Source organism: Dermacentor silvarum, chromosome 1, assembly GCF_013339745.2.
Source record: "Dermacentor silvarum isolate Dsil-2018 chromosome 1, BIME_Dsil_1.4, whole genome shotgun sequence".
In the NCBI taxonomy this organism is placed as follows: domain Eukaryota; kingdom Metazoa; phylum Arthropoda; class Arachnida; order Ixodida; family Ixodidae; genus Dermacentor; species Dermacentor silvarum.
In genome coordinates, this window is record NC_051154.1 from 110,149,045 (window position 1) to 110,221,133 (window position 72,089).

Below are 72,089 nucleotides of genomic sequence, written 5' to 3' on the forward strand. Positions count from 1 at the left end.
AAACGAGACGGAGCACCGTTCTCTCTCAGCGCTTTCTTTGCTCTTCCCCTCTGTCTTCCACGCACTGGTCCTCTACCCGCAAGTGAGCTTCCTCTGCCTTACGCTAGTAACTTCTTTCGGTGATTACTGTACAGTTTAAGTACTTTTTAAAAAATAGTAATTAGATCATTACTTAGTTTCTTTTTTGCCACGTACTCAGTAACTTGACGTGATTATTTATTTTTCAGCAACATCTGCAGCAGATACCAGTAAGCATCTCTCGGCATGAAGAGACGGACGGCGGCATGAGTCCGCTTAACTAATTCATGTGAGGGCCTGGTAGCGTTGGCCAGCTACCTCGTATTGAGAAGCTCCCACGACGTAGGCAAGTGTCCCCTTAGTGTGATGCCGGGCTCCCGCCTTAGACCCACAACAACAGGAGGCAGCAAAACATACCAAGTGATGGCCCTATGCGCTATGAAACACACACACACACACACACACACACACACACACACACACACACACACACACACACACACACACACACACACACACACACACACACACACACACACACACACACACACACACACACACACACACACACACACACACACACACACACACACACACACACACACACACACACACACACGCGCACGCACACACGCGCACACGCGCACACACGCACGCACGCACGCACACACACACACACACACACACACACACACACGCACACACACACGCACACACACACACACACACACACACACACACACACACACACACACACACACACACACACACACACACATATATATATACTTCTAAACACACGGTATTTAGCTGTGATATGAAATATGAAATGTTAATGGCGCTAGTGCCTAGCGCATATGAAATGCTACTGGCGCTAGTGCCATGCAACGTTTAACAAACCTAACGCAACCAGGAAAGTGTAACATAATGACGCACGTTTTTCGATGCAGGCGTGGCCTCTGTTTCAAGGGGACAGAAATGTACATTAAATAGACACACTTTCTTTAGATTACGCATCGTCCGAAATGTGACTGTTCGTAATCGCCGACGCGATTAGAAAGCGCTGCACCAGACTCAGCAAGATGGCAGTGCCAGAGCGTGCGACCAAGTGTTACATACGTTCACCGATGACGACGGTATTGCAACGAAGGCGTGACGATGGCGGTATGACGGCAGTAGGATGACAACGCTTTAGTGATGACGGAATGATTACGATGGAACAACGACAGCCTGTGACGACGACTGCATGATTACGAAGGCGTGACAACTTCATGATAACAAGGGCGTGAATACCACATGATGACGAAGAAGTGACGACGACGGAACGCGGTGAACGAATGACGACACAGAAATAGTGTCGACGTAGTGATGACAACCGACTAACGATGAGAGAACGACCAAAAGGAGGGCCAACAACACATGCCAATGTCCACAATATGATGATGGTAGTAATGAAGGCAATGAATTCACGAAGAAGGAATTTATGACGGCGATGACGTGGCGACGAAAGTGTGTGTCGGAGCTCACGTCCGCGCTTGCGTGATCATCTGCCGCCCCGGGCCGTAGCGCTTTGCACTATATTCGGTACTGGTCTGCACTACACCCGGGACGGCAACAATGCAAGACAGCACTCAGCAGCCATAACCCGGCGCATACTCAGTGGTACATGTCCAGTGACTCAAGATGGGGGAAGAGGCAAAGAAACAACTTGAATATGGCTCTGGGATTCATCTTGTAAATCCATTTTTTGAAACTATTCAAAACAGATCCGGTCGTATTATTTTATGCGACTACTCCTGCAGTGCAAGCGTCCCAGCAATTAAACTTTCTTTCGAACTTGACTTTTAGACAAAAAGAAGCGCGACTGTGCCTTTTTCACAAAAAATTTGGAGGACGCTTAAGCTTCGCCTTTAAGAGTGACACGCGATAACTTTCAAAGCTCCCTGGCTGCTTATCGGGCTTTTTTCTCGTATATTCAAATTACAATCCGATGCTATCGCGTCTGTAGGTTGTGGTTAAATCATACTTTACGATTTTTCTGAAAGATGTTACTTTGAGAAATTCTGTTCACTAACGCCTTGCGCCACGCGAAGGGCCTGCCCCGTGGGGGTGGTTCGGGATGATTTGGTTCGGCATGATTAATTCCGCCAACGACGCCGGCGCTCACGCCAACGCCGGATTTTCATTAACGCGGGGCCCTTAACGAAACATTGTTCCATATTTCAGAGCTAACGCGGGAGCTTGTCTCTGCCCCCTCATACATTTCATCCCGCAACCCGCAACGATCAGTTTGAAGGTTCGTGTCCTGCTGCCGTACTAGCCAGTATGCGAACTACCTATTAATGGAACCACCTCTCCGTCTCAATTCCTTGCTATCTTCATGTTTCTTTATTCAAGACCGCCACTACTGCATTGTATAAGTGCTAAACCACTCCTCTCTGTAACGCTCTAGAGTCCCTGAAGTATTCTACTAAATAAATAAATAAATAAATAAATAAATAAATAAATAAATAAATAATAATAAATAAATAAATAAATAAATAAATAAATAAATAAATAAATAAATAAATAAATAAATAAATAAATAAATTATACTGTGAAATAAGGAGCAGTGGGGATGTGTCTGTAAGAGCGAGAACAACGACGAGAGAGATAAGCCTTGTGTCGGTGCTCGATCGGCTGTGCTACCTCTCGCTGCTTTATTGTTCTAGTCGCGAACGCTGACTTCCCCAAGTGCTTCGTGACATTTGGTGGAGGTGCTGGGTACTCACTCGGTCGTACGATGACAGCCAGTCCTCTACGTCATGATCGTCAGTGCCATTGAATACGGGAGCATCCCGTTGGCATGGCGCACCGGGATAGACGATTGAAGGCGGTGCCGGGGGTGGATCGGTAGGACTAGTCTCCTCAGGCATGGGAGATGTGACAGGGATTGTCCGGCTGCGGAGATCCAGGTGTGCAACAGGTCCAGCACCTGCCACCAAATGTCACGAAGCACTTGGGGAAGTATGTCACGAAGCACTTGGGGAAGTCACTTGAGGCGTTGTTGTGCGTCAGTGTTCATAATCTCTGAGGGGGTTGAGCATAATCATTGCCTCACATGGCACATCACATTGTGGCAGACGTGTACAGAAGAGCATTTCCTCAACAGCGGCTAGTCAGCAAGGGGACTGCTCTGGCGCGTTCAACTGCTGGAGAGGGGCGTTCGGACGTTTGACACACGGACTAGGCAGCGCAGCGTGCTTCACCACAACGGCTGCCCGCAGAGACGCCACCTCCAAGTGCTCTCTTTAAGCTATGCACGATTGTAATGTTTACACTATCGGAGCCCAGCACCTGCGTTTTTGTCGCATAGGAAGGCACGCACAGCACGTGAAATACGCACAAACAGTGAAACGCCGCCGCTGAGGCGCCGGCCAGGGAGCCTAGGGAGCCTACATGCAACGTTGCATGTAGGCTCCATAGGGATCCGAGGCGGTGAGCGCTATCTGGGAGTGTTGCAAGAAACCCAGCGGCGTGCGCGCGCAAGACCATAGCAGCGCCCAGAAAGTCGGGAGAAGAGGCAAAGAACGCTTCGCTTTAAAACTGTGTGCAGTGACCGAGTCGAGCAGGAACAGACAAACCAGGAGACCTATATCGTAAAACCATTTCAATCTGTTTTATTCCAATCTCCAGACGTCAAATTTACGCAACGGCCGACGAAAGCATCGGGCGGTGACACTCCGCAGCGTTTGAACGGCCCCATCAAACGCTCGCTTCGTTGATAGGAGGTCACTTTTGTTTGCTTTCAAAGCGCATATCATTGTGTACCTTGACATATTTAAAAAAAAGTCTAATTGGCCGACAAGAGACGAGGAGCACGCAGAACTGTAGACCATTTCGGTGGGGCCGAGCTAGCCCAGTGAAAGTAGATAACCGGACTAGGAGGGTGGTGCCGGCGTCTGGGATTGGCCCGCTTCCCTTTGTTTAGCTTTCGGTGGTTGATTGAAAATCTTGGCGGCGTGCAACGGAAGGTTAAAAATGCCGCTAAAACGGATTCTCAGAGAATAAGAGTTGGCAAAGCGATGTAGTATACGTGCCGAAAGGGTTCGATAACATTACACTGCCACATAAAAATATTTATTATACATAAATAAGTCCGTTCTTCCCGACTGCTCTGAGTAGCCACTGTTAGAGCGATCCATGGGCAGACGTCTTCTATTCCTTTCGGAACAGGGCAGTCTCCGGATATTCCGAAAAAAAAAGTTTAGTTTTGTTCGGAATATTAATGCATCTTTAATTCGTACACGCCACTTTAACGCGTGTTTTCGCGGTTTTGTGACGTAGCGTGATAGAAAGGCGTAGTAGGCGCAGGCCGAGTACTTTTGACTAATAGCGGAGGGCTAATGGTGGAAACAGTGTGGAATCAGAAATAAACATTTTTTTCTTCGGTCTAATCATGCATAATCAGTGTGAACAGGTCATATAAGATGCGGAGCTTTCGTGGTTTTCCTGACGTCGCGTGACAGGCAGGCGAAGCGGGGCAGGCCGAAAAATGTTTGACCAATCATGGAGAGCTGATTGCATAAATGGTATAAAACAGCTTGGAATAGCTTTACGTTATACCGCGCCTGCAACACTAATCTTTTCGTTGTCGCTAATCGCTAATAAAAAAGCTTAGTAAATTCGGCGCCTGGTTTCTATGCAGTAGCTCTGTGCCATAGTTCTGCCTATACCCTCACTCATGAAGACAGCGTAGTGCCCATTGTATATATATATATATATATATATATATATATATATATCGTAAATGCGGTTCGCTATTAGCTAGCGCGTCAACTATCGTGTGGTATATTTTATGCAAGGTTTATTATTCACATGAAATATTGCTGGGGTCTCTTGGCCCCAGGACAAGTTTCCCATTGTGTAAAAGTAGCTGAGCGAAGCAAAGCACCAGGCCAAAGAAATTACGTTGGACACACAAGCGGTCCAACGTTCCCAACGTCCATAATTTGTCCTCGTGTTCCTCTGCGCTCAACTACATTATTTAAGATCTACCAACAAGCCCACATCGCCACCCTGCCAACAGTGCTTGTCAGATGAGAAACGTAAAAGTACATCACAAGTCAGAGGACATTACATCGGCAAAATAAATGAGCGCATCACAATCTGACAAACATGAGGAGTATCGAATGCGCAACACATCAAAATAGAGAACCAATAGCACATTCAAAATAAATTTTAAAAAGACTGACCACAACGGCATCCTCAGCGCAGAAGAAAGCTATACTCACTTCCTATAGTCTCGTTATTCCTCACTCACTACTATATTTGCTGGGTAGGCGAATGCTGTTAGTCACGGAACGCGCTTTGTGAGCCTGGAGTGCTGCGTTGCCTTTGCACTGATTTACGCTCCTTCGGTTAGCCAGCCGAGCAACAAAAACTGGAGGACACTTAAGCTTCGCCTTTAAGAGTGGAACGCGATAGCGTTATCGGGACCCGTTCACATCGCATCGTTCGCATACGGCAAGTAGGCTACATTCACTGCAACACTGAACGTGAAAAAGCCAGCTTACAAAGACCAAGTTTACACCGATCTCCTTAAAGTCGGCTTCACTTATAAACTGAAATGCATTGCTAGAAAGACGTTTTTCCAGGGGCAATATAAGTAGTCTTATATTAAAATGTGTAGGACCTAGCATCTTTTTATAAATTATTTTATTAATTGTTTGATATTGCCCCGACGCGCGCAGGTCTGCTAGAAATGTTGGAAAAGGGGTTTGTGTTTGAGTTTCCTCATAGTAGAATTAGGTTTTCTCGTACATTCAAATAACAATCCGACGCCGATTGGTAAACAATCCGACGGCGAATCCGACGCCGAATGGTAAAGTCGTACTTTACCATTTTTCTGACGGATTTGACGGTTAGAAATTCAATTTTTGTTCACTAAAACCTTGCACCAAGTGGAGGGCCTGCGAGGTCGATGTGGTTGGATGATTTTCTCCGGCACCTGCGATCACATGCCGGTTGCCGACGTCGGATTTTCTGCCACACGGGACCCTAAACGCTATCGCGTTAAAATTACTACGGTTTGATTTTACTGGGTGCGGTAAGCTCACACTGGGGGCTGTGTTCTCCATTGCTCATAGCTGTCCGTCATATTGTCGCTGCCTGGATGGCTGCCAGAAAGGGACATAAAGGACCAGCGCATTTCGATGGCCGCTTTCTCGACAAATGCATAATCACAAAGCAAAGAGTCTTAGATGTGAAGACTGTTGCTTGTATTTTAACTCCTATAATGTAGAATTTTTTAGCACCCTCTAGCTGCACGTCCTTCGTAAAGAAAAAAGATTATTCCCCCACATGAGCCACAACGCTAAAGGTGACCTGTCGATGGTCTTATAGCTGCCTTTTTCCGCAAGACGAAGCACCAAGAACGCCCCGCTCATATCTCTAATAAAACTGGCATGCATTGTGCCTACGCTCTACTCACCAGCAGCCTTGGAGAGCCCATCTCATGGGGCATACCGCGGTGACGCACATCCTGCGAGTCTTCTGGTCAGAACGCTGTCGCAGCTGGTCACCCATGTCGACTCGGAAGCCGACGAAGCCAGGCTACCACAGTGGAGCTTCAAGGACCCTCAGGGGGAAAGAAGGAGCGAGTGCAGTTCTAGGTTTCGACGCAAATCGCCCCGGGCGTCATCATGCATGAAAAGCTCTCCTCTCCCTCACGCGGCTCAGTTGACATTAAGCGGACAGCCGTGCCGCATTTGTTCCTGTTGCCCCAGACCTCTGTGACCCGCCCTTTTTTCATGAAGCGCTTTTCACAGAGGCGTGAAATAACGGACACAAAGGCCGGGGAAAGGTGGTGGTATAGCTGAGTATCAACGCCACGCCTCCGAAGCGACCACAGATATTCTGTCATCGTTGCCAGCCTAAGGCCAGAGTCGATGGTTGGTTCTTCACCCCTGGACGGGAGTCAGTTGGGGGCTTAGGTTTGGTTTTGGCAGACTCGTACCACGCGTGGCACAAAGCAGCGCCGAAAACAGCAGTGATAAGACGCGTCACGGGAACAGGTGTATCCCATATTCAACTTCAACCACCTTCAAGCAAAGATGCGTCCATGTCCGAGCGTCTTTATTGCCCTCCTCTGCATTGCGGGGGCTACTGTCGCGTCAACATCGGGACCATCTGCGATGGCTGTGACGGCAACGACTCAGCCCAGCGTGGAACACCCACCCACGGCGCAACCTACGCCCAAGTTAGTGCAGTCACTGAAACGCGTAGTGGACGACTTCCTGGGCAACCCGCGGAGCCCTCTGGCAAGGAGGCTGATCGCGGCGAAAGTCTCATCCGGCTGCAGCATAGGCCTCATGAAGCTGCTGCGGGCTCTCAGGAACATGGAGCCCTGGGCGTACAGGCGTAAGACGTCTTCCTTTTATTGCCCTTTGTACTCCACCTAACGAAATCATCGTGTGGCTGTGTCCAAAAAAGAAATGCGAGGTTGTGCACGCAGTTCCTTCATTTAATTATTTATTTATTTATTCTGTGGCCTCTTGATTGCGTCTACTCTGAAGATGCAGTCAAGATGCCTTGACTAGCGACGACTATCGTTGGTAGTGTACAGCATACTCAGCCTCGCGGATTAGCTCCGTATACCGGTGTTGAGGTAAGTGCATATGGAGAGACAGTGCCGCATATACAAATACGCTATTTGCATTAACGTATTTTTCACAGAAAATGAAGTCAGGTGCTAGGCAGTAATCAATAATAATTTGATCCATTAGCCAGTTCAGTCTCAGGACTTCTGTAAATAAAAGTTTTCACACACATATTAGCCAAAATACACAAACTTCTAAGGGGACGAGGGAGGCTTCTAGTCATTACCCCCGCCTCTAACCACATTTTGGACAAAATAAAGTTATTTCTCTCTCTAAGATGAACTTTAAGACCCCTATGGGACTTACGAAATTGTAGCCTGTCAATCTTCCGGGCATTTTCGTCCACTAGGAACTCCGATTAACTCCCAAATAAAACGACGAAAAAGGTCGGTCTTCTAAGTACTATTTTTACCCTCCTCTTCCCTATAAGAGTTTTGCTCTCATAGAAGAGCAAAACTCTTCTATAAGGGCAATACCAGGCTTCAAGACAATTCCGCTTGCATTGTTGTTGCTTTGCGTTCCACATCACATACATCATGTTTGATGTTCGTAACACAATAAGTAGAGAATTCATGCGGGCTTTTCAGACCTATAATACCATGTGAAGCAAACGGTAGATGAACGTTGTTTTGACACTTTCTGTATTCAGGACTTAATTTGTTGGCTATAAATTCTTGATAAGGCTGTGGAGTTGACTTAGTTTTCTCCATCCTTTGTCATTGAACTGACTTCACATTGATCAAGTGTTTGTTATTGAAGTATTCTAAAAGCAATACACTACGACTTGGTGGTATTAAGCTCCCGTAGAAGCTTAGAAGGTTTACTGCGTTATGATTTGTTTTTTTATTATGTTTGGGAGCCGTGCGTCCTCTGGTGTAGTAACGAAGTTGTGGCAACTTCCAAGGCAGTTGGGGTAACTTGCGTGTAGCATAGCAGATTCCACAGATCAGATATGAGCTACGCCATGCAACGCTTGAGCAAAACAAACATTTTTATGTTTATTTCCTGTGAAGAACAGTCTCGTGTGCACAAGTGGAATCACGCACAGAAGCAGACATGTTACATGGCCAAAGAGGCTAAGAATCTGAAACATTTATCGCAAGTACGGGGGACAATGATAGTGGTGCGAATACGGTGCGACACGTTGACAACATCGGCAGCACAGAACAAATGCGAGCGCTGTAAAACATTTTGCAAACGAATGTAGTTAGAAATATTTCGCAGTTGTCGTAACTATATAATTATTTGCCAGTAACACATACTCGCGGTTCATAGGGGTTTACACTGAGGGCTTATAAATGACAAATTAATGCAATTGTTAAATATTAATGAATCAAGTATTTAGTGTGAAAAACAAAATATTCAGATCTTAGCTGTTCATATCAGGCATGAATCAGATCGCAGAGTAGTGATACGCAGAGAGAGGAAAGGCAGGGAGATCAGCAAGATGAGAGTTTCCGGTTTGCTACCCGGCGCTGGGCAAAACCACCACTGCATGATGGCATTACAGAGAAATTTGTGTAGTGCAATATACATTGCTTCCAAAGGTATCCGGTATGCTTATCAAACAAAACATCGATTGCGTGTGTGTTTCGAAGCTTTAGCGGATGTAGTGTTGTCGGGGGAAGCAAAACACTAAGACAGCGTGCGGTACTCACTAATTATAGTCAGCAAAACATTATTTTTTCCTATGAATAGTGTTTTGTAAATGAAATCACGCAGCTTTTCTTTTTCCGTACGTGAGTTGATAACCTCTCCAGAGCTAATAGAAAGGACGTGGAAACGTTGGCTCCAGGGGGTAGGCATACCACTAAATTGCTACAGTGCTCAGCGAGCATCGCCTTTAATGATCCTTCTGTCATCACGAACAAAAGATTTGGTAACCCGTCACTGGAACAGTGAACTGGACCTGCGCGTCGAATGAAGTCATGCTTGGCGGCCTCTGATTAGTTACGCATAACGACGCTGAGGAATCAGTGAAGCTTCCTGCTTTCTCCAGAAGGCTGAAAGCACGTGTGACCTCGCATGCCCGCTTTATATTTGTTTCACTGGATTGACTGTAGCCTTCTTGCAGCAAGAGGCTTACCGAATTAACACAAATACATACTCTACCTTCTTTCTAATCTCGTTATATTCACACATAGACTTAGACTACTATGAGAAACTTAAGTAAAGAGGCGAAAACAAGCTTCAGGCCATCCGTGCCTTTATCCTATTCCACTTAAACGACCACAGAATAGTTTGAAAGTATCACATTTATCTAGTTTATTACTCACACAGCGACTTCCCAGTGAAACTCTTATCTGCGACGCTCTCGTTACACGCTCTTCAAACATTACTTCATAATACGTGCAAGCTTCCTCCATTTATTATTGTAAAAGGGAATGTCAACAGTGCATAAAAGAAATATGGAAGGTGCAGCATCTCTGGCAGCAGTGAATGCGATTTAATGACAATGCATAGTATTCGTGGCAAAGAAATCGCTCGAAACCTTGATAGAAAAAAAAAGTATTACGCATGCGCTCTATGAATATGCAGTCGAAAATCCTGTAGCACTTAAAGCATAGGTATTCGAAAACCTAGTGGAATTAATTAATTTATTTATTTAAACATACTGAAGCCCCAAATGGCTATCGCAAGATAGAAAAATGGCAAAGAAGAAACACAATCAAGATGCAATGCAAATCAATGGTTCAATATATAATAAAAGAAATTCAGCGGATCATAATGATCGAAATTGATCGGGTAACGCATTCCACAGTTCGATAGAGCGGACAAAACGCCTGTATTTAATTGCCTCGGTGATGAAAGGTCTACTCGAAGAGGCGGACATTACTTGCACAAGAAATTGAAATGCATAATTGACTAATTAACAAAATTGACTAATTGAGTTTTGAACTAATTACCTGATGGCCGATATTGCAATTTACAAATTTTAGCCATGGAGTTCGCAAGACAGACCCACTTGGAACGAATTCACAGGATGACACCAGTTTCGAGATATTAAGTTCCGAACTTTGCGGAGAAATGCATTGGCATTTCAGTTACTTTTGTGCTTCAATGCATAAAGCGACGTTTTGTTAAGCAAGTAACTGGAACGCCAATGCATTTCTCCGCAAAGTTCGGGAATTATCTTGAAACTGGTGTGATCCCGAGAATTCGTTCTGAGTGGATCCGCCTTGCGAACTTCATGGCTAGAATTTGTAAATTGCAATATGGGCCATCAGGTAATTAGTTCAAACTTAATTAGTGAATTTTGTTAATTAGTCAAATATGCATTTCAATTTCTTTCTTGTGCAAGTAATGTCCGCCTCTTCGAGTAGACCATCTCATGAACTAGAATTGTGCTATCTGCCACAGGCAACCTTTAAGAATGTTTGAAAGTGTTCGCTGAAACACCCGGTATATTCCACTCGTGATAATGTCTAGCGGATGTAGGTCTAGCGGGTGTGATGCAACTGCTAAGAGGAGTTTATGGATAGTTAATCAGAGCGTGAAAAAATCTTAGTGCGAAAGCCTACATGATGGTAAGATAGAAGAAATGCTAGGAAACGCAGAGCCTGGAAGATAGAGCCCGCAATTACCGGCATTGCGTGTTCTGTCTGCAGACTACTGCTGGCCTATAAGAGCTTCAAGCGCTGAAACCGCACAAGTGGCATAGGCAATTTAAACAGCATTTGCTGAAACTTTGCTGAAACAGCATATGCTGGCTTAACTGCTGAAAAGATGTTGCAAATGCGCATTTTGATATTGACATAGGATTATAGGGTTAAACATTGGGTTAAATTAGAAGATAATCTCCGCATCATTGTTGAACAACTATAGGTTGCATGAAGAAGAGACTCTTTTGTTGGGTTACCAAAGGCAAGTTTCTTCGCTATATCTGTATGCAAAATAGTTTTCGTTAAAATAAATTCCAATTCAATTCAATTGATAAAAATAAATTCTCACCATTTCCCTTAATTGTCTCTAGGTTTCAGTCATGCTTACTTATTTGGTAGAAGTATTTGCTGATTTGTTTCAGTACGCGATGCTATATGGCGATGGTGATATTTCTGGTAATAAAAACAAAGCGCAATGAATTTTTCATTTGTTATAAAATTGAAAGAAACACAATATTGTTGAAATGGCTCTAATTTTACCATATCATCGACAGTAATTTTAGTGCAACTTCAAAGGCGCTCACTCGCTCCCATCTGGGGCAGTCATCGCATGTTACAGCCCTGCAGTTTATGCGAGCTCTATTACAATTATCACTTTTGTTTACCGCCCTCTCAAGGAAAGATGTGTGGCTTTACGTTAGCCACCTCCCTACTTCTATTTTCCTTTAGTAGTAGTAGATGTGGTGAAACGTGGCAAGAGCAGTGCTACGCGACAGATTACTTCATGCATCAGGAAGTATTATTAGAATTTCTCGCCGATCCCATGGAAGTTTTTCACTTTATTGTCATTTACGCTGTCGGCGTTAAAGCGAAAGGGAGTCACGGGCATGAAATTAGCGTGTGCCTGTTAGTCCTTGTGAATGTCCATCAGCGCGAGTTGTGGGACGCGAAAACATCAATTTGCTTAATTCTTCCTGAGAACTCGGCCAGGGGTGGGTTCGCGTATTTGAATATATTTTTCTTTTATTCGTTGTTAGAGGTTTGTTTGTGGTAATCGCAAGCAGAAAAGGGGAGAGGCTTGGGCGTGTTGGTATTTCATAGTAACGCAAGCACAGTGCTTGGAAGTCGACGCCGTGTGTGTCTTTCTATCTTGCCCCCGTCTTTCGAGCTAGGCTTGCGTTACGAACCGCAAGCAAACCTGTCATGAAATACCCCCCCCGAATTAGAACTATTTTCTCTACTTGCGAGCAACATTTTGAGTTCATCAGATGCGCGTAAGAAACCATCGTATTCGAGGAGAGAAGAGAGGGGGGGGGGGGGGGCATAAGTTTTTTTTTTTTTTTTGTGACTGCTGTATAATGCGCATTGAAGTTCCTCGTTGCCTGTAGGGCAAAATTTCCACCAATACAGCGCAAAAATACTCTGCACGAACTGGGAGGCACCGCTACAGTTCTGTTTTTCTACTGTATTTCAGTGAAAAAGATGTCGCTGGTCGAGAGAAAACGCCGAAAGTCTGTCTGATACTGACGCAGCGCTATACCTACATTTGTCTCCACCCGACTATCAAGAGAATATTTCATATTGTCAGGAAACTACTCATTTAACAACATTTTTGTATATAAACAAGATTTTTGCGTTAGTTGCGCTATGCGTGCGACTTAGTGTTTCGGAAAAATTAAGTTCAATACAGGAACTTTGCTAGAACTTGCTTTGATTTATTTATTTGGATGAACTTGGAAATGTAGACTTACTACGCAAGCGGAGGCGTTTTAGTCTCGTGAGACCCGTCTTCAATTCAGGATAGCGACTTTTTGAGTAAAACAAGCCTACTATGCGTTTTTACAATGTCGTAAATATCCCAGGGAGGCCTGGAGAAACAGCAGGTTACCTTAACCCTCATACTTGCCTTTCGTGCTTCAGTTGGCCTTTAGCAATTGATGTTTTAAAATCTTCCTCTGCTCCAGGCTCTCGTTTAGGAACTAAATTGCATCCGCACAGCAACAAACATCCCCAGTCGAGGAGGCGCCACAACGCTGCTCGAACCATCCACCCCGTTTAGATGACGCCAATAGAATTTGGTGCACGCGCCATTTCCGCACTTCAAGAGGGGTTGCTGCGGGTTGTATAGTGTAACGTTGTTCACGAACTAATATTACTATCCATTCTTATTTGATTGCCCAAAAGGAAAAAGCATGTTCGCATGTAAGCAAATACCTTGGCAAGAGCAGGCCTGGCGAGCTATGTCTTAAATCGCCAATGGCATCTGCGGGCGAGAACAACAGGTTTCGAAGGGCTAGATTTTTTGTGAGTCACAAAAAATGTCAGTCCCCACCTGCGGCAAGTTATCTTTTCACCTACTTAAACTTTTTTTTAGGTTATTATTTCTACATTTCAATAAAATTAACAATTAACTTCCCCAATGCTTTCTATGGCTTCATTGTCAGTTACTTAGAATGGTTGCAACATCTGCGGAAGGTTACAGTCTTCGTATAGCCAAACATTTAATGCGATAGTATTATTTGCGCACATAACCCACTTTGTGGGTATCCATCTCACGAAAAATATGGGCTGATCCCAAAGGCAATGCCATCTAAAGAAGCGTCTCAAAGCAATATCTTTCCCGTGAGAAGAATGTTAGTAACTGGCACGCAACGCACGCGCCAGCCGTTTCAAAGAGAGTTTGCACTGAGAGAAACATGCGTGCGATGGCGCCCTAATGGTTAGAGCCTTGGGCTGCTGTGCTGGAAGAGAGAACTAGGCTCGATCCAACGTACGGTCGCGCATTTCTTTATAGCATTATAGGCGGACTTCATCCACTTTAGGGGTATATCTAACAGAAAACTGGAGCGGAGTTGAGAGTACGCGAGCGCTTCACAGTGTGCATGAAATCGTAAGTTTTATTGTGCGAGATACGAGGTACACAAACGTCACTTTGATAAATGAAAGTGCGTAACGTTGCCCGGGACGCACGGGCGCGCTGCATTCGAGACGCCAAATCATCACACTCAAAGTATGATATCACAGACTTTGAGAGCTAGAGGTTGTAGCCTAATCCTTTCTTCGTTTTTTTTTAAATATATATTTCGACTTGACAAGCATGGTATTCGTCACTCGCTCTTGTCAGTGTGTCGCCATGAGAGGCAGAAAAATTTCCGGCAAGTATAGAACGTGACATAACGTTCCAAATAAACTGTGCGGTTCATTGCTGGACCACCGTAAAAATGTATGGTATTCGTTTAAAAAATTCGGACACATTGAAGCTAAGTAACCATAATATTCGCTTTATATTTGGACGTAAAGTTTTATGGAATTATCAAGGAAGGGCATAAATAAGAAGTGGTATGCGTGTAGTGAGCGTAAAATTACTTGGAAAAGTAGCATAATCTGAGATGGTTGCAACAACAAAGTGACTTTTTCTTTTTTCAGTGTTAGATGCCTCAGGAAAGTATCCCACTGGGCTATTGCAAGGCACCCTTTCAGACGTGGGAGCATTCGACGAGTGCATCGAGACGGTAGTGCGGGATGTCTATGGCCGAGAAACAGCACGAGCCCACTACTGCAACGTGTACCTGGATAGCAACGCAACTGACGTGCTCCGGTACCTGACTCCGGCCATCACAATGTCCCATCCTAGGGTGAGCAGAAAATCATATAGCTTTCGCCGAACACGCGCCTAGCGTTTCGTTCCATGCGTTGCCCATGAAAAAAGCTGATGAGAACACATTCCAGTGGCATCGTCAACTACTCATGTGGGAAAACGAAGAATGGTCGTGACATGCATGCCATGCAGATGTCACAAACTGCTCGAAGTAATGCTCATTTTCAATGATCTCAGTCTTTAAATCTTTTTCCAGCCAATTGATAAGTGATCCTGCGTCAACACGGTCTGCAGTGTACATTAATCGTGAGCCCGAGTCATGCCTGGCTGACAAATGTGCGTCGGGTTGTTGCCATGGCTTTGCGTCATTAAATGCATCGCACCCGACTTGACAACCTTGTATTTGCAGACAGGAAATCCGCTTTGACCGTGGATGAATATGTCGTTTTTGTCTTGTGTCCATTACCTCACTTGCATGCCAATTCGCAGCCCCCCAAAAGTGATCTAGGCCGCTCACTTAAACTCGGGAGGGAGTAGGAAGGGGGGACGGTTTATGAAGACCTGAACCGAGCAGGAAGGGAAGGCCTCACCTCCAAAAATATTGCAAAACTGCTAAAGGCCCACATGAGGTTTAGTAGCCTATATGCTGTTCTCGGGTGACATATACGTCACGGTCAATTCGTCATACCGAAACCGCAACCTTTTCGCGATTTCGAAATCTTTTCAACCAGCGAGAAAGAAAGGCCACATTTTCTAATACTGCTCTCATTCTCACGGTCCGATTTTATCATTTGCCCTAGTGTGTGGATACCGGATAATTTCATTATTACGGTGGTGATGGATATACGTGGTGTTTAAGCTCGCACAAGCGATTCCAGTTTCAGCTTGAACAGAACGATAGGGCTGAAGTGGTGCGCTTGCTTTTCTCCAGGCCTCTCCTCAGCACTTGAGATACAAAAGCTAACCGATCGGAGTAGCTGAAATAGACATTTGATCAGCGCGAAAACAGACACCACACAGAGCACAGGGCACGGACAAGGACAAGAATGTACGGGGTGATCATTTTTAAGCTTTCCGGAATTTTAAAAAAAATCACTTGTTGCAGATAAAATAGTCCTAGTCCTTGTGCTGGATTATACAGAGAGGTGGAGGTTACTTGATGAGAAATTGAAACACATATTCAACTGATTAACAAAAATTCATTCATTGACTCATTCATTATACACTTTACGGAACATATTGCAAATGACGAAGTCTAGCCGGACAGTCTGCAATGCGTATCCATTTGGAATGAAACTCCACAATGACACCAGTTTGGAGATAAACGCCATCAAACTCTCCGTGAAAATGCACTGTCGTTCTACTTACTTTTTAAACAGAACGCTCTTTTATGCATTGAAGCACGGAAGTAATTGGAACGTCCATTCATTTCGTCCCACACTTTGGGAAATTATATCTCGGAACTGGTGCCATCCTGAAAGATCGTTTCAGGTGGATACGTCTCGCAAGCTCACCGGCTACATTTCGTAAATTAATTATTTAGGAAGTTAATTAGTATTTTTGTAATTAGTTAAATTTATGTTTTGATTTCTCGCGCTAGTAATGTCCGCCTCTTTAAATAATACAGTTCAAAGACAAGAAAAACTCTATCTGCCACAGGTGATTTTAAAATATTCTGGCTAACTTGAAAATGCTCATCCCTATTGTAAACCGCACCAACTTGCCCAGAAACAAACCTTTCTAAAATAGAGTTCATAAAAAATTAATAAGTAATTTGTACAGCAGTTTTCTGTGTCTTTCGGCAAGCCCGAGTGAAACAGTTAATTCTGAGCCCCTGGATACCTGAAGTTCACCAAACAAGCGTATTATTTAATTGCGTACCCAAGTAATCAGAAGCATTACGTACGTGACAAGTTATTTGAAATGATTTTTTCATAACTGCAGACGCCTCGAACATATATAGGTATTTATGGTGTATGCATGTCCTTCTCTATATATTTGGAAAAGCCTAACGAAGCACTTTATTGGGTTTCATTAGAGGCCTCTTCAACTGTTATGAAATGGTATGTCCGAAAGTATACCGTAAGTAGAATATATAGAGAAGGGTACAATCATTTTTTTTTCATTTGTTGCAGGCCATCGATTTTGCCTTAGAAAGCGGAAAAAACAAGTTCGTCGAAGGTGTACGCATTGGATTTTGCTTCATTAGCGACTGCACTCAAACCGACATTCAAAGTCTTCTAGACGCACGTAAGTATGCATCAAAGGGCTGTCAGTGGGCTCTTGTTACCCGAATGCACATACAGCACTCAGACATTATGGAAGGCCGTCACCGCCGTATGTTCTTTTTTCCTCTATGTCCCCTACAGTGGTCCATGGAACGATAGATCTCGCCGTGAAGGACTGTGTAACCGGCTTGAAGCCTCCAATGACCAAGACGCAAAGTGCGATAGTGTGAGCAAGAATTTAATTATTATGCAGTTTGTCGAGTTGCCTCTACACACTAAGTTCACTTTCGGCAAAGAAGCTTTTATTGCAGCCAAGAAGGGTGGTGATCGAACAAAGTGAACAAATGTTCGCGAGTAATTTGTTGATAGTGAAGTTTTGTACGTTAAACGTAACCAATTATAAATCGCTATGTTATCGTGATTTTCAGAAACTTGCAACCCGATACTGTCTTGTTTATAATCTCAGGTACTGACACGGTCACCATCGCTAACTTCGTTGTACAAGAAGTAAAAGCTCAGAAGAAAATTAAATCATTAGTACAGCGCCACTACAGTGCACGTTTGTAAAAACTACATCTCGCTGATTAAAAAAAATTGGGAGTTCGAGCTCTCTCATAAACATCACTCTGCGATTTCGTCTCGTGCAGGGCCGCCCTAGGAGTCCTTGCAGTCGTCATTTGCCTGAGCACCGGCGTCGACATTTATCTGAGACACACCAATGCGAACCAGAGTGAGTCTCACAGGTGTATATACAATGCACAGATAGTAAGAAGACTACTGTATACGTAATATGCGGTATTTGCATGCAACATAATATTTCGTAACTCGTACAGTATTCTTTGCTGCGAACAGCAGTTATGAAGTACAGGGAATGGGCTGAACTGGTGAACGCGTTCTCAAGAAGTTGGAACGATACTCATAAAACATAAAAAGATAGCGTAATGTGGTGAGGAATTGAACCAGTGCGCAAACGAAGATAAAGCTTTTTCTTTCTGCTGCTTTATGACGCCATTAATTCAATAAGGAGAAATTTATTTAATTTATCGTGCTTAGTTCTTATTTTAAAAATTAACAATATTAGCGCATTGTCTGCAGTTCATTGGACTGCATAAAAAACACGCGAGATCGCGGAGTGCACTTAGAGCATTGTCCTCGACGACTTCAAGCAATATCGACGTCCGCTTGCTTAGGTGGAGCTCACTATGTTATTTCTTTTCGTTGGACGCTAAACACTGTTTTAAGATGTTCTGGTCTTGAAGGGCCGTCACTTCATGATTTTCGTCTAGAAATTTTTTTAAAGCTCACTATATCAGTTGCATTATTAAGAGAAAGAAATGCCGTGTAACTTGTTCTTTCCATTTACATTTTTTGTTCTAATATGCTCGAGAGAGAGAGAGAGAGAGAAACGTGGTGGGAAAGGCAGGGAGGTTAACCCGAATAAAAGCTAGCACTACAGGTAGGAAAGTAATGCTTCTTCCATTGCCACTTTAATGCTGCACTTTATTTTTTTATCAAAACGCCTCACCGCTGCGTCACTAAAGCCGCGCATGAAGCGATATATAGAAGCGCACGAAGAGGTCGATAGAGCTCACCGCAGTGGAACAATTGAGCCAGCTCATTCCGAAGAACCGCGTCATCTGTACCAATTTTAGAGGCGCGTAATTTTGCTGTCGAATAGAAATAATTTATTACATTTCGGCCAGTAGAGTAATCTTAAAGTGCCACGCTTTGACGCCATTAGGAGTCGGTAATATCCGACGATTGCAGCGCACTGTAGACGGCTTCAGCTTGTCTGCTAGCTTTCACAGCCGATGCAAGGTTTTCAGGATAATATGGGCGCGTTTGAACGCCGCTGCTTGTGCTCTCTCTCGTCTGTTAGCCTAACCATTGCGACATACTTGTGGCTCGCGTATGTTCTTGCTTTCCTCTTAAACTTTGAACACTATGCTCGCTTTGTGTGGCTGTAACTGCTCGCTGGACTGGTACTAAATGGCTATGGGCTTTGAAGGAATCCACATTATTCAGCCCATATACGTTGTTTCTTCCGATTATATCATGAGAAGCTCGCGAAAGGTGGTGGATATTTAATAAATCCAGAGGGAAAAAAATTAAGAGTTCTTTAGACATATATTGTAGATCTTCTGCTGCTTTTAGGCAAGTAATGTTTGGCTCAGGTGGTCAAAGCAGCATTGAGATTGAGTCCCATCTATTCAGAAAAGATCATAGTTATTACTAGCGACAGTGGGAACCAAGGAACAATTCTTACATTGGTGAGCGCTGTGTCTATGAATTTCTACCAGGGCAGCATTTTTATTGACCGAGAGGGTTCATTCAGTAATAAAAAATTGTTTCAGAGCTACTTGAATGCCGGAGTTTGACAGTTATATTAATTCATTTTTGCCTGGATCAATGAAAAACTGGTAATGCCCAAGGGTCTGAAAGTTATGATGTTATGCATGGTGTTTGAAGTAATCAGAACCAAACTAAGGAAGACTGGCGCGTAACATCACAGACGAATGTTATCACCCGTTTGTTGCTTGCAGTCCCTAGTAGCTACTCCGAATATTTCTGCTGCTGTGCACGGCAGGTGTCAGCGTCGTGTTGTTCGGAACATTGTGGGCATACCGTTGAATTTCGGCAGACAGCACTCACGTGTCCAAGTCTTTGACATCTTCTGCACTGAAGTGGAGCTCAAGTGCACAAATTGTCAAGGATCGCACGCTGCATCCTCAAAAGGCTGTCCACGTCTAAAGAAAGAGCAGAAAATCTTGAGGAAAATAGCCAGAGATGGATCATCACACAGAGATGCTTCTGCTGCAATAAGGCGACATCGCTCCCGAAAAGGAAAGTCCACGAAATCCTCTTCAGGTTCGAGGGAGATGACTCGTCCTGCAGCGCCGCCTCCTGCTCCATCTGTCTCCAATAAGAGCACGAATGTCAGCGAAAAAAGCAGCCATGGTGTTTATACTTCTTCAAGTGAGGAGTGGCCAGCGCTGCCGAAGACATGCCAAACACCAGAGTCACAGCATATGACTCTCCACTTGCAGTCCAACGTCGCTGCAGTTGACCACATCCGAGACAAGGATTTGCAAGTGATTGCTATGCTGAAGTCGCTCACGAATGTCATGCGTCTACTACTGACAAACATGGATACTCCGGCTGCTCGCAGCGCTCTGCAAGTACTGGACACGTTGACTCCAGTGCTTGAAAGCTTCGTATAGCACTATGGCCCGCACCTCGCTGCCATTCCACAAGGAAGTCAAGAAAGCCTCTCTGTTGCAGTGGAATGCCCGGGACCTCAAATCAAGAATTTCAGATTTTAGACACTTTGTCTTCGAAAACCGTTTTCCCATCCTCGTAATTTGTGAACCGAACGTTCAAAATGTCATCCGCATTTCTGGATATGAAGCATTCATGTCCTCTACCTGTGGTGATGTGAGCAAGGTGATTGTATATATAAGATGTGAACTGACGTACGTGTTGCACCTAATCCCACCTCACGACACCAACCAGTACGTTTGTTTAATCGTAAAGACGAAGGAACTTACGTTCACTCTCGTCGCTGCCTACATTGCTCCTTCAAGTCGCTTCTACTCTAAACGACTGCACGACGTGTTATCCACGACACCCGGCCCCTACGATCCTCACTGGAGATTTTAATGCTCACCATCCGCTTTGGGGGAGTTTGAAGATGGACTCTAGGGGAAAAAGGCTTGTATCTTTTGCAACACAGCACGACCTTTATTGCCTCAACGTTGGTAGTCCAACATATTTACGAGGGATTACATACAGCAGCTGCCTAGATTTGACCCTGATCTCTCGGCGTTTTGAAAGAAAAGTGCAATGGTTCTCAGATATCGAATCACATGGCAGCGACCATATTCCCACGTATCTGAAGATCAAGGGACTATTGAAATACTCCTCCACGACTCTCCAACGAATTGACTAGTCAGCGTTTCGTTCACACATGGAGGAAGTACGTCAGGAAGGAAACCATGCTAGTCTGGAACACGAAATTCAAAAAGCCATGAAAGAGACTACGCGCGGTTTTCAGCCTCACAGTCAGAAAGCTCACATGCCGTCATCTGCCCTGAAACAGGCCACGTTATGACTTTTACACGAGGTTCACAGTGGCCGCTTACATGTTTATGTCGATGGCTCAGTCACACCTACAAGTTCAGCTGCCGCAGTGGTGGTTCCAGCAAGCTCCGTCAAGATGCAGCTAAAGACGTCACATGTCTCATCAACGACAGCTGCTGAACTGGTAGCCCTCCGTGCGGCTCTTCATTTCATTCTGGAGGAACCACCCCATCCATGGTCAATCTTCTGTGACTCCAAGGCAGCCCTCCAGAGTTTACTCTCAGTACTGCGCCATGGATCACATGAGCAGCTCGTCGCAGAGATAAGACAAGTACACTATCGCATAGTTGATGAAGGGCACAATATGATATATCAGTGGTTGCCTAGTCACTGTGGCAAACATGGCAATGATCGAGCCGACGCAGCGGCCCGATCTGCCCATGACGGTGTTAACTGCGTTGCCATTCCTCTTTCGAGAGCCGACGCAGCGAAAAAACTTTCCGCACTTGCGCGTGAGCTAACATTGATGTAATGGAATTCCTCCGATTTCACAAGTGCACGCCTTCATGCCCTGGACCCTAATTTGCAGCTTCGTATTCCATTCAACCTTCCACGACGGGACTGCACACTTCTAATCCGTCTATGGCTTGGAGTAGCATTTTCCAATGCGTACTCCTTTCTTATCGGAATGGCCAATAACCCACTTTGTGAATCCTGCGGGTGCAACGAAACAATCGCACACATTCTTTGTGAGTGCCCTCGTTTCAACCCGCAGAGAGCAGCTCTCTCAGCGACGATAGATCAACTTCTTCTTTCTGGGGTTTTACGTGCCAAAACCAGTTCTGATTATGAGGCACGCCGTAGTGGAGGGCTCCGGAATAATTTCGACCACTGGGGTTCTTTAACGTGCACTACAACGCAAGCACACGGGCGTTTTTGCATTTCGCCTCCATCGAAATGCGGCCGCCGGGGCCGGGATTCGATCCCGCGACCTCGGGCTCAGCAGCGCAACGCCTTAGCTGACTGAGCCACCCCGGCGGGTGATAGATCAACTGGACAAACGCCCAATAACAGAAAAGGACATCCTTGGAAACTGGCCTACACAAACAACGGCGCGAGCCGCGCTGAAGGCATTGCTGCGTTACTTGAAAGACACCGGACTCAGTGACAAATTGTGACTCTGCATTGTGTTACGTAGGACGGAACGTTCACACTATGCAACACGAGAACGCCTTCACAGATTTCATGACAGTACCCACAGAAACAGTTCTGTTTTGTGTGCGTGTGTGATTTTCTTTTCTTTCCTTCCTTTTTTGTTTATTCTTTATTTTCACTTATTTTTCTCTCTCTCTCCTTTCGCATCCCTTTACCCCTCCCCTGGTACAGGGTAGCCAACCGGAGATAACCTCTGGTTAACCTCCCTGTCTTTCCTTTACCTTTTTCTCTCTCTCTTTCTGCTGTGCTCCATGTTAGCTAATTAGTTAAGATCAATGATACAATACATTGCATCATGCAACTACACATTATACATAAATGTAATCTGAAGGTACGACCAATAAGACGTTGTCTTCACAACGAAGTTGCCGACGTGGCTTTGTGGCTACAGCTGGATGCCGGATCTCGTCGCTCCTATGCAGGCCTCATTAAAATTCTCGTATTTTGAGAACCGCTTAACCGTACTAAATTTCCAGGAACGCAAACGCACAGTGACGTTATTTCTTCATATATAACGGACATTCATTGAATTCCGGTAAAAAGATAACTACGTAAGAGATAACTTCATGGAAGAAACTACATTGGATGTTTCGGAGCGTGCACTACGGCTTCTTCAAATACAAGTGGCCCCTTAAAAACAAATATACTGACGTTTTGAATAATACGTCGTAATTTATTATGACTCGAAACACTACAATATTGATGAATAGTTTAAGACAACTAGAAACCATTGGCCATATCTGTGCATGACTGAGGACCTTCTTGAAATTTCGGTGCTATTTATACGAAACATTTCGCATGTTTGTTGAAAGCGTTATACAGGGTGTTTCAGCGAACACTTTCGAAAATTCCTAAAGGTTGCCTGTGGCAGATAGCACAATTCTAGTTTATGAGCTGGTCTACTCGAAGAGGCGGACATTTACTTGCACAATAAATTGAAATGCATAATCGTAATAATAACAGAAATTCACGAATTAAGTTTTTAACTAATTACCTGATGGCCCATATCGCAATTTACAAATTGTAGCCGTGAAGTTCGCAAGGCGGATCCACTTGAAACGAATTCTCGGGATGACACCAGTTTCGAGATATTAATTCCCGAGCGTTGCGGAGGAATGCATTGGCGTTCCAGTGAATTTCTTAACAAAACGTCGCTTTATGCATTGAAGCACAAAATTAACTGGGACGCCAATGCATTTCCCTGCAAAGTTAGGGAATTAATATCTCGAAACTGGTGTCATCCTGAGAATTAATTCTTAGTGTATCCACCTTGCGAACTCCACAGCGACAATTTGTAAAGTGCAATATGGGCCATCAGGTAATTAGTTAAAAACTCAATTAGCGAATTTTTTGCTAATTAGTCGATTATGCTTTTCAATTTTTTGTGCAAGTAATGTCCGCCTCTTCGAGTAGACCAGCTCATTAGCTAGAATTGGGCTATCTGCCACCGGCAATCTTAAATAAATTTTGAAAGTGTTCGCTGAAACACCCTGTATAGGCATTCTTGAAGTGTTCACGATCGTATAATTAATAATACATTGCTAAGAAACCTTTCACGTTGTGAATAGGGCTGCTCGTTTGTGCAAAAGTACTTAAATAATGTTCCCAACATAAACTGCTGCCTTCCTCAGCAGCTCTTACAAATGAAGTATTACAGCAGATAGAACAAAGCGAAGGCACTAATATGACGTATGCAAGCACTATCTGCAGAACCACGCCTGTGTGTTAGCAGAAAAGCTTGGGCAAGTTAGTGTACGTTTATACTTTGTTTTTGTCTCGTATGAACGCCTGAGTATGTTATATGTGCTTCGGTCCCTTGGACTTTGTGTTCTCAATGGAATACTTCTTTTGTAAGAACTAAAAGCCATCCTACAAGAAAACATACTTTAAAAACTTCATAAAACATAAGTTTTCTACGAGTTGTTTCAGCAAAAACGGATGTCATATATTACACAAAATAGGACGTTGTACTTTGATCAATCAATAGAGTTGCCATACTTTAAAATACTAATTGGCAAGCTTCTGTAAATGTCTTTCTTTTTGTGTTCTTTCAGATCTTGTTGTGAAACTTTTCACAGCATTCTCTCTGCGAGCGAACCTAGATGTTCTGCTCGTTCGGGTCAAGGACAAAGAGAGTGATGCCTACATGTACAGATTCTTTCATGGTCTGCGATTTTTCAGCATGTTTATGATAGTCATCGGTCATTCGTACAACATATTCGATTTCATCAATACCTGTGAGTATATATGATATTTTTGTGACACCATGGCACTGGTCACATATTTTATTGTTAAATGTGTGTATAGGAGACGTTGGCATCATGGGTGATACTTTGTGGCTTTCCGAGTTTTTCGTTGAGCAGCGGAAACATCATTTACCTAGTGATTGATAATAACCGTGACTGACACCATGGCAGCCTCGATCCACATTCTATGAATAGAACGGGCCTTAAGTGAACGATGATGATCAACGAGAAATGCGGCTCCCTTCTTTTGTTTGAAAAATATCGTTGATACCTGCAAGCTCTGTGCTGAGCAGTCCGCATTAAAGAGACAGGACAGACAGACAGACAGACAGACAGAAAGACAGACAGACAGACAGACAGACAGACAGACAGACAGACAGACGACAGACAGACAGACAGACAGACAGACAGACAGACAGACAGACAGACAGACAGACAGACGACAGACAGACAGACAGACAGACAGACAGACAGACAGACGACCGACAGACAGACAGACAGACAGCAGACAGACAGACAGACGACGAAGACAGACAGACAGACACCGACCGACCGACCGACCGACCGACCGACCGACCGACCGACCGACCGACGACCGACCGACCGACCGACCGACCGACCGACCGACCGACCGACCGACCGACCGACCGACCGACAGACAGACAGACAGACAGACAGACAGACAGACAGACAGACAGACAGACGACTATCTTCTATCTTACCTTCCTGAATTTCCGACAACATTCTTGATTGCATCGATTCATGCGACGACTGGTCATCTTAATGAAGTCAGGGTGATTAAAAAATTATTAGAAGAGACAATCTAGAAGCATCTTTTATCAATGGAAAAGTAGGTATTATGTACTTTTTACAACATAATTTTACATTTCAACTGTTTAATTATAGTCTTACTGATTGTCATTGACATTTCATGCGAATAGCACTTCACTTATCCATGTAACACCGCGAAACTAAAGCAACCTTCAGCCAGGCGCAGTGTCCTCGCTATAGATGACTGAGCTATGTGCCCGTAAGGTAGATGTATTATGTGCTTCCTGCAGCAAGCCTCAAATAAGTACGTATTTGGACGTATCAAAACCTACAATAATTCACTATTGGCACTCTTTAATAGAGAACAGATGCCCATTATGCCAGTGGTGATTAAGCGGTAGAACAATTTCATAGGATGATATTATTACTACGGAAATCAATTCTTGTGTTGAGCATTACTATTTACACCATCCTTTAACGCGCCTAAATGTCTGTACAACTGACATACAGATCATTAACTTCGACAGCCATAAAAACGTGTACTTCCCTTCAAGCGTCTTCAGACACGTAGCCCTCAAACTCATCATCCTCGTATCATAGGCATGTCGTATCTCGGCTCTGCCAAGCTACTTTCATGAAAGCATGAAAGTAGCTTGACAATTCTGAGCCTCGCCGTGATTTTACTGCAGCCAAATAGTAAACACCGTCATCTCCTCCTTTAAATGCGAAGCATTTCTTGGCGAGCATGTGCCACTTTGAGAGTATCTATCTATCTATCTATCTATCTATCTATCTATCTATCTATCTATCTATCTATCTATCTATCTATCTATCTATCTGTCTGTCTCTCTATCTATCTATCTATCTGCTTCTATCTATCCAGCCGCCTACGCCTTGATGCTTTTATGGTCGTTTGGTTAACTTGGTAGGTACCAAAATTTACATAGTATGACAAGAGTGTAGGACAAACATAAACGATAGGTCACGACATGAATATCATGACATGTGTGTCATGTAGGTCATGAAACAGCCGCCAACGCCTTCGTGCTCTCATGGTCGTTTCGTTAACTTGGTATGTACCAAAATTGGCACACTATGACAAGAGTGTGTGACGAACATAAATGAGAGGTCATGACATGCGCGTCATGTAGGTCATGAAACAGCCGCCTACGTCTTGGTGCTCTCATGGTCGTTTTGTTAACTTGGTAGGCTCCCGGCACACCGCTTCGCATAACATCGATTGCCACAGGGCGTGGGATCTGCCGGCTTTTTTCGTATAGCGAACGTTACCACAGTTTCCTTCCTAAAAAAGAAAATAGGGGGAGGAAGGAGAGGGGGTGGTGATGAGGCAGAGACAGCTTCGATTAAAAACAAATGAAGACGTTGCCGTATTACCGACAGCACTCCTAACAATGTAACCTGCATACATGCCCCATTTAGAGGCAACTTGTAGGGTGGAGCACAAACTGCCCTGTGGCTGCTGCCATAGTCACAAGTGCCGAACAATAATAAATTAGGAACTGTCATCGAAAGCGCAAAATGTCAAAGATGTAGTTCGAGGGTAGTTTTGCACAAGATCGAATGCGAAGCGGTGGCAATAAAAGAGAAAATTATCAATCGTTTCTTCATTACGCAAAAAAAAGCACTTGGAAGCTGGAAGGTTCCCCTCGCCAGCTTGGACTTGGCATTACGCTTCCTGTTATGCTCTCTCTTGGGCTGTCGGCACTAGGATACCGCATTAGGAACGGATGGGATGTCATATTTAATTTTGTAAGCGAAACAAACATACCACCATGTTAATTTTCTCATAGTTAATTTTTTCTTCAAACTGAATATAAAAAATATTAATGGCATCTATTCTATATGATAGACCAAACATTAATACGAACAATTATTATCCATTTAATATCTTCTTAATTTACAAAATTCGTTTTAAGCTTTCTTTCTTTTTTTTTCTTCTATCCCCCGATTCAGGTTCCCCGTAGTGGGTGCAGCCAAATCCTTAGGCACCAAACCTAACCAAACCAGTAAAGATAACAATTTAGGAATGTAATTCTACAGCGGAATCTGGTCAATCTTACCTCATATTCACGAGAAAGGCATCGATCCGGGTGTCACAGAAAACGTAAATGCTGGAAATTGACTTTAGACATTAGCGTTGATGACCCAGAGACGTTTAAAGATAAAAGCTGCCTCAAACAAGCATTTGTCGAAAGAACAACAGGCGGAAGAACACAGAGAACAGGTCCAACCAGAGACCGCAAAACTAGAGAATCGACGCACTGTTCTTAGCGATTAATTCATAATCATCCCGTGGTTCCGTTTCTTCGTCAGGGCTTCTTCCTCTTACAAGCGCTGTGCCTTTCGCGAGTAGTAGTAACTAGTCCGAATACTCTGTTAGTGATGAAATCACAGCTTCTTTCTTTCTGTTTTTCAAATACTTTTAAATGAAATTATGCCTCGTGAATAGAGCGTTGGTTTCAGGCGACCAAAACAGCACGCTTCCTTTCATCATATTTTATTCTAGCGGTACGTAAATTCCCGTCAACCTCGCTCAACGCGGATACTCGCAAGTCCGCTTACGAGGCTGTTCCTTGCCTTCGCCCAGTGGCTTGAGCAGTGGCGTGAAAACGACTGTCAAGAACTGATGCCATCTCTTTGAAGTGCAGTCGAAACTTCAGTCGAATGCGTACCTGTAATGTTTTCGACCATGCTAGGTCTAACAATGTCCGCACAGCGGAGTCATATTATCGAGATGTGTAAACCGACCGGAAGATGCGAATGTATGCTTGCAATGCATTCTTTCTCGGCTTGTGAATCAGTGTCCTATTTGGCCCATAAGTTTACGTGGAAGCTACCATGGCTATGGACGTGTTGCATGGCAAGTAAAGCAGGCGCGCGCCGCAGCTCTCGAGCGCAGAGGTCTTTGGCTCGTTGCCCGCCTACGGAGCATGTCAGAAGAAAATCTTCACGCTGATAGCATTGGCTGCAGCCATAATGCCTCCTCACTCACTTGATTCTGCAAAAAATTATCTCTGTATGATGACTCACCTATGCACGATGGCGTTGCAGCTTGCAGTTAGTTCCCCTAGCCCGTAACAGTAGCTTCATCTTTCTTCTCCCACAGCCATGGTTCAGTCTAGGCATAATAGCGCTTAATTTCCTTGCCTCTGCACCGACCCAACTCACTGACATGAACTTCTTTTTAAAGCTACTTCGTCGTCGCGAGTGACTGCGTTTGTTCACGCCGTCTGTCCAGGCTTGTTGGCCGGTCACATGACAACGGGCTGATCTCAAGCGTCCGACAACACACCCTTCACTGCTAACACCACCCCTTACGCGTAAAGGTACACATTAAAGTGAATTTAAATTTTGGCTGTATCGTGTAAACCAAAGTGCAAACGCCTCTACCGCTCCTTCCTTACACCAGCACCTCCCCAATGAGGAATTGTGACGCGAGACCCACTTCGCGCTCGAATGTCTCGTTGTCGACATCTGTCGCCTCCATCCTGTGGAACTAAAACACAACTAACCATCCTTAGCCACCCAAATTTAGCCATATCTAAACGGGCTAAGTAACGTTCGTAACGCAGCCGAGGCAAGCTAAAGGCATCGTGGGACTCCAGTAGCGGCTATTATAACGAATACAACCAATAGCCTTACGGATATTGAATCGAGCTGGATGCATCATCAGCTCGAGGCCCTTTTTTAACGCTCGTTTTTAGATAACAATGCCTAAACGTGCATGAAATTGATTCCGCTTGCGATTCCGAGCTTTCGATTCCAAATTGAGGACGCAAATGAACCGGGTATATAGTAAAATCGTCTTTTGCTTCCCTTTAAATGGTGGAAGCTTGCAAACGGTCGGCTAAGCGGTCGTACACGGTATATTTCACTGAAACTGCCACATTACGAAAACTTTAAACACTTATAGACATCTTCATATGTTCTCCTGACAGCCCGCATGGTGAATGCGCTGCATTATGCTGACAACATCGGTTTTTCTCTTGTTATGACTGGATACTTGAGTGTAGACGTTTTCTTCTTTTTGAGGTAAGTGATATTCCATTAAACTCATATAAACTTCAGTATTTACCAATCGAACAGAACATAAGAAAAGTAGCTGAGCTTGTGATTAATAGTTTATTTGGAATGTGAATGGGGTCGATAATATTTAAAACCTGCTTTTACTTAAGATTAAATTGTGAAAAGCGAACGATATAAATTAGTAAAAAGGTTTCGATTTGGGTTTGTTAGACATACAGCCACAGTGCTAATTCACCACCTTGTTTGTGTGTCCAGTACATAGCCTGCGTGCGTGAGCTAGTTGCGCCATATCAAACAATTTCGTAACTGTTACAGTTAATGTTACTAAGGAATACGTGAGTGCATATTAATTTATATAAGGTGGACGACGCCTGCACGTATCTAGTTGGAAGCAAGGTAACCTTGCAAAAAAAAAAGAGCTCAGGAATTTCTGATGCGAATTTTAATATATATATATTTTTCCAGTTGTTATGCTATACGTTCTAGATTCATCAAGAAGAATAAGCTATGGTCAATCTAAACTAAACGCGAAACTCCCTTCACTATCATGCATGGCAGACCTGGTTAACACTTCCACATCAGTAAAACTCAAATTTAATACTCCCGGTCATGCATAGTTACTTGCAGAGTTGGGAAAACAGTCATGCCGGAGACAAGCGAACACTTGAGCCCTTGCTTTAATGCGCGTTTTTTTTTTTTTGTTTTCAGTGGCTTCCTTCTCGCTTACAATATTGAACCAAAGCGTGACAACATACTACTGACGGGAATTATTGCCATCGTTCGGCGTCATATTAGGTAAGTTAAACTACTTTGCACTGGAAGTTAGCAAATCAACTTAAATATTCCCAAGAGCACTGACACATAGAATGGTTTTGACACAACAGAATCTCAGGTTTCGTAAGGAAAACCACAAGTCCAATCACGAACATAAAAGGGCATGCAATATAATCCTACGTATAATGATGTTCCAACGTGGCTGTATGTATGGGCGTCTCTTTGTCTTGTACTATTTTGCTAGAGACACGTTATTTGGCCTGACTTAATTCCGATGTATGACCACCCTTACTCAATTTCTTGCTTATTGCTTTACTCAATAAATAAATAAATAAATACACTGAAGACCGCATCATTAACTGTTGTTTTTCAGAACATAATGGAACATAATAATGAAAAGTGTCATTTGTCGCATGAGGGGATTGCATTGCGCCACCTTTTCGATGCCTACCTTTGATTTCCAATTAAATATACATGCACGAATTTTTTTCTGCATGCCGATGTAGTGCGCGGCGGCACAGATTTTCTCGGCACCGCGCAAGATTGCACTTTTCGTCATCATTATAAATGGGTGATAGCAGTTCACATTTTTCAGTTCACTGAGAGCATTTCCGTCTGTTACATCTCGAGATAGACGAATAAATTTGGGCTAGTTAGTTGGTGTTTCAAGGTTTCTTAGTAATCCAATCAAAAGAAAGAAGAAAAAACCCCACATTTTCCAGAGAAATCACTCAGGGACAAATAAACAAAAAGTTAGGAGGGCAAATGGCAAGGACACTTAAAATACACAGCAAGAGCTGTCGCCAAGGCGATACCAACCCTGGGTGCGCGCTGTTGAAGTGGGAGCCGGCGCTCGGCTTTTTCCACATATCCGGCCACTTTATGCTTGAGACATGAACCACTAAAAAATGATTACGAAAAAGTAACACCATCTTCTCGCACACGTAGCTTTAGAGCCGCGCAGTAGGTTCAGTCCTGCGTTACACTTGCAACATCATGTTCACATTTAGTTCGCATGGCATGTAGACCGAGAACACAGAGACGCAGTCGGTGTGTCGATGACTGTGGTCATACTACAGTTTCAAATCGTTCGAGGAGGTAATACCACAGACAAGCACTGTTTGCGCTTCTGTGGTACAAACGAACCGAAAGTGCAACAGACAGCACAAAGATTATCCGTTGAGCCTCTTTCGTTACATGAGTGATATACTATATTGTGGTTTAGCCTACAACGTGTCTGATACGGTTTACTAAAAATGCATCGAGTGCTTCACACAAATTCTTACTTTCATTTCAGCTTTGATGGTGAGATCTCCCATCACTAGAGCTTCTTGTGCACTTGAATGTGGCATACTAATTGCATACTTCCCTAAATACCAGTTCAAAAAATAACTAGTTCAAAGCCTGAAAAGTAAAGTCAGAGATTTCCACATAAATACCATGTATGCATGGGCAAAGTAAACGTTTTTTAACAACTATGTGATGACTTTAATTAAATCGTACGAAGAAAAATATCTACGATACCTTGTTAAGAACTACCTCATAGACCTCCTAGATTGCCGATACCGCATTGGCGATGCTGCATTGCCGATGCTAAGAACTATTTAATGGCATTGTAGCGTAGGCCACTAAACATGTGAACAATATCGGCCAATCAGTCACTAGAATGTTGTATAGAGCTCTTGTGATTCCGAAGGTGATTTTTGATCAAAACCTATTAGGTTATGATAATTTATTATTATTGTTTCTCGGTCTGTTCAGACGCCATCACAAATATTTAAGTGTAGCATCTCTTCAGTGACTACATGGTTAGTGTGATCACGTGCACTGATTGTGTGCTTAGCACACGTTATTTGCTCAGTGTGTCTACCAATGCGTCCACCTGTGACTCTTAGTGTTTAAGATTATGGCCGTGTATATTACGAAGAAAACTTTTCACATAACGGCAAATACTAGTATTAGCAGCGATTTTTTTAACCATAGGTGCCGGGAAGCATAACGAATACCTTCTATGAAAATCTAAATAATTCTGCTACAGCTTGAAGAACCGGCTGTTGTATGGAACCCTGTATGGAACTGTTGAATGGAAGAACCGGCTGATGTATGGCCACAAAATTTTCGCATTCTTTTTTCTTTTTCTTCAGGACAACAGCCCCTGTATTTTTTACCATGGTGTGTTGTTTATTGGTGCCACAACTCGCATCCGGCCCTAATCTGAAGCCACTGATGGAAAAATTTTACTATGAATTTCGTAATCAGTGGTATCATATATTGCTCCAGATACGTAACCTGTACAGCGAAACTGAAATTGTGAGTATTGAACTCTTTTCATTTATCGTACGCTATACTGTTAATTAGTTACGTGTCGGCATCGTGAATATTCTTTACAGGAAAAAGCAGAGACGAATGATGTAAGAATGGGGAGGGGAAATTTCAAGATCTAGATTTGCTTGCATACGTTATAAAATACTGTCGAAACAGAACTCTTTGCACTTACCAGGGCGCAAAAAAAAGCTAGTTGAGTTTTTCGAGAGTACCCGGACACAATTCGTCCTGTTGGTGCTTGTAGTCTTTCCTCTGCGCAAATAAAAAAGACAAAGAAAACACAAAAAGTGTGCAATATTCTGAGAATTTGCCATCTCCGTCATCCGCATAAAAAGGACGCGCCTATTGGTGTTTACTGCTAGTCGCCAGGAAGGTTTTCCTCTTCTGCGTGCTTCTGCGGGCACGGTATGCGTGCTGGCGACGACATACTTAACTGTGTTCCACAAGTGTATAATTAACGCACAACATACACGGCGGCACGTATGTGAGAAATAAGCGAACGTCATTAAGAGCTGCGCCATCAAACTTTTTTTCTTCTGATTCGTAGTATTATAGCTAGAATTTTAGCGCTTCACTAAAGTTGGATTTTCTGACTAGATATTTAGTTTTTGATGAATCATGCTCCCTCGTGCATATGGACAGAACTTTTTTTCGCATTCGCTCACTTTTTTAATTTGTGCGTGACGTCCTAACGAAAATTAAGCACCCGTCTATTGTAAACAATTCCTTGATGTTTATTACAAGCATTCCTCTGTCCCTTCTCTAGTTCAAAAATTCAAGATCTAAATAGAAAGAGCCTAAATTTTGGTTACTGCAGCACTACTGCAATTGAATTGAATAATTAATTAATTCATTCATTCATTCGTTCATTCATTCATTCATTAGCTTTAACGTCCCAAATTAACAAACGCAGGGTACATGGGAGATGCCGTAATGGTAGGCTACGGACTGATTTTGACCACTATAGGGATCTTTTATGTGAAACGAAAGCCTAGTAACACGAGTGTTTTGCATTGCCACAATGTACTGGAAGTATCAAGAAAGAAAAAATGACCAACCTCCCGATGGTAGCTTGAAGCTAGAAAGGAAACTCACACGAGTTTCCTGATAATAATGAGTTTCATGACAGTATCCTGATAATTTCCACGCAACTTATTTGCTTATTCAATCTTAACGTGCTTCGAGTTGTCAATTAATTTGGTTTCGTCATAGTATCTGCTAGTCTGTGGTTACCTTGCTTGGTAGAGTAGCATTCCCGGAAAAAGCAGCACTGCCTTGTTCGATGCACGTGCAGATAGATGGGGTACTAGCACAGGTGCACATCTATGACATTATTTCCAATTCACTTCTCCATTTCACAGATGAGAAGTGCAGGTGGCAGAAACAAAAGGCTTGTCAATCGACATTTTGACTGGAACCCTGCACCCTTACAGACAATCGCTAGCAATGCGACAGTTATGACTAATATCAGTTAAATATATTAGAAAGCACGAAAACTTTGATACTAACAAAGCAGACAGCTAAATCATCACTTAAGAAATGCAAATAATGCACACGTAAGGAGCATACGTTGTGAAGTATAAGAGATGTTCCATATTTTGCTACTTTAACATTAATTAGCACCAGTACATCACAATATTACGTTTTAAATGCAAAACACATTATGCTCCATTTCTAGTACAAAAAAGTCTCTTGCAGTTTGCTGTTCTTCGCACATGTAGAAGTAGGCTAAATTGCATATGCAGAGAAGAGAGAATGCAGTACTTCAAATCCTCTGATTTTCCAACATTTCCTGGCGAAATATATCTTGATAAATATCGCAGGGCAACCTAAGTGACAGTGACGGTTGCACAAAAGAGCATGTAAAGAGCAGGCGTCTGCACGATAGCTAAGTGGGTATCGTCCAACGGACACAAAGCCATTTACTCTCATTGCTCTACACGAGCACAGACTGAGCCGAAAGATTGCTCCCGGTTCAGGACGGGTTCGGATCAAAGCACCGTCACGTTGGTCAGACAGGTTGCATAAAAGTTTAAACTCGGGTGATTGGTGGTGTACATATTGTTTGTGTGTGCCACTGTGAACGTTTTCGTCAACGGATACTACAAGGTGCAGAGGGAGTATTACTGCTCGTGAAAGTGCACTGTCTATTGTTCTTAATGCGTCAAACTTTACACAGAACTTCTTCCTTTTTTTATACAATTTAATTCGTCCACAAAAGCGCTAAATGTGCTGGCTTTTCTCTAGGTGTTTCTTGCCACTTTTTTATAACAAAATACCACTGAAGGTTCATAGCTCCCTGATTATTTCGCGAGTGCTAAATTTTTGCCATAATAAATCTTAGAGCGAACTATAGAATGGAACCGAAACATTTGAGATAATTGAGCAATGCAGTGTGATATCTCATATTTCTGCGAACACACATCACGCACTGCGTTCGAGCGGAAGAAAAATGCCGTTTGACGCTTGCAGGTCCACAGGCGCAAATATTTGAACTAAACAATAAAACGCGATTCACAGGTGAGGTAACTGCGGCGAGCATATTGCAATTAACATCTGTTGCGTGTCTTTCTCCATCTCGTATATTGTTGGCCCCGTTTCATTTCTGAAATACTGAAATATTTTATATTTGTTCCTGAAATACCGTTTAGCACAAAGAAGAGAACTTTTATGAGCGTGTGCTTTTTCCCCGTGCAGGGAATGTTTGGCCACCTGTGGTTCATTTCGGCTGACTTCCAACTATTTCTTTTGGCTTTGCCTACTATCCTCATACTTAAAAGGTAAGGAAAGGAACGAATAAGACTTCTCCAAATGGTGGCGGTCGCGCAAAAAAAATATTTGGTGGCTTCATACCTAACATCTTGCTTTATCCTAAATGCCCTAAAGCACGATGCAGTTCGTGCAGTTTGTCGTAATATGAAATCAAACAATAAACCTGAAGCCTGCACCTGAAGTGCCTGGACAGGTCACGGCAAGTGTTAATTTTCTTTCATTTAAAGTATGCAATAAACCCTTCATGCTTATAATCCATTGTGTTTTTTGACGGCTGTAAACACGTAGTCAATGTTTCTTCAAGCAAATGCCGAATTATTCATGTTAACGCAGCCATTATTCCAAAATAGCCGGCTTCGATTTTACGTACGTACTATTTCACAGTAATCTTTCTCTAAGAGACGCTTGCTGGGAAATAGGTGCCCAGGAAATTAAGGAAAGTAACAACTGCCAACGAAGACCAGGGCGGATCACTCATATGCTTTGCATTTCGTTTCAGATACTACTGGGCCTTAATTTCTGCTTTTTTCAGCTTCAGTCTGCTGTGTTGCTCAGTTACAGCATGGCAGGTGTACAATACACCTTACCCTCCTTTTATGACTCCGATTGTGGCAGACATCAGGTAAATTCCCGTTCAGTACAAAGACCTAATAAGAATGCGTCTGAAAGAATGAACGCAGGTACCCGCCATCCCATGTTCTTGAGCCACAAACAGGGCTTAGCGTTTAGAACAATAAAAAAAGAAAAGAAAAAAAAATAGCTTGCATGAAATGCAGCTTCATAGTTTAGGAGCTGAAGGTTTTGCTTTTGCTATATCACACGCATGTCCAAACTAAAGTCAGCAAGAAATTGAAAACGTTCAGAATTCAGGACTGACTCTGGTTCTACCCGGAATTTTAAAAAATAATAATAAATAAACAACGTGATCGCCGCTTATAATAAAATAATAAATACCCTTCCACTTGGCTCGTATGAGAGAGAAGGCTAGTAATTTTACACCAACTGCTTAGGCAATCTTTCAGTCTTAGGTGACAATCTTATTTTTTCTTTTTTTTATTGACACCTACAGCCTACGAAGGTTGTGGTCTAAGTTTGGGCAATATTTATTTATTTATTTAGTTAGTTAGTTAGTTAGTTAGTTAGTTAGTTAGTTAGTTAGTTAGTTAGTTAGTTAGTCAGTCAGCATACTTTTAAGGCCCGAGCGCATTACAGGAATGAGTGGTAAATAACAAATGTTTGCACTGTAAAAGAAAAAAAAAATACAATCATAGCAAGTAAAGAAAAAATGCGTAGCTTGCACTGGAGGCGCAATGCTAAAGAGAGAGTGGAGCTGATGGGCACCTAGCTATCCTGGCTTTTGGGCTAGGCTAAGCACTACCAAGTCGACCGCAGCATTTCCCGGAATTTATTGATTTATTGGTTATGTATAAAGAGGTCATAAGTAAAAAAATGTGGTTGATCCCTCTTATATAGGAATCGGTATAGAACACGAAAGTGAAACGTGTCTTCACAGAAGTAGTGTAATGTTTATTGCACATTGATATATAATGTCTATTGGTGTTTTTTGGCTAAAGCGCCCTTAGGCGTTGATGCACCCACGCTGACGCCTGGTGGCACGTCTCCTCCATCACGACTACCAACGTCGATGACCATGAGCAACCGTCGTGCATATGGAAGCTGCACTACGCTGCACACGCTAGCACAACGCGAAAGACGAAGCACGTAACTGACCCACTAATACAACGCGCAAGACAAAGCACGTAACTGAATCGTCACCGAGTCAAATCAGCGCGTACAGCGCGTCGTAATTGCAGCCTCCGCGATCAACTTCAGAAACATTTTCAGAGCTAATTGCGGAGGCCACGCTCCGCTGTGCTGAGTACGGTGAACGCCACCTAGGTGGCGTTGGTAGTGCTTCTTGATGCCAGCGTCCCTTCGAATGCTGGCATCGAGGCTATAGTGCCTAGAAAATACTTACTAGTGTGCCGACCGACGGGCATTTCCAATGGGAGACGCTGGCACCGCCGGTGATGCCTTCCGCCGGAGCCCACCAGACGGCGACACTGTTTGGGACCGTGCTAACCGAGCGGCGCATCACGCGTCGCTTGCGCTTCGGATGCACTTCGGATGCGCGTTCGTAAGCGCAGTCGGTTGCGGCGCGTTGTAGCTTTCGAGCAAGTAGCATGTGGTGCCTCCGCATGTCATTGCTGGGTTTCTTTTCTGTGCGCGTGGTTCGCACTTGTGTCTGTTCACGGACGGAACCGAGATGTCGTCGCAGAAAACGAGGCGTAAACACAGCACCTGTTTTGTCCCATATTGTACAACTGGATAGCGCTCAAACAACGAGCAAGTCTCATTATTCAGCGCGCCTGCTGACCCAGAACGTTTTGCCGAGTGGGAGAAGAATATAAGAGGGCAGATCGAAGGCTAACTCTGGCGGCTGTCGCTTGTGAGAAACACTTTAATAATTGCTACATTGAGCGCTCGTTCAAAATTAGTCAACGGTGTTTCGCCGCCCATGAAAATGTGCCCTGTTTAATTACCGTCATTTATGGTAATTAGTTACAACTTGGTGTGAATTTAGCATTTGTGGGCATGTCTCGCATATAATGCTTTACTGTGGAAAAAGGTTACACTTCTTCGGAAACCACATATTTATTTATTGGCATTTTTCGCAGAAACACCCGGTATCGTGTAGCGTTGTAATGATAACTGTGCGTACGCTCGTTTGTAAGTGCAACGAAATCATATTCTTTCGATTACACTTTGCACCTCAACCAACATTCCGCAGAGCGAAACGGGCTGGGACAGCCCATTGGCGTCTGTCGCACACGCGCGCGTTGGCTAGAGACGCCGCTCGGCATAGCACGGTCCGTACGGCTATCGCCGTCTGGTGGCCGCCGGCGGAAGGCATCATTCTCCGTGCCACCGGAAAGCCCGCGGTCGGCACAGTAGTAAGTATATTCTAGGCACTATATCGAGGCGTCGTAGTGCTGAGACCACCGAAGCGTTCACTGTCGGTGCGCGTTAGTGTCATAATGCAGTACTTCTCTTTTCTGCTCGTAGGCGGCGGCACCGCCCCGAGCAAGAGCGCGGGTACACGGAGGAGTGTTAGATATATAAGGCGCGTCTGTGTAGCTCTCTGCAAATGCGTTTGTGGCGCAATGGGTTAAACGCTAGGCGATCTATCGTCGCGGACCGAGAGGTCGTGGGTTCGATTTCCAAATTTGCGTTTCACAGGGAAACATTTTCCTGAAACCATGCTGGCAGTTAGGGAAGAAAGAGTTGTCTTCTAGAAATTCGATTAAATGAAAATAAATAATGTGATCAAGAAGCTTACATGGGAATCTTGTAAGTGGTGTAATTATTGGGAACATATATATTACCTTACTTATGGACAGGAACAACCTTCCATACCTTCCAATCACCGGGAATAATGGAGCACTAAAAATATTGAGCAAAAATTGGACAGGATAACACAGCAGTACACTTCCGTCATTTTTTTGACGTAATTGAGTCACAGCCAGACGATGCTGCAATCTAAATATTACTAATGAGTTTACGTATGCCTATAGAATCAAATATTGTGGGATCCCTAGGAAAGTTCGTACCATTTTGTCAGGTGCTTCGGGATGTGTAGCATTCTTTAAACCACAGATGTTCCGTAGCACGTAATCTTAGGAGCAGGCAACTGGGAACTCCTAGGGCTAGGTTGAGTACACATACACAAATAACCAAGAAGGTGGACGGGGGGACAGCCGCCACCGGGGCCAAATAGGTATAATATCACACATGTCATGCGGAGGTTGCAGATTCGGCTCTCACCGGCACCAAGTTGTCTGTCCTTCTACTTTCCTTTCCTTTTTCTATTATGAAGAATATGAAGCTTGCGACAAATTTAACAATTCATCATATGTAGTTCTCAATGGCGTAGCCAGAAATTTTGGTCGGGGGGGGGGGGGGGTCACGTTGCTGCGTGGCCTCCTCTTTATAGAATTTGTCGAGTGATTATTATTATTATTATTTGATTTGTAAATATATATACAGGAAAGAAAAAGTGAGGAGCAAGGCTGGAAACTGCCACCAGAAGGGGCACAACGCCTGCTTACTCTTCAGAAAGGACGAGACAAACATAGAAAGGAAAGATAGAAGGGAGGGGAGGAAGGAGGAAAGAAAGAGCGAGATGACAAATCTCAAAGAATAAAGTACAACATACAGTGGGGCCCGTCCCTTCAGGTCATGCTACTAAAGAATGTAAAATAAAAGAAATAGTTGCTGGGTTACAAACGTGCCCCTAAGTTCGTTGCTTGAGAGCGCGATGAGCTTGATCACGTCGAAGGATCAAATGCACGAATAATAACTGCATTGCCATTTTCAATGCCATTGTGTTTTAGATGCTGCAAACAAATTATTGAACGCTACGCACGGTCAAGTAAAATTTGTTTTTTTTTCATAAAAGAATATATTCGTTTGTCCCAAAAATTGTGGCAGAAATAACTGATAATAATGCTCCCGCGTTTTTTTTTTCTATTTATTAAGTAAACAAAATATCACACGAACTTTAGGACTATATTAGTTCGAAACCAGCAAAGCAGTGCATGTAGCTGATATGAAAAACGTAAAAACCATGAAACGAACAAGTTGAGGACAAATATTTTGATGAAACTTTCTCATTCAAAAACCTTGTTTACATTTTTGTACATATGCAATGGCCAGGGAAAAATCCTCAATGACGCTGTCCTTCGTTGCAATAGATTGCGCAGGAGCAGCTGTTACCGGTCGTGCATTGTAATTACACCGAGATTATAGTCGCAAGAGTGAGTACATACAAAAATCAGGAGTTCTGCAAAATATACATTAGAAATGCGAAGGTAGAATGGAATATACAAATGCGAAGATGCAATTCTCGATAAAGGACAAAAAATTGTCACTGGAAACAAAGTTCACTGCTTGTAAACACAAAAGCTCGCAACAAGATATTTAAATATACGTATAAGTCTCCAGTAAATATACGTATTTAAGCAAACGTCACCGTATATAATGTGTCAAATAAGACCAATAAACATGTTGCGCCGTCACAGATAGTAAACTTTACGCATAGAAAGACAGAAGATCCAGGCAAGAACAGAACTGTGATCGCAGCAATCGTGATATGTACTTGGGCCATGCGGCGGTCGCGACAGCACCACATGGGTAGAATAATAGAGGAATAATGAAGAAATCAGTACAAAATGTGTAATTTAGCAGCCTGCAGAGCGGGAACAAATATTCTACACCCAATAATAAAGAAGGGTATGGCTTCGGTTCAAAAAAGAAGTAAAAGCAGGCAGCTAAAAAGGAAAGGACAAACGAAAGCCACAGATGATGCGGCAAGTTGAACTACCCAATATCCGAGTGTGTTTGTTGGGACACGCCGCGTTGGCCGGGCTTTCAATGAGAAAGGTCGGTCAAAATGGGTTATTGCTGTCCTCGTAACTTTCGTATTCGCATGATAATTTTGAGCATGATGCTAACTGTTAGAATAAAAGGTGAAAATTTCTGCGGTTTTAAAAGCTAATCAACAGTCATACGTTTTCATAATTACGAGTTTACGGACCTGAAGGAACAGAGCTTTTTACATGTATTGATTTTATTGCGATAGAAATTATATCGCCACTTCAACCGGATTTCTGCCGTCGCCATCGCCGTCGCCGTGAGGTTCCGTATAAAGTGCAAGGGCGATAACATCGTCGCCGCGCGCCGTATGCGCGAGCGAAAGCGTGCGGGGGACACGCGCTATCACGGAGAGCGAACTCACGGCGGAAAGCAAACATGACCGCCGCGCGAAAGGCCGTGGGGGTATGGGAGGGAGGGAGGGAAGCGGGGCGACGCTGTGCTGCTTCACCAAATGCTTATCTTGCAACAGGGCGCAAGGGAAACTGGCCACTCAATCTACCACGCGAAAGCAAGAAAGCGGGAAGGCAGTGCGGGAGGGAGGGGGGGGGGCAGCTTCTCCTCTGCTAACAACTTCTCCTCTGAACAACTCCTCTGCACTTTGCCCGGCGGTGGCGGTAGGCCGCACCGTCTCTTATCTCCACACTGCTCTGACCTTTGTATGTGCTGTGCATTCGCCACTCAGTTTCCGTTGAAGCAATAGACTGCGTGAACCTTCTCCCGCTGCGGCGGCTGCGCTTGCTGCCAGCGTTTTGACAGTCGTTGTCTGCGGTCATTCAGTGTGATCTACTGTGTTGGCTTGTGCGCGCTGACACCACGCTTGTTAATTCAGTCAGTAAGCGAATATGTGTCCAAGTTTATGCAGCCGATAAAACTACTATCCCTACTCCGAATAGCTCTCTACTAATTTGCTGTCGCAATTGATGCTTCGTCTTTCGGGCGAAACTGCGACATTTTTTTTGCGGCTTCGCTATCTAAGGGACAAAGTTCACTCGGCGGGGAAGTTTCGCGAAGCAGTCAATAACTTCGGACACGTTGATGCCGACGTCTCTGTGGGCGTATACAAGCGCCAGCCTAACCATGCGTTCCTCAGACATTGTAGAGCGCAAGTAGCTTTTAGGAGGAGGAAACAACTCTATTTTGTTAATTTGGCTTAGTGAGGGGTGGCTACCAGTTGATGCCTTACAGCCACCTCCTCAGCTCTTTTGATGGCCGGCAGTTGAACCTCCAGGTTCGGGTTCATAAGTACCGCTTCCCACGCTTCAGGCAAGGGAGCGGCCAGGAGATCTGGTGGGGGGGGGGGGGTCTTCCCTGCAGTCCCAGAGAATATGATTTAAGGAGGCTATGGACCCACATAATGATTAGTGTGGGTCTGTCAAGTCAGGGTAAAAGTGTGCATCTATTTGTGGGTTGGGAAAGGAGTGCGTTTGGAGTCGGCCGCCAGGTGACTTCTTGTCCCTTGGTGAGCTTGGGATGAGGTGGGGGTTTTGCCCGTCTTGCCAGGCGGTAGTGTTGGGCAATATCGTGGTATGTGGTCAGTGGCTCGCTGACCAGGCCCCCTGTGTCAGAGACGGTACCGACCACTCGGTTGACGAATCCTCGAGCACACTGGTGGGCCGCCTCGTTCCCCGGGTTCCCTGCGTGACCAGGGACCAATATCAATTCAATTGGGGTGGGTTCTTCACCATCTTGTTGTTTGAGGGAGAGTAGGGGATGCAGTTTTCGTAGCGCGGCTGGGGCCACGGTTCCACGTGCAAAGTTGGATATGGTGGTCTTTGAGTCGCTGATTATAGCTGTAAATCCGGCCGCTGCAGCGACGACAACGGAATCTGTTCCGGTGCTAAAACCTAAGAACACTCCTTCGATGTGGTTGGCATCCATGTTTAGGTACCTACGTCACCGAAGAGCCGGCACAGAATAGGGTCATATTCTGTGACTCCAAGGCAGCCCTTCACAGTATCAAGTCAGCCTTACATCACAGAACTTACTAGCAGATGATATCCGACATCAGGGAAGTACATCACCCTGCTCTGGAAGCAGGGCACAGCATAGTCTACCAGTAGAATCCTGCTCACTGTGGCAACATTGGCAACGACATTGCTGACAGGGCTGCCCGATCTGTGCACGAAGACACCCAGAAGCGTCCAATACCTTTGGCGAGGACCGACACTGCTGCCAGGGATCTTCGTATGCTTGCACGCAAAAAGTCACACGCTTTCTGGAGTTCAAGTGCCTTCAATTGCCGATTGCATAAGCTTGACCTTTTGCTACTGCTACAACTGCGGCGAAGCAGCCTTGCTGTACCGCTTATCCATGGCTGGGAGTGGCGTCCACGAACGCTTACTCCTATCGTATGGGAATGACCAAGAGCCCAAGTGCGACTCCTGTAGGTTCGAGGAAACCATCGAGCACCTATTGTGTACCTGTCCTCACTACGACGTACAACTCCTCTCTCTCAGGTACAACTTTAAACCGACTGGACTCGAGACTGTTCTCTGAGTCAAAGATACTCGGACCGTGGCTACAACCGTCACTGGCACAAAAAGCGATTCGTGCACTAGTACAGTACTTGAAGTGCACCGGTTTGAGAGACCGCTTATAGTGTCCCTGTACATCGTCCCACGTGTTTACTCAGTATTCACTCTCTCCCTATTTTCTCTTTCTATCCCCCCTTTCTCTTACCCCTAGTGCAGGGTAGCAAACCGGATGCTCTTTTGGTTGAACTCCCTGCCTTTCCTCTCCTTGCTCTCTCTCTATCTGTTCGATTCCAGTAATATCCGTCGTTTCGTTATCAAGTATGAAGAAGCAGCCTGCAGCGTTTACTTTGGCGTCTAGGCTTTCTTTGATAATTTCACCACAGATTTCTTTAATTTGGTTTTGTACATCTGGGCTTCTTCTTTCTGGGGTTTTACGTGCCAAAACCAGTGCTGATTATGAGGCACGCCGTAGTGGAGGGCTCCGGATTAATTTTTACCACCTGGGGTTCTTTAACGTGCACTACAACGCAAGCACACATGCGTTATTGCATTTCGCCTCCATCGAAATGCTGCCGCCGCGGCCGCGATATGATCCCGCGATCTCGTGCTCAGCAGCGCAACATCTGGGCTTAAATACGAGGCATTACTGGGGCAACTTTCCAAATGGTTCTTCAGATATGTATCTCCGCAATCAGCTCGCATGCGAAGAAGCGCTCTCAAAATAACAGTATTTTCAGCGGAGGCTTTGCTTAAATCCATAGGGCCACTGTCCCTATGACCATGAAGAGCCAGACCTTGTTGCCCGCAAAAAAGAACTGCCTCAACATTAGGCCGTTAACTTTCCTCTGTTTTCTCTTATTTTACTTTGGTCCAGATGATGAATCACATTGGGCGGGCTTCCTGAAAATGTTTGGAGAAAATTATCAGCTGCCAGCTGACAGTCAAGCTGATATTTAGCATTTTCGTATGTGTGGAAGATTGCGAGCGCTTGCTTCCATTTCTGGAACGGCTTGGACACAAGGGCTCCAGTGCGCGCATGTTGGCCCAAGTTTATAAGAACATTAAAGCCATAAAGTTCCAGAATTGAAAATCTCAAGCACACCTTTGGAAATAAATGTCAGTGCACCTTTCGCGTCAAAAGTTTATCATAACTTAACACCCATAAAGTTTCGGAATTGAAATCCATGCGCTCCGTAGATTCCGCGGCCGCTGCGAGATACCGCAACGCGCCTGCTCGCTATCGAAAAGCCCTTGAAAGTTTGTGCTCGGATGGGGCTCCTTGCGTTATGTGACTGCAGGTGCAAGCGCGTTGCCACGAAATCCAGCCCGTGTTCGCAATGTTCGTGCCGAAATGTCTTTTCGAGCGTGAAAAAGACATTGTAGACAAAATCCAGAATGATTCCCGGCGCCGGTGGTTGTTTTGGTCGGTGGTGCATGCCAGCATGAAAAAATGTCGGGGGGGGGGGGTGGCTGAAGCCCCATCGCCCCCCCCCCCCCACCTGGCTACGCCCCTGGTAGTTCTACACTTGAATTTAGGGAGCAATAAATGTGCACACTATCCTTTAATTTGTTTCATTGGCTTTCGGCCTCATATGCATGGTAATTACTAAAAAACAACCTCGGTTCTCTCATAATTCTCGAACATTGGAAATGGTTTCGCAGTCGAAGTCACTTCTTCACTCGCGAGAAAATTAGAACGAAAATTTATCCTCCGTGCTTCCGTCATTGGGTGTAGATAGAGGGTATAGATGAATATTGTGTTGACATTTAGCGGTACGTCCTGAGAAACTGGGGCTTACGTTTGCTAACGTTATCATGCAACCTATTTACTATTTTGTCAGGATTAATTGAATTGCGATGGATGTGCGTACGTCTAATGTTTGTAGCCGACCAAAAAAACTGTGAGAAAGACTTTAAATAAAACTGGAAATATCAACTTCCGTGGCTTGCTGCCTCCGACGGTAATGCTGAAAAGAAACCCAATTTCTAATTGAGCGAAAAAGAAGCAGCCCAATTGATTCCTGCGTCCCCACAGCTAGCCGATGTGAGGAAATTGCATGTGTTCTCCTGTGCGCGTGTCGCTGCAAGACCACATCAGTCAATTAGTCGTAAACTGTGCTTCTATTTAGGATTCGCCTACAAGTCTCGACGCCTCATATTCGATCTGCAGGTGTCTTGAATATTCTCATTATTACGGCGAAAGAAAGCCTGAGGTGTTTATGTTGGCGGCGCCCTTGGCGTGCCATTGGTGGTGACCTTGGCGAAACTGGGCCGTGACGAAGTATGGACGACACAGCAAAAAATACTCGGACTGACGTCACATTTCTCAGCGAGGTTTCTGCAAACAAAGTAAATTAGTGGCATTGAAAAGAAAATTTTGTACATTTCGACCTGGGCGGAACTCGAACCCGGGCCTGCGGGGTGCGAGAGGAGCATGCTTCCCTGAAGCCACGGCTGCTCCACGGATCTGGCTTACTAAAGATGTACCTAGTGCGTGCGTGACTGCACACGTTACGTCGCAGCCATCTCGCTGACTAAAGATGTAGCCTAGTGCGTGCACTAACATGCTGCATTTTAGGTACTTAGTAAAGTCTTCATATGACCCTCCACGGTGGCTCAGTGGCTAAGGCGTTTCGCTGCTGAGCACTAGGTCACGGGATCTAATCCCGGCCGTGGCGGCCAAATTTCGATGCAGGCGAAATGCAAAAACGCCCGTGTGCTTGCGTTGTAGTGCACGTTAAAGAACCACCGGTGGTTAAAATTAATCCGCAGTCCTCCACTATGGCGTGCCTCATAGTCAGAACTGGTTTTGGCACGTAAAACTCCAGAGAGAAGAAAAAAGAAAGAAGTGTTCATATGTGGCATTCAGGAGGTCGTCCTTATTGTCACACATGACACACCCGATTGTATAACTTAATGCATTTCCAATATGTCTTAGAAAGAAGATTAACCCCGATTGCATAACTTCATATATTACCAAATGTGCAGCAGGCTTTCGCCTTCTTGTGTTAGAAGAGTGTAACACCTGGCGAACTTTTATTGCACTAAAAGGGAATTTTAGTTCTTAAGTATTTCATTTCGGTTTCATGTGTTACCTTAGCTGGGTGACGCACAGTTTATGATATTGCGTATCGCAGTGCGAATATTGTGATCCAATTTTTTGCTACGCCGTATAATCAGTTTTGATAATTCTTACATAACGTATGCCACAGTTCTATAATTAGCCAAATTCTTTCATTTTACACGCAAAACTTACGTCGGTTTTGGAATGTAACATTTATTATATGCCTAAGTCTGCAGACAAATTATCTCTTCAATCCGCTCCGACCACGTAATATACCTGCCACTATTTCACTATACTTTGCACAGCTTGAACGCAAAAAAAAAGAAAAGAAGCTTCTTCTTTTTTTTTTCATGTGCAGTAACTCATAAAATACTGTTTATTTCGCGCATGTTCAAAGTGAGTCCAGTCTATAACGAAATATCTTCTTCCTCAGCATCCTCCTTGACACACTGAACTACGTGTACGTTTTACCCTTTTATCACGGGATGTGCTACTTCTCAGGATGTGTGACGTTCTTGTTGTTGAAGAAATATGGGCAAGTCAAGATATCACAGGTGAATAAAAATATAAGCTTTTATCTACTCTGCTTCACAACATTCAATGTTTCGTTTTCATTATTTAATATAAGCGCACAGCAAATAGCACTTTCGCCTGCACTCGCAAACATTATCTTTTTTATCTTCACTTGAAATATAAAGACACGAAAAGAACTCCGTGTCATATAGGTACTAAAATGTGTTGCACTGGAGCTCGTTAAGAATCTTTACGGAGAAAGGCTATTTTCGTCAAGCAGTCAGGCCGCTCGCTCCCTTATGTGTCTATTGAACCCACGTGTATTATCGATTTCAGCCGACATGTGCTAATGCTTTATTTATTTTCCTTTTATTGTTGTTCTTTAGTAAAGAAAATATTACTGAGTATACTGTTGGCAAACACTGAATGCTGCGATGTTTTCTGTCGTCTTCCTCTTTAAGACGAAGCAGATTGGAATGTGGTGCCTGACGCTGACCTGTGCCCTCGCAACATTGTTCCTAAAATATGACTGGAACCGTGGCCATGGTCCCACCGGAGAATGGATAAAAATTCCGCTAGCGTTCATCGAAAGGTTGATGTGGTCATTTTGCATCGGCTGGACAGTATTCGCTTGCTCAACAAGAAGAGGAGGTGAGAACGCTAGCACGCATTTGTGAAGACTGATTTCCCTAAAAACAATAACACATTTAAAGTTGACGAGAGCTCTATAATCATGCTAGTTTTCATACCGACGTATTACTGTTTTCCGAAAAGTGCTGAAAGCAACACAATGTTTAACTATTGCTCGATAGCTCAGTTGTTAGCGCGTTCGCCTCGTAGCTGCACATTTCCGCAGCAACGCGAGTTAGATGGAAATGCTGGGGGAAGTTTCATTTTTCTTAGCCGTATTGAACTAACCGTGAAGCTGAGAGGAGGTGGCCTGATAATGACGACGACGTATCAGAAAGGACGGACACAACAAGCCCAGTTTTGAGCTTTTAACTGCCGTCGTAGTAAATAGGTATATCAGAGTGTTTTCTTTGGCATGCGACTTTCAGTAGTTTTATTTACAATTAACAACCGAAGCTTATGTTCAAGGGGCCAGTCGGCGTGCTTTGACAATAGATATTTGCACCGCAAACGTTACTGATACCCAGTGGGGAGGCGAAGTTAAGCGATGTAGACACAATAATCGTCCACGGCGCCAGTGGTAATTCTTAAGATCTACGACACCAAGAGGCAATTTCAAAGTTTGCATAAGAAGAAAATGGTGAGAGAACTACACAGATGTTGATGCAAATAGCCATAGCACGTCCACGGTAGAAGAAGACGAGTTGGTTTTAGGGGATCATTGCGAGAGGCTATGCGCGCTTTGTGAGCTTTGGCAGTGCCGATTGTGCTGGATTGTGCAAAAAGCAAAGTATTTGGCGCCCCGTTGCCTACATAAATGAACATACACAACCGCACCATAAACCGTGACATCAAAAACGTCGCGTTGGTGGTCCTACTATTGCATGAGGATGCAAAAATAGCGCGATCTTACACGGAGATATAAATTTTTCCCACCGTACCACTGCAGTTCGTGGGTGCACCTGGGCATGCCACCAAAGCGTCCTACTGGCTCAAGCTCTCAAATTACTTCAGTGAGAGACTGTGGTTGGTGGGCCATCAATTTGCAGGTTGTTTTGTAGGATGCTTGAAATGATGCAAATTAGCATGAGATGCACATTATAATAAGTATGAAAGTTGCAGCTGCTTTCATAATCAGTCTCTTTCTTTTCTTTCCTTACAGGTGTCCTGTGGAGTTTCCTCTCTTGGAGAGTATTCGTTCCTCTCAGTCGCCTATGCTTTGGAATATATATCATTCACGTACCATTGTTTTTTATCAAGTCAAACATAGCCCGGGAGCGGATATTCTATTCTCACTTTACCTTGGTGAGCTGCTTTTCTTCTCAATTCACTGAAGTGCGACGCAAATTTTGAATGTCCTTTGAGCGCTGAAGCTTTCTGCTGGAACTGAATGGCAGATGATTTCAAACCACTTTATATGCGATACTTGAAAGGCGTTAAGGCACTGTGTATCAGTGGCTAACAAACTCTGATTTGGTGTTTGTCACAGTTTGGTGTTTTGGTGTTTGTCACAGTTTCTGTGACTTAGGGAGAGGATAGCTCTAACTGAAGAATGTTTAATGTTCACCGGCAGCGTAAGTTCTTGCCGTATGCGAGATATAACTCACATAATGCACAGAATACCAACTAAGGAATTGTCGAAAGTCAAGACACAGAGTATGGGATCTTTATACGGAAGCCAATGTTGCTTGAGTTCATACGCCTCATTTTACAACGGACTCATCCAAAGCCCTTCTTCTTGTACGCGATTATGTTTTGCAAAACGGATGAAAATGTACTTAATAAAACTGAGCAGCTCCTATAGAACGTTGTATAGGAGGGACAGATTTATTGCATGGTGGACAAAACACAAACAATTCTAAATTATTCCGGAGTGCCTGCCTCCTAGTGTACAGCTTGAATTCGAATTTATTTATGCAAACAGCAACTAGTACGTAATATTTGTAAAAGAAAGCAGAAGAATTAATCATGAATTTATCAATAAATAAATGAAAGAAAATAGCACAAAACCAAAGTATCAACTTGAATAAACATTGGATGCAACTTAGGCTATTTGCTTAATGCAATAACTTATTACAGAATAATGGTGAATTGAGCGGGTTGCTGGAACTTTATCCAGACGAAAAAAACACAAAGTCGGCCAACTACACATAACAGGCACTGACTCAAGACAGGCACCGAACTCGGCGCTTGTCCTCCGGCCATTTGCTGTTGTTGTTGTTGTTTTGTTGTTGTTGTTGTTTTTTGGCCTAGTTTGCGATGTTTTGTTTACAATAATTAATTACTGCAATGCAAAAATATTCGGTTCCTGCCCCAGCCATATGATGCAACCAAGTAATTTGTTTATTTGCTGATTTGTGAGGCCTTTAAATTATATAAGAAATACACCTGAGTTTATGTAACGTAAGAATTGCTATCGCTCCAGTTCTTTTCTTATCATCCACCCCTCACGACCGAACGATCGTGGTGATAACGTAGGCGTAGCGCCACCAAGACCACACGGGAATGCGTAACGGAAAAGAATTGCAATTCGTTCACTACGGTATCCGGACCCTGGGCCCGCAAGGTTCTGTAGAATGCCACCTTCCTAATTAATGGTGTCTAGGGCGGCCAGCGCGGCTGGAAAGCAAATTTTTCGATCTGCCGAATGTTTCGCACATGGGAAATTTCTCCCGTTTCAAGAGCTGCTACTAAATTATTGCGGTGCTTAGGCTGCGCATTCTGCGGCTGAGACTGTTCATTTAGGCCTTTTATCTTTTGTTTGAAATACCAAGGCGAGAAACGCAAGTTCTAAACCGTGCAATATGGCAGTCCTAGAGACATCAATATATTAGTAACACAGATTGCTTTTAAAGAAAGTGGAACAAAATGAGAATCACAAAACTTTATTACTCTTTTTCGGGATTGAATTCTTCATTGAACGTTCTTTTTTTTTCTAGGTGCTGCAAACGTTTGCTGTGTTTGTGGCATCGGCACTTCTAAGTCTTGCGATGTATCTTGCCTGCGAAGCACCAGTGGGCCGTCTGGAGAAGATGTTTTTGATGCCAAATCGTAAAGAAGGAAAAGCTCACTATATTTGTGCAGGAAATCAAAATAACGATATGCGAAAACTTCCGTGTACAATAAAGGACACTGAGAGCGGGCACACAAAGGAACTAAAACAGAGCATTAAAGACTACTCCAGTCGTTTGTAAAGGATTAAACCAGCGTCGTGTATTGATTACGCAATTACTCTCGGTACGGTGTCGTGCATGTTTGATTCGTTTTTAACGTTTGGTGCCTAAAGTACTTTAACCTGAGACCTTGTTTACTATGAGCAAGGCCCCAAGCACTCTAAACACCACGGCCAATTCTTGGCACGTCCAGTTATAGTAACGTCGGTGATATATAGAATGGATATGCAAGCGATAAAATTAGAACTGTCGAAGTGGGTGGAGAAAAATGATGTACTGTGGGACTTCAGAATGGGTTGAGGCCGGGCGGACACTTGAGGATAATATGTTTGTACTAAGTGCACATAGATTTCAGTAGCTCAGAATAGACCTTTGTCGATAGCACCAAGGACTGAAACAAGGATGTACTCTGTCTCCATTGTTGTTCACGCTTTATGTTAAGGGAATAGAAAGACGACTGGAAAACAGCGAATTGGGGGTTTGATTTATCCTACATGCGCTATGGACCAATCGCGCAACAAAAGGCTCCCGGACGGATTTATGCGGAAAACATAGTGCTACTAGCGGAAAGTACAAGATATTTACGGACACTTGGAAGATTTGTGGCAACACAGCAACAAATCTAGGCCTTAAGTTTAGCACAGAGAAATCGGGAATTGTGATGTTTAATAAGGAGGCGAGCAATTACGTGCCGTTCATTCAACAGCAAGTCATACTTATAGTGAAGCAATATAAATACCTTGGCGTATAATAAACTAAGGAAAGACTTAGTCAAACACCAACCAAGATAACCTGAAAATAAAAGGAAAGCGGAATACAGCAATAATGAAACACAGAGCACTGTGGGGCCACAACAAGAATGATGTGGTCCGTGGGGAGGGGAGGAGGAGGAGAAAAAGCGAGCAGGCAGAGATGTTAACCCGAGGTGGGTTAACAGTCAAGCTACATGTTGTAGGAGGTGCGACCAGTCAAGCTACGTGTTGTAGCTTTTTCCCCGCTTTCCCAACCACATCTCATGTGCAATTTTCTTTTCTACTTTGTGTGGTAAATAAATCAACTTCAAGTCAACTTCAAATGCGTCTGGTTGGCTACCCTACTCTGGGGGACGGGAAAGAGGGAATAGAAAGATGAGATAGAGAGAGGAGGGGGAGAAGGAAGGACACAGTGAGCTCGCGCACGCACGCGGAGGGCCCGAGCAATTCAAAGGCGTTCACATAGCCCAGTCGCCCTCAAGAAAGACAACAGTGCCTTCACAGCTTTGTGGGACGACGAGCGATGGGGGTGGTCTTCAAGTAGCACCTGCAAGGACAACGGCCGATCGTCCAGTCATCGCAATGCATTCGGTAATCTTTATCTTTCGGACTGAAGTCGATCGCAGTGACACAATAAATGTTCGATGTTCTCTTCGCTGCCGCAGACGTCGCACGCAGCACTTTTGCTCATTCCAATCAAAGCACCGTACGCCTTCATGAAAGCCACTCCCAACCACAGCCGGTATAGAAGCGATGCCTCACGTCGGTGAATCCCGAGTGGAGGTCGGAGTTGGAGCGAAGGGTTCAGTTCGTGTAGCCTGGTGCGCCTTATTTTGGGGTGTTCCACTCAGTTAAAGATAGCTTGCCTGCCAGGTGGCGAAGCTGCATGCCTTGCAGCGTCTGTCCTGGAAAGAGGAATGGAAACGCTGTGTTGCTCTTGATGTGACTCTCGGGCAGCTTCGTCTGCGTGATCGTTTCCACTGATCCCGCAATGGCCAGGTAGCCGCTGGAAAATAATGTCGTGGCCTTTCAGTTTGACGTCGTGGTGCACTTTGACAATTTCGTATGTTACCTGTTCGTGAGCTCCACGTCAAAGAACTGCCTGCATACTGTGTGAAGCCGGTTTTGAGTCGGCAAACACATTCCATGTACCAGGACTCTCTGCGTGAATAAATTGAATTGCACTGCGCCGAGCCGGGAGCTCTGCAGCCGTGGACGTCGTGACATGTGAGGTCTTGAATCGCATTGTTAGTTCTCTCGTCGGTATAAACACAGCACCATCAGAACTGGTCGATGTAGGTGATCCGTCCGTATAGACGTGCACGTGACTGCTGTATCTCTCGTACAATAGGAGTAAGCTCATTTAGTTTAGCGTAGACGGTGATAGATCTGACTTTTTCTAAAGTCCTGGAATTATGAGTTGTACTTCAGGACGGCACAAACTCCATGGAGGAGACACCGGCCTGGCCGCCGGCGCGTACCCCGATGTAACCGAGGCACGCTATGCACTGACAGTTGTGCTATATATGACGTGCGGGGTCTTTCCACGGTGAGTGCGGCGGGGTGGTGGCAAGGAGTCCGGGCAATGTCCCTGACATGTGTACGCATTGTCTCGATGGCGATGCGCGTTGTGATTGAATAATCTTGAGCAATGGCCATAGTTTCAGCCGTGGATTCACTGTATGGCACTCCAAGGCATATCCTAAGAGCTTGCGCCTGAATGCTCTGAATTGTACGCAACTAAGTTGGGCAGGCGTTGGATATAACAGGTAGGCAGTACCGGAGGAACCCAAGAAACAACACCCTGTACAGCTGTAACATGGATTGTGTGGACACCCCCAGTTCTTTCCTGCTAGGAACTTGAACAGATGACAAATAGCCATCAGGTGCTTTTTCACGTGGTTCACGTGAGGAGTCCAGGACAGATCCCTGTCAATCACAACATCCAAGAACCAGTGACTTCTACTACATGATATCACTGGTCCGTTGATTGTTATGCCGTATGCAGACATTGGCTTCCGGGTAAACGCCACCACTTTGCACTTTTCCCACGTCACCTCCAGTCCTTATTCACGAAGGTAGCATGATGTCGATGAGACCGCCTTCTGAAGCCGTGCGCGAAGCTGAAGCCGTGTCACCCCCGACGTCATCCCCAGATACAGATGTCGTCAGCGTAGATAGATAGTCGAAGGGTGCTTGGCAGGTTCACGATTAGTCCAGTAAGGGTTAGACTAAAGAGCGTTGGGCTTAGTACTCCGTCGTGAGGGACTCCGCGGTTACAGTAATACTGGGGTGTCGGGCCATCCCCAGTGAGCGCGTTGAATGATCGCATCTGTAGGTATACCTGCGAACCCAGAGGTATGTCTTGCCACCAAGTCCTATTACTTCTAGCGCTTTAAGGATGACTTCATGGGTGACGTTGTCGTAAGCCCCTTTAACGTCTAGAAACAAGGCAGCAGACAAGCGTTTACAGGCCTTCTGGAATTCGACATACGTTACCAAGTCGACAACGTTGTCTATAGACGAACGGCCACGCCTGAATCGTGTCAACGTGCCTGGTTTAATTTCCTAATGCTGTAGGTACCACTCCAGTCGCAATTAGAACCATCCGTTCCATTACTTTTCTTACACAACTAGCAAGTGCGGTTGGACGGTATGACGCAACGTCCAAAGGCGACTTTCCAGCTTTGAGGAGCGGAATCAGGCGACTTGACTTCCATTCCTGGGGAACCGGGCCAGTCTGCCACGAGTAATTGTATAGGAGCAGGAGTGCCGTTCGAGCTCGTTCACCAAGGTTACACAGAGCGCGGTATGTAAGGCCATCTGGTCCTGGCGCTGAGGAACGCCTGCATAATCCAAGCGCAGCTTTAAGTTCGTCCAGAGAAAAAGGACACTCCATACGGGGATCACGTGAGCATGGTGAGTGGTCAGGAGTCTGTGTTCCAGTGGAACTTGCTACACCGACGATCCTCCTACAGAAGGATTGTGCGACTTCAATCTCGCTGCATTGTAGGTAAAGAGCGAGGGAATTAAACGGGTGGCGCTGTCCAGGGGTTGCACGGAGGCCCCGAACAGTTCTCCATTTAAGAGACAAAGGCTTTCGGGGATCCACAGACTCGCAGAAAGACGCCCATCATTGTGAAGCCAGCTTATTCATCCGACGCTGTAATTTCTTCTGTGTGCATCTGGCCAATCTCAAATCATGAATGGACTTTCTGCGTCTATATCTTCGTTCCGCACGGCAGCGAAGTGCGTGAAGTTTCTCTAGCTCGATGTCGAATTCGGTGTGTGCGGAGCTTTTGAAAATCGAATGTGTGGCAACCTGTAAGGCACCTTTTATTGCGTTCCCTAGGCTGGATGGTATATCGTCTCGGCAGCAGTCTTCCAGTATTGATTTAAATTTCGGCCAGTCGATGGATTGGACGGCACCGGAGAACTTCGAGCTAGTGAGCCCCTCAATCGTGAGATAAGTTGGGGTGTGGTCACATCCCCGCGTTTCCAAGTCCGAGAATCTGAAAAGGAGTAATGGTGCTAGCGCTAACGTTCGCAAATGTCATTCTATGCTTAAAATCAGATATCTTGTCGGGGTTGGAAGTTAACCAAAGATTGATAGGCCGGTTGGCTTTGGGACTCCACGGTAAATCCACAAGTGAGGCAATGGAGGGTGACATGGGATGGGCCTCTTTTGAAGTCAGAGAAGCACATAGGAAAACTTGTTTTGAAGAAACAATCAGGAACATGGGTGAAAATAAATGGGCGGCTAAAGTGCACAAGTATCTGTACCTGAAAAGCGTTGACACCGAATGGAGCAAGAGGTCAAGAAAGATGACAACCAAGTGCAGGTTAATTCAAACTGTAAGTAGACAGCCATGGAGGAATCATAAGAAATAAAGTGAGAGTAATGTGAGAGTAAAGTGAGAGTAAGAAATAAAGTAAGAAATATGCTGCCGCAAGAGTGCGAAGACCGCTCAGCCCATCCTAATGGAATGCGAAGCAATAATGGATGAATTGCTTCGCATTCCATTTGGATGTGCTGAGTGGTCTTCGCACTCTTGCGGCAGCATACACAAGCCTCATCTAGTTTCCAAAATTTGCGCCGGTAAGGTTTTGTCCTTAGGCCACCGGCTCGAACCTCAAATAGCAAGGCCCTGCCCTTTCTGTTATGACACAGATTTTCCTTTCTAATTTCTCTCTTCTCATTCTTGTAAATCTCCATGGTCTTTTTTGTTTCCATTATATGCATCCTATTCAGTGTCTCTGTTTCTCTCACTTTATTTCTTATGATTCCTCCATGGCTGAGAACCGTAGGTAATGTACACCTTCCAGAAGCGCTTGGGTTTAAACTGGACAGAAGCATCAACCGGTTAGCAGTCCAGATAAGCAAGAGACGTTTGGAGTATTGGTGGGAAAAAAGCAGGAAAGAGATTGATACGACCGGATCGCTTACAGTCATAGGTAGCGGTACAAGGTAGATTAGAGCACTGCACGGGCTCGGGCTTACCCGAAAGCCCGGGCCCGGCCCGGCCCGTGGGCCGGGCCGGGCCGGGTAGAGGAGTTTTTTCACGGGCTCGGGTCGGGCTCGGGCACGGCGTGTGCTTTTTGACCCGGGCCCGGGCCAGGCTCGGGTTTTTTGACGCGGGCCCGGGCCGGGCTCGGGCTTTCTGCGAGTTATTCTCGGGCTTCTCAACTCTGAAAAACATGTATTTTTCGGTCTCGGTCCGGGTTCGGGCCGGGTTCAAGTCGGGCTCGGGCCGGGCTCGGGCCGGGCTCGGGCTTAAGGTAAAGGGGTGGCGGGCCGGGCCGGGCGGGTAACGTAGATTATTTCCGGGCCCGGGCCGGGCCCGGGTCTCGCCATAAAAGTTTTGATCGGGCTCGGGCGGGCCACCCAATGTAAAAACGGGCCCGGGCCGGGCCCGGGCCGCAAAAATCGGCCCGTGCAGTGCTCTAAGGTAGATAATGTAGGGAAAAAAGAATAAGGAGATGTATAAAAAATACTAAATAAAAAAACATGTATAGCACACCTAATTAAATCAAGCAGGCTAGGTGACTATTTGCCACCGCCCGCTATTGAAGGGGATGCGGTTAAATCATCATCATCTTCATCATCATCATCTGAGGATGCCAGCTGAGGGACTCACCTTGCAGCCTGCTATGCTCAGGATACAATAGCTTCATTTACATTCTTTTGCTCGCGCTCTGTGTAGCACGGCTCTCACCATTTACTTTTTTTTTCGAGTAGTGCTTGGCAGGTTCACGATTAGTCCAGTAAGGGTTAGACTAAAGAGCGTTGGGCTTAGTACTCCGTCGTGAGGGACTCCGCGGTTACAGTAATACTGGGGTGTCGGGCCATCCCCAGTGAGCGCATAGAATGATCGCATCTGTAGGTATACCTGCGAACCCAGAGGTATGTCTTGCCACCAAGTCCTATTACTTCTAGCGCTTTAAGGATGACTTCATGGGTGACGTTGTCGTAAGCCCCTTTAACGTCTAGAAACAAGGCAGCAGACAAGCGTTAGGAGGCAAACAGTAGGAGTAGTAGTAGGAGTAGGAGGAGTAGGAGGCAAACAAAAGTTATCTCTAAAAATTTTTCATATAACTACAGCCGTCGCTGGTAGACACACGATCTCGTGACTCAAACACAAAGTATCACGTCGAGTGAGTACAAGAGTCTACGCAGCTTTGGAAACTAAGCACAATATCAGGCCTCATTCGCAAAACTACACTGCCGCTTAGTCGGCGCGTGTAGTTTTACATTTCGCGTATAAGTCTAGTCATTCGATGTTGCATATATAAAGCTTTTGCAGACACGAAAAATATCGTGAATTCACTGGAAAATGGTTTATCTTGAACAGTATAGTTGCACCAGGCTCGACGATGTTTCGCAATCATCAGATATGCTTTACGATTTCTGGCGAATAAATTTCATTACGAAATCTCGGTGCGAAAATTTTATGTTTCTGTAGGTTTAGCATGATTAGAGTATTTTTGCACAACGCATCTTTAGGCGACCGGGAACTATTCGAAAAACACACCTTATCATTGCAACAATAAAAATATTTAAAAAACATTAGAAACATTTTTAAGGTAGTCGTGGAGCGTATACAAAACTTAATTGCGTGTGTGTGCGTCCCTTTTTTGCCCTCGTCTGTTTAGCGCTCCAGTTACTTATTTTGTCTAGTGCCCAGCAAACCCTGAGATCAATATTCTTGTCTTCGTTTCAAATACGTATGACGCGCCTAAGAACAAAATATATTGAAAAGAATGATCAAAGTATGTGTGTCCAAGGTTGTCGCCGGTTTTCGTTACGCGATGGCACTAGATCGCATTGCTGGAGGAATCTCGCCTGCGAACTATGTCCGCTACCGATGGCAGGAGCAAAGAACAGTGGGGTTAAGCTGAGCGGACTAACGGGCAGGAGCTCAGCTGAGTCATGGTTGAAGTAATAAATTTTCTTGTACAGATGAGCACTAGAGCACCTGACTACGTAACTGTGTCTGCTTTTCCCGTTAACATTTTCCGACCTTCTACCAGACATTCTAACGCAGCGAACCTCGGGATGGGCGGTCGGGGACACGCATTGACATATTCACCAAACTCGCTTCGATGCGAGTTTGCTCGAATTTCTGGTGTTTAAACCAACCTTCTTAAGTGCTGCGCGTTGATAATATACTCTTCTCGAACATTAGTTTTTCTTGGTAAAACTGTAGCGCGCGCAAAAGACGAAGGACACGTGTAGTTTACGAATAATTCCAACCACCTGTGTCCTTCGTTCTTTACGCGTGCTATGGTTTTACCATGAATAATTAGCAATTCACCCAACTTTCAGTTTTTCTGCAATCACTTTTCCTTTTCTCTGTCTTGTTCATTTTTTTTTACGAGAAGCGATAAGAGAGAGAGAAGGGAGGAAGGAAAGTCAAGGAGGTTAAGTAGACTTTGTCCAGTTGGCTACCCTCCCCTACACTTGGGGAGGGTGATGGGGGAGTGAAAAGAGAGCGAGGGAGAGAAAACACGAGTCTTGCTCTAAGCCAGGTGCAGCATATCTAAAGTCGGGCACTCAAGTCTGCCACTTTCAGGTACTGTAGAAGAGCTTGAATGGCTTTCTCGGCTGACGAGCTGTGACGCCAGGCTTCCAATACTTTTGCTTCTGTAAGTGTAAATAAGCAGAGACTTATTGCAAGTGGTGATATACGGATGGCAAGCCGAAGTGAGATGTGACGGTCATGCTCAGATTTTCTGTTTTCACACTTTCTCCGTGTTTTCTGAGCAGGTTCGGCTTGCATCGTACTGAACCATTTAAAGCTACTGATCCATAACCTACTTAATGCCACATTGCAGCAAAATACCAGCATTATGCTGCAATGTCGCTTAAACACTGCATGCATTAACGCACCGCTGCTGCCACTTATTTTCTTGAGAACGACCTCAATCCTCTTTACTGATATGTCTGTAGCACTGGGTGGCAATAAAATTGAAATGGTCGTGGACAACGGAGCCTTCGAACGACCAAGCAGAGCGCGCTGTGCACAGGCAAACTTTGTATTACGGCTGCCTTGTCTGCGGACACGGAAGCCGAAGGCCAAACGCTGCACTTTGTCGTCGAAAAAGGACCGACAATCCATTATGAACGTGCCACAAATACAGGACAGTCTAGACAAGATACCTACACGGTATACCTGCACATGTACACACTGATCGCTAGCAGATGACACCAGGAGTAATCCACAATAAGCGTGGTTCCGACGGTGACTATGATGAATTTCGCGGGGAATATTACTCTGTAATACTCCATACTTACTGCGTTACAAACTAGCACACTCAAATTCTAAAGAAACGTGTCTGACGGTTAGTTTCGAACCCGGCTCATTCAGTACAATATAGGCCAACGTTCTACTCATTAACGTGCATCCCAAGTACCATGACGGATGACGCAGAGCAAGGACAAAGACTCTTCACAAACGTTTCGGCATGGTACCGGGAGTGTATTACACGGATTCTATAGTCGAACCAGCTCCGACACCTTCAACGTAGTCTCCACGTGTCAGAACAATTATTAACGTAACGACGGCATCCTTCAAAACCTCCTCGGCGTGCATAGCAGATGGTGCAGCCATCGCCTTGGCCATTCAGAACGCCGAGCGCCAAACAAATTCGTCTGTCGTATTATCCGACTCACAAAAGCTTGCCGCTTGTTTCTAAATGGGACGGCACCCCAATAAATAATCAAAATTTTTGGCAATCAACTGGAAGGGCACCACACTATCATATGGTGTCCGGCACACAAGGGACAGGCAGGGAATGCGAGGACAGACAGTATTGCTTGAGGATTCACCTTCCACCAAATTCTCGTGACATCCTCTTACAGCCAATACAGGAGCGGAGACGTTTTGAACATCCTCACCGAATTTAAACAGCCAACAGGAGAGAGACTGGCGTCGTATTCAGACAAATACACACCCAAATCAGCATTACCTACACAGAATACACCCCATGAAGTTCACTGACGAGTGCCTGTGGTGCCCAGACACACCAACACTGAAACACCTCACATGGGAATGCCCCAAGAGGCCTCCGCACATCTACAGCTCAATAATACTCCGACACCCACCAATGAGGAATAGGCAGATGGGAGGCATGGCTTGATTTTTTTTTTCAATCAAGGTTTTACTTACTCACTCACTCTACTCATTAGATCATGAACGCACGCCAGAGAGAGAGAGAGAGAGAGAGAAAGAATGCATAGAAAGGGCGGGAGGTTAACCAGATGTAGTTCCGGTTGGCTACCCTCCACGTGGGGGGGGGGGGGGGTAGCCAACCCCAAGGGTAGCAAACGACAATCGCAAACGGCACATGATGAAAGTGTTCGAGTCCCACAAGGGCAAAGCACATTCACGGGAGATCAATCGCAGTCCAGCCGCAGCGTCTGTTCGCGAAAGTGGGCACGCCAGGAACCCCACATCACACTATGACCAGCTTCCATCGTGCAAGAGAGTGTTCCGAGACACTTGGCACGTGAGCGGCGTCGAATGGAGCAATTTACTGATCAAGGTGAGATCGTGTGCTCTTGTAGGCGACACAAAAACGCGTGTCAACCAAAGTCAACGCGAAAGGAGATAAGGTCGACGTACATGGTATATGTATTTATATGTATGGAAATTGGGGACATTAAAGATGACACAACGTTGCATAATTGCATGATATTATCGCATAATTTGCAAAGTGCAATTACTATGTGCTCCATTTTCAGACCTTACATCCTTTTCCGTCTCTCTTTTTCTTTTATTCACGTCGAGCTCTTTCATTCGCTTCCTTATTTGTTACTATTGTTTACGCGCGTGTACATCGACGTTGTCGTGTTTCAAGTCGACTTTAATTGACGCGCCATTCTTTTTCTTTTTTTTACAAAAGGCCAGGTGGGCCGATCCCGCAGATAGTGCTGTCTATGGTTCTATGTTGTTAACTTTCGACTATATCGTTGCCAAATGACGCCCGAATCGTTCATTTCACCTACTCTGCAACTAATTCTCCCTTCTTGTCTCGTTGAGACATACATTTTGATAGCTTTTGCGACTCCCTACGACGTTTTGGAGGCGCCAAAGGGCTGTTTTTTTTTTACCTAGAGGCCAGATAGATAACTAGATCCCACGTACGCCAAACTCATATGAAGTCGCCGAAGAAGACCTTGTCTTCAAAACTCGAGGAGGGTAGGTCGATCGAACGCGACAAGCCTTCACGTAGAGAGCGCGCGCGCAGTTCGCCAGCGCGTAGTCCCCCAGCTAATATCACTCGCGAGAGGGTGCCACTGAAGCCTCAAGTCAGAGAAGCGCAGAGCAAAATTTGTTTTGAGGAAAGGCTGAGGAATATGGATCAAAATAAATGGGCAGCTAAAGTGCACAAGTATCTGTACCCAAAAGCGTGGACACAAAATGGAGGAAAATGTCAAGAAAGTTGACAACCAACTACAGGATAATTGAAAGTGTACATAGACAACCAGGAGTCACCAGAAAGAAAGTGAGAAAAACAGAGAAAGCGAATTGGATGCAAATAAGCAAAACAAAAATGACCATGGAGATTTACAAGATTGAGAAGAAAGAAATTAGAAGGGCAAATCTGTACGATAACAAAAAGGGCAGTACCTTGCTATTTGATGCTCCAGCTTGAGGCCTCAGGAAAAAAATAACATAACGGAGCAAATATTCTCAACAAGATGAGTCATATGTATGCTGCATCCAAAATCCGGAGACCACTCAGCACATCCTAATGGAATCCGAAGGGATTGACACAGTGAGACCCGTAGGTAACGTACACCCTTCCAGAAGCACTTGGATTTAATGTGGTTGGAAGCATCAACCGGTCGGCAGTCAAGATAAGCAAGAGACATTTAGAGTATTCATGGAAAAAAAAGCAGGGAAGAAATGGATACGACCAGATCCGTTCCATGCATGCATATGTATGCATAGAGCGATACAAGATAGATAGAGAAGTTTTGAGGAAGCAAAAAAAAAAGATTACGGAGATGTATGCAAAAATGTTAGAATGAAAAGCATGTATATATAGTATACATGGCTAAATTATGGAGACTAGGTGACTAGTTGTCACCGCCCCGTTTCAAAGGAGATGTCAATAAATCGTCATCATCGTCGTCATCATCCGTGGAAAGAAAGCAGGATGCGAGGGTGAATCAGAAAGCCTCTATATTTTATTAGCCAAAATAAGGTGCATTACAAATATTCAATTACAAATATACGTACTATTCTACGTACCTTACACTATTTTTCCGCATAGTCCCCACACCGGTTCATACATTTGTTCAATAGCACCACTAAATTTGAGATGCCCCTGTGGTAGAATTCGTCCGGCTGACTGGAACCACCGTCGGACTGCTGTCTTGGCTTCATCGTTGCATGTGGATCGCTGTCCTGCCAGGAACTTCTCCAGCAGGACCGAAGACGTGGAACTCACTAGGGGCGAAGTCCCTGTGGATTTCGATGGGCGTTCGTCCCTTGCTCCATAGAAAACAAATCACACTTCGTTACTCGTATGCCGTGGACGTGTGGAGCAAAACTGCCATCTTCAACTGACAGCAGCGCCATGCCGCCGACCTACCGGCAGAGAAGGTCGGGCTGGTCCAAGAAAGGTTCACCGCTGGGAATGGATATGTTGACTTCGCCTTTACAGCCGTCATTTGGCTAAAGAGAAATCGGGGCAAAGACTTTCTGATTCGCCCTCGTAGAAATTGATAGGACTGGATCCGTTACAGGCATAAGTAACTATACAAGGTAGATATCGAGGTTTTAAGCAAGAGAGAAAAGATTAAGGACACACAGACAAAATGCTACACTGATAAATATTTATAGTTTACCTGATTAGCTCAAGCAGGCTAGGTGAATATTTCTCGCCGCCCTGTTTCGAAGGGGATGGCAATAAATCATCATCAGGGCAACTTGTATAGAGGACGGGGCGCATTCTAAACCGCGTCACCACAACGCATTGTGGACGACCAGCACCGTTAATTCTATACCCGATGTGTTTTGGGAAGGCGGCAACGAGCTGAAAGCCCTACCAGACTATAGTTGGCAAGAGCTCCAGGCAACACTTCATGTAGATAGTTCGGAAGCTTTAAAAGTTTGTTCAAACTATGTTTCTCAGCAGTTACTGAAACAGGCCCTACTCAAAGCATGACTCAATTGATCTCATCACATACGAAGTATCGACGTTATGTTTTCATTATCTGTTTGCTAATTTATAAGCTGCAGCGTTTCCGCGGATGGTGCAGTGTTCCGGCATACTCTGAAATATTATAATATAACGTGCTTAGTTTACTCTCGGAGAGATTTCGTTAAAGTATCGTAAACTAAAGCCAGAGATTGATTAAGCTTTATTCGCACTAATAGTTGATAATAATGTTGCCTGAAAATTCCACACCATGCCTATTAACTAATTCCTGCGCTTCTGGTACTGGATGTCTGAAGCACTTTTCTCCGGTACGCATCATGATAATAATAATAAAAACAAAGATTTAAAAAAGGTGTGACCAGACAGGAGCTGCGAGACGCAGATGCAGAGTTGACCTTTTGAGTTGATGGTAACTTGCTCAAAGAGGTAATAGCTTAACATCACGACCGTCTAAAGTAATAGCGCTGGTTCTTATTACGTGTACGTACCGAGGCACCCTTCAATACGCTGATGAAAACAGAAACAAGAAATGCCAGACGTGGCTCTGACCGAGGCAGAAAAACAGCTTCTTGTTCTTTTTTCAACGTAGAAGTGAGGAGAAGCCGTTGGGTAGATTGACTGTGCGGAAATTACAAATGCAGCATACGGATACTCTAACTTGCACATTATCTTTGGACCGATCAGCTGCGAGCACTTTCAAAAAATTCAAAGTTTGTTTGTTACACCGGTATTGGAATCACGTTTGCAAGGGCATCGCTTTCAATGTCGACAGGTGAAAAGGTTTTCCCCGTGTCGCAGGACACTGAGCCCTTCACATTACTCCTTGCCCGGCATAAACATTTTTAAGCCTCGTCAGGTAAGAAAATGTTGAAATACAAGTGCTCATTGCGATACACGTAAAAGAGGAAAGGAAATCGGTCAGTTCGACTGGCTATAAGAGTTCTAGAGTTCTGAGCAAGTGTAAATACGCCGCTCCCGCCTAGTATGTTCTACAAACAGGCAAACTAAATACTGTGAGGGTGTGGCTCCCAATCAGAAATATTCTCGCCAGCAAGTGTTCACCGGGATTGGCCACCTTTCGCCTCGTTATCACGGTGATCACTGCTATGAGCGGCCGACACCGGAACGCCGGCCAATCATGAAACCCTCTAATCTGCGAGAAGCTTTGATACTACGAAACCATAGCTGAGTAGGCTGTCCCGACCAGTTGACGCCACGCTTAATATAGAGACGGTAGACGTTCGCCGGTTTCGTCGTGCAGTGTTATTCACTGCAAAAAATGCGAGTGCATACTTTTTGGTTTGCTGTCATTGTGCACGCAGCAACTCTCGCACTTTTTGTTCGGACAGTTGATTGCGCAGAAAAGACATTTCCCGTAGGAAACGCAAGTCTTGCAGTAGCATCTGACGATGGAAAGCGTAAGGTCACTGCACTGTGGGCGCCTAACGCGAGCCTGGATACTACAACCCAAGGAACACCAAAGCTTAACTTCTTAGATGCTGCGCGCGCATTCATCAAGACGCAGATGGCCAGTGCTGGAGACGGGTTCACTCGCAAGTTGCTTCAAGCAGACATATCGATTGGATGTACCCTTGGAATTTTGGAGTTCATGAAGTCTCTTCAAAATTTGGAACCGTGGGCGATAAGGCGTGAGTAAGCGTTCTGAATGAAAGTGTTGATAAAAATGGTTCGGCGGATTTGCAGCGCCACAGCAATGAGGAGCCTTACGTGCGCGCTGCCGTTTCCCACTATTCAGAAAACCGCGTGAGCGAAGCTCAAGCGACTGAACAGGGCCACGCTCTGCCTGCGTTTCAGCGTGCTGCGCTAGTCACTGCAGTGTTTCGCGACGCTTGCGAAGTCCGGCGCATAGCGAATCGAGTTGCCCAAGAAATAGCGTACGTTTCGTAAAATGCATTGGTAGTATCGTCATCAGCAGCAGCCTATATTTATGTCCACTGCATGCAGGACGAAGGCCTCTCACTGCGATCTCCAATTACCCTTGTCTTACGCTAGCTGATTCCAACTTAATTGTGCCTGCAAATTTCCTAATTTCATCACCACGAATACATGCAATACTTCCGCGAGACTGGACGCTCGAGGCACTTTGCGTGTGTTCGCGTGCTTCTTTCACGCTCGGAGAAGACTTTTATGTAGCACGTATTCAGAAACAAAAAGCTGTATCGGGAGTTTTTCATGTTGCTCTACAATTTTCTCATTGACACTTTTCATCTAATTATAATATTTGAGAAGTTGATTATTAAGACTAATTATGGAATCAGGCGGAATGCAAAAAATAATCTTAGCAACTCCAAGCGATAGGCAAACAACATTGCCTTGGTATTGTCCAGCTACGTGGCGTTTGCATATTTTCAAATCTTGGTGCATGATAGTTGGGAGACCCTTTATATGAATATATATAGATATCATTGAGAGATTATTTATTGAAAGACCTAAAGCCATAAATAGGTATCCACCAAATGTTTATTGATGTTTTTGTCCGCACTTTATGTGCATCGTTCAAGATTGAGCTCCAGTTAAGACGACAAGAGCTGCACACTGATTCGCTCAAAACCCTACCCACGGGCTTGCTAAGCCTGCCCACAGGGACAATAAAAGCATGTGCATTCTTAGTGCCAGCTCACGAGCTCACTGCTGCAGCTTCGTCGAAGCCGTCGACTTGCCGGCCTCCCGCCATCGGCCGTGACCGTCTTCGACATGCCTGAAGAAGGAGCCGCTCCGAGGGCAGCGCCTAGCAGTCCACTGCAATACTACCGAGTTCCACCCACCTTCGGAGAAAAAGCGGGAGAAGATGCCTACGAGTGGCTCGTCCATTACAAACGAGTGAGCAAGTCCAACGGGTGGGATTCAACCACTCACCTCACCAATGTGGTGTTCTTCCTGACCGACACCGCACTCGTGTGGTACGAGAACCACGAGGACACGCTTACGACGTGGGAACTTTTTGTTGAAGAGCTCAAGGCCTGTTTTGGGGACTCAGTCATCAAAAAGAAGCGTGCTGAGCAGACATTGTCGCAACGGGCACAGCTACCAGGTGAGACATTCACCACGTACATTGAAGAAGTTTTAAAGCTGTGCAAGGTGGTCAGTGCTCGCATGTCAGAAGAGGATAAAGCAGGACATTTGCTGAAAGGAGTGGCTGAGGACGTGTACAATTTTCTCATCGGTAAAGAAAGCCTAAGTTCCGCGTCCGACGTCATTCGGCATTGCAGAACCTTTGAAACGCTGAAGATGCGTCGGATTACGCCAAAGTTTGGTGGGTTGGCAAACGTTACGATGGTTGCCAGTGTGGACACGAGCCCTTGCCTCGACCTTCCTTCGACCATCCGACAGATTGTCCGCGAGGAACTTTCCCGCCGCGAAGAGAAGTGGCGTCCAACAGCTGACCACCATGGCATGTACACGTCGCGTGAGGCTATGACTGCGCCGCACTCGGCCCCTTGGCAACCGATGGTTAGCGCAGCGGCCGTAGAGTAGAGCGCAGCCCCACAGTCTCGGATGACAACACGCTCTCCGACTCCGCGCTATGACCGACGCGCTCTGCACACACCTTCTCGACGCCCGATGTATCGTCATGACACACGCCATGAACGAACCCACACAAGGGAAAATGACTATGTTCGGTTCATCAATGAACAACCAAGGTTTCGACCTCCCCGGTGTGTTACTCTTGCGGTGTCCCGGGTCATATATCGCGGTTTTGCAACCAGCGTATGACCACGTGGTATGGCCAGCCCTCAGAGTTTTCACGGCCCTCCGAACGGCCCCATGGTGTCCAGTGGCCAGCACACACATCGTCTGGTGACGAGTACTGGCCGCGCAGCTCCCGGAATCGCTCCCCGGCATCTGACAGGAGTTTGACGCCCCCACCGCGTCCTCGTGCTTCCCGTTCTCCCTCACCGCAGGCGTCGCACCACGTCCCCTTCGTCACCGGAAAACTAGCTAGCGCGGCCGATGGAGGTGAGGTCGCTGGAGATGTGTTACTGACAGAAATACCTCCTGTGTTGATGCTGAAAAACAAGGTGCGCGTTTTTTTTTGGATAATGTGCCTCTGATGGCTCTGGTGGACACAGGCACGACAATTTCGGTTATGGATGTCTCTTTTATAGACGTGTTAGGGCGAAAGGTCATGTTCAAATGGGACGAAGCTTCAAAGTTCTGTGGAGAGGAGTGGCAAGCCGTTGCGACCTATTGGTGTGTGTAGTGCTGACGTGTTTTTGGGAGGCCATATTATTACGACAGAATTTGTGATTATTCCTCGGTTGACCCATGATGTTATTCTTGGCATGGACTTCTTGCGGGAGTGTGGTGCCACTGTTGACTGCCGTACAGGGAAGGTATTCATAAGTGGTAGGATGCCGTCAGCACTCCTGGAAAACCCTGTAGATCACGAAACCCCACTGTGTGTTTGTGGCTATACGGTCGTACCTGCATCATCTACCGTTTGTGTTCCCGTTGTCTGTTGCGGCACCAATTCTGACAGCTTCGATGCTACCGTAGAACCGATGCACATGAACTGTCTGAAGAAGAATGTGTTGGTTCCACATTGTGTGGTGTCGATCAAAGGCGGACGCGCTGGCTTGTGGATCATAAACTGTTCTGCGGAGCCCGTGATACTACCAGATGGCTTGAAATTAGCCTTCATCCGCGAACACGCGTATTTATCGGTGGCTGAACTTACAGAAGTACCTGGAAAAACCTGATGGCCACAGTTCGGAAACGGCCCTTTTCTCCAGGATAAATAAATCGCTCAGCCCGAGAGAATGCCGAACGTTAGTGGGTGTGCTTCGAAGCACGTCTCAGTATTCGACTTCGCGCAGAAGGACAAAATACCTGCACTCCCCGCGTCACGAACCCGCCATACCATCAACACAGGTTCGGCAAATCCGATTAGACAAAAGCCATATCGTGTTTCGCCATCAGAGCACCAGATTATCAACGACCAAGTGCATGAAATTATGAAAAAAAGAGTCATACAAGAGTCAGCGAGTCCGTGGGCAGCTCCAGTAATTCTTGTTAAAAAGAAAGATGCATCTTGGAGATTTTGCGTCGACTATCGCCGATTGAATGCTGTAACAAAAAAAGGATGTGTACCCACTCCCACGTATTGATGACGCAATCGACTGCCTTCATTCTGCCTCTTACATTTCCTCAGTAGACTTACGATCCGGCTACTGGCAAATTCGGATGCATCCTGAAGACAAGGAAAAGACTGCCTTTGTAACCTCTGACGGGCTCTTTGAATTTACTGTGATGCCATTTGGACTGTGCAACGCTCCGGCAACTTTCGAGAGATTTGTGGACGCTATTCTGCGCGGCTTGAAGTGGAACATCTTCATGTGCTACCTCGACGACGTCGTCATCTTTGGCCGCACCTTTAGCGAACACAACTCGCGTATGGATATCGTCCTGAACTACATCAGAAACGCTGGCCTAGTTTTAAACTCAAAGAAATGCCACTTTGGAGACCGCCAAACCCTTGTGTTTGGGCACCTCGTCGATAAGGACGACATCCGCCCTGATCCCCACAAGACAGCAGCCGTTGAAGCGTTTAGTGCACCATGCTCTGTCAAGGAGCTCCGCAGTTTTCTGGGGCTTTGTTCCTATTTCCGCTGCTTTATCCTTGAGTTTGCCGACGTCGCGTATCCGCTGACATGTCTGCTACGAAAAGACATCCCCTTTGAGCGTACTCCGGAGTGCGATTCTTCTTTTCGTCAGTTGAAAATTTCTGCTGACGTCACGACCTGTTCTTCAACACTTCAGTCCTTCAGCTCCGACGGAACTCCATACGGATGCCAGTGGCACAGGTATTGGTGCCGTCCTAGTTCAACGCCACGGGGACCGCAAGCACGTTCACCGCTCATTGTTCTTCTCACTCACGCGTGCGTGCAACAATATAGAAATCACAAAGAAGATAGTTTCGTAGCTATAGAACAGGAGCAGCAACACACGCGTGAGTGCAGGCACGTTTCAACTTGTTCCAAGTTGACCACTTCTGCCACATCTCTGCCGGAAAATGTATACTTGACGCATCTGTTCATACGTTTAATATCCCAATCACACGGGGCAGTTTCGATTTCGATCAAGCCCGCTCGGGATCGAGTTTCACGCTGGCGATTGGCTCCTTTTCGAAAGCTGCGGAAGTTAGGCAATCTTCATCGATAATTTGGATCCTAATCGGACTCGATCAATGTTAACACTGCCCCGGCTGACCAGAGTATTAGACCATACTTTGTTGCGTACCAATGTTTTTTTCTATTTGCTTGCTCCCAGTTATCGATGCGTCCGCCAAATACCCGAGCGGCTTGTTCCAAGGTACTGTGGCCGACACAGGAGCTTATGACGAGTGCATCGAGACTGTGGTCAAGAACGAAGATGGTTCGGAGCGTGTGCGTGCCCAATACTGCAACCTTCACGTGCAGCTAAGCGACGGTGGCCAGTCTTTGCTCAAGGAGCTCGACCAAGCGTTCAGGCTTACCCATGAACGGGTGAGAATACATTCTGCATAACCCTTCAGTGATCTAATTGTAGCAAGCGCACAAAAATAGTCGTGTATACAGCAAGTACTGAATGGACTGGCAGATTAATTTCGGCCATGTTTTCTTGCGACAATCTTATCAGTGACGATAATTTCTGATAAAAAAACTCCTGACTTTTTCGCATACGGCAATGAATACTTTTGTCGCTTGTTCCAATTAAGAGTCGTAGCATGTCTTTTTGTGTTTCTTTACTTTCATTTTGTGGTGGAATTAGATGTCACCAGAGCCATCACTCTTAATTTTTGTCGGTTGCAGGCTTTTCGTTAGATGCAGTGTTGTGTCAAAAAATCAAACAAGGAAAATCAATAGCAGCAGTGATACTCTTGGCTCCATTTTGTGATGTTGTCGCTGCCAAACAGGCTTGAGTGTGTGACTTCATAATCGGATTTTACAATGAATACGTGTTGAGTAGCAGCCAAACAAGAAAAAAAATGTAAAGTGCTTTTTACGTCTTGGACGATAGCTCATTTTACGATGTGCGAATTAGATGTCACCAGGGTTGAGTGGCTGTAGAAGCAAGACTGCTTAGTTGCTCTTGTTTTTGTAACTTCAAAACATATGGCATGTAGGACATCCAGGTGCATAGATTATTCATCGGCAATGACAAAGAATACAGAGAGAACTCGTGAGCTAGAACCTGCTTCCTTGATGAAAAAGAAGTTGAAGATCACTTCTCCGAGCTTGGACTGTGTATATAGAGCACTGAACAAACACTGCGATGGAGGAAAGATTTCGGTGCCTGCGATGACCTTTATTTATTCATTACCGTTATATTACTTTAAAGTTTAAGTTTATTGTGTTCATAGCAAAAAATAACAACCGATAAATATACCGACGGAGGTCCGAGAGCACTAGATTGTAGGGGGACCTCTTGTCAAAGGTTACAAACAAGTGTAGTTGCTAAACTAAAACAGCATTATAACAGCAGTAAACTTAGTTGCATTAAAACAAGAAAATTAGCGCAGATAGGGATAAGAAATATGAAACGATAACTATAAAGAATGACCATTATCCTAAAGAGATTATTATAAACCTAATAATTAAGTAAAAACAATTTTTACATGTATCAAGTGATGAACAGTGTTTAAGATAAGTTGGTAGACCGTTCCAAATAGATAAAGCGGAAATACATATATGCGGCATGTCTACCATAATTAGTCCGCATTGCGGGTAGTAAACAATTTTTATCTAGCAGGATTAGTGTTATGAAGATCAACAGTACAAAATACACTTGATGGTATAAGATAATTCAATGGCCTGAACAGGATAACTGCAAGATGATATGTTTTTGCCCCAGAAATTGAAAGTATATAAAAACTATGAAGCAACGAAGCGGCAATGCTGCGATGTGAACTGAACGGCAGTATTCTAATGGTTGGTTTTGTATGTGCTGTATAGGAGATAAATGAGTTAGATAAGTACTGCCCCATGTCACGATGCATTAGTTAATGTAACTGTGATTAAATTACTCACAGGGGACCCTGATCATGAGAAGGAAATTACAGAAGAATAAAATTGGGTTGGAGTGCATACGGCAGACATTGCCAAATCCTGACTGGGAGCTTACCACTGTCGTTAAAAAGAAAAGTGTACAATCATTGCATTCTACCAGTGCTAACATATGGGGCAGAAACTTGGAGGTTAACAAAGAAGCTTGAGAACAAGTTAAGGACAGCACAAAGAGCGATGGAACGAAAAATGTTAGGCCTAATATTAAGACAGGATGAGAGCGGTATTGATCAGAGAACAAGCGGGGATAGCCGATATTCTAGTTGACATTAAGCGGAAGAAATGGAGCTGGGCAGGCCTTGTAATGCATAGGATGGATAACCGGTGGACCATTAGAGTTCCAGAATGGATACCAAGAGAAGAGAAGCATAGTTGAGGACGCCAGAAAACTAGGTGGGGTGATGTTTTCTTTTTGTTCTTTCTGGGGTTTTACGTGCCAAAACCAGTTCTGATTATGAGGCACGCCGTAGTGGAGGGCTCCGGATTTATTTTGACCACCTGGTGTTCTTTAACGTGCACTACAACGCAAGCACACGGGCGTTTTTGCATTTCGCCTCCATCGAAATGCGGCCGCCGCGGCCGGGATTCGATCCCGCGATCTCGTGCTCAGCAGCGCAACGCCTTAGCTGACTAAGCCACCGCGGCGGGTATAGGTGGGGTGATGAACTTAAGAAATTTGCAGGCGCAAGTTGGAATTAGCTAGCGCAAGTCGGAGATAATTGGAGATTGCAGGGAGAGGCCTTCGTCCTGCAGTGGACATGAATATAGGCTGATGATGATCATGATGATGACGATGATGATACTGTAATTAAGGTCGAAGTGTTAATATAGTGACGTGTCGTGAATAAAATTGTAATACCATAAGCTAGTTTTCTTCGTAAGTACGCAACGTGGTTAGCGTATCTTAAATTGACATCAAGAATAACACCCAGAAAGGAGCATTCGTTAACGGGAACAATAAGCATGTCATTAGGTTGTTCATAGGATATGTG

The 72,089-nt window shown here is 44.8% G+C and overlaps 1 protein-coding gene across 1 annotated transcript; it reads left to right on the forward strand.

Moving 5' to 3' along the window:
- Nucleotides 1-6,604: 6,604 nt before the first annotated feature.
- On the forward strand, nt 6,605-50,834 carry LOC119434868 (nose resistant to fluoxetine protein 6). Its single transcript, XM_037701915.2, has 15 exons — nt 6,605-7,419; nt 14,687-14,895; nt 16,994-17,108; nt 17,228-17,312; nt 17,734-17,816; nt 24,436-24,618; nt 29,358-29,451; nt 30,154-30,240; nt 32,364-32,529; nt 35,242-35,324; nt 35,816-35,938; nt 46,724-46,844; nt 47,265-47,454; nt 48,596-48,738; nt 50,373-50,834. The coding sequence occupies exons 1-15, from the start codon at nt 7,113-7,115 to the stop codon at nt 50,625-50,627; spliced, it is 2,244 nt and encodes a 747-aa protein (XP_037557843.1). The 5' UTR covers nt 6,605-7,112; the 3' UTR covers nt 50,628-50,834.
- Nucleotides 50,835-72,089: the final 21,255 nt, after the last annotated feature.

Excerpts from the sequence above, each read along its gene's own strand:
- LOC119434868 (XM_037701915.2), top strand. The coding sequence starts at position 7,113 with ATGCGTCCATGTCCGAGCGTCTTTATTGCCCTCCTCTGCATTGCGGGG. Across the intron at positions 7,420-14,686 it reads GGAGCCCTGGGCGTACAGGC|TGTTAGATGCCTCAGGAAAG; the intron begins GTAAGACGTCTT and ends TTCTTTTTTCAG. Across the intron at positions 35,325-35,815 it reads ACTATCCTCATACTTAAAAG|ATACTACTGGGCCTTAATTT; the intron begins GTAAGGAAAGGA and ends ATTTCGTTTCAG.